Below are 51,285 nucleotides of genomic sequence, written 5' to 3' on the forward strand. Positions count from 1 at the left end.
CCTACAGAAGCGCATATGTACTGCATATGAAGGCTGTTTCAACTATTTATTTTATTTATATGCATGCATTTTATCTTTTAATTTTCTGACTGTCGGAGGTCTTCCACGGAAGCTGCTCTCAACCTGGCGTTGGGGGCAGCTACTACTACCCTACCTCCCCCTTACCCCATTGCATATGGGAATAGGGTGTTGTTGTTTCGAACGATTTGGATGATGTGGCCCAATTTGTCAAACAACATGGTATGATATTTTCTTGACTGTTGGCAGAGGATGTTGTCAATCAAAAATTAGCTGCTCAATACATTACAGAATTACGTGGGCAGATGAGGCAATTTACTTGATGAAGAAGGTGATGCTTATGTTCAAACTAATGTTTATTTATTGCACTTTCAATTTAATAATGTTCTCTTACACCAAATTATATGGGTTATATGTTGTGTAAGATGGCATGTTGCTTTCACAGATATGCATGTCTTTGGTTTGAAGCCCATGACTGATCCTTTAAATTTGGTGAGTGTATCTGAGTGTTGTCATTGCAGTTCTCTTTGATATCATGTAGTTCTCTTTCATGTAAAGAGTTTGCTTCTTACATTCTTATTTACCAGATTTTTGTTTTGTCGCCTAATTGTTTAGTATACTTGTGAAGGTATGTGTAATGCTTGTAAGAAGCCGGTCAAGGCCAGTCAATATGCTGCTCATGCAGGTTTGGAGGCATTTTACTTTTGTAATTGATCTTTCTCAATTTTTATCATTATGATCAACTTGAAAATAGTTGGGTGCTTAAAAAGCCTTTTGCACATATTTGAATCTCTTGTCTATTATTTGATTGCATTTATTCATGTATAATGTAATTTCTGTTGTCAATTAAGTATTATTTTCTCAATGATCTTCCTATAAGAAGTAGGATTAAGCGATTCATAATCTTATTGTCTACCTTTGGCATCGTTTCTCTAGTCGAGACAACTATGAATTTTTAAGCCGTATGTCAGTGGTGCTTCACTGAATTGCTTCTTTTTTCTCCGTTTGATTTTTCCAGAACTCTGTAGGTCGCTAAAAATCACAAAAGAAATTATTTTGGAGCTTGATGGTAGTACAGGCCATAGGAAACCTCCAAGGAAGGAAAGGAAGAAGTCACTAGCTGCTTATGCTAGTATCCAATTTTAATTTTGTTGGATTCACTTTTAAGTTTCAATCTCCTTTGGTTCATTTTGTTACAATATTATTGTTAGTACTTAGTACATGAAAAAAAGGAATATCAAAAGTACAAAAAAGAGTAAGATTTTTTTTATCTTTAATGAAAATTCATTTTTTTGTTGTCTTGTGTTTTATGTCAAAGAAGTGTCTTACCTTTTCAGTTTCATTACAGGAAACTTATATTTCCTTGTTGATTCATTTCATAGTTCTTAACATCTCTTAGACCAACCTACGCTAGTTGGGGACCAGGAAAGATCTGAAATTATTGATGCTGATGATGAGACTACAGCATCTGAATCCCTCATGGATGGGCAAATTGGAATGTCTTCAACTTTAACTGTGCATGCAAAACGTAAGTTGATAATGTTGATTTCACTTGCATTTCCCACCATTTTAATGGTATGATTTTATGATGTAATATGTCTACTTTGAAATGTGTCTTTATTTACTTATTACATTTCAGTTCTATCATCGCAGCAAATGCCTCATTATTTCAGCTTGATGCATCATTTCCCTTTTCCTGTAGGGAAGTCCGCTTGTACAGATAGGGGATATCTGATGGATGGCTCAGGAATTAGACCCCAGAATACCGATCAATCAACCTCTGTTGTGCCATCTTCTGCAAAACACTTTAAATTGTATTTCACTTGTTTTTCCTTTTCAAATAATAGTACATTTATCTAAAGATATCTTTTTATGGTTTAGCATGACAAAACTGTCTTTTCTCAAACACAAATTGCACCTTAGTATGCTTGCTATTTTCTTTCTCGTCATGATTTTCAGAAACATGTTTATCTGTTTTTGTTCCTTTTCTTTGGGATGAGAATTGGTGTATTCTTTTTCTTTAGCTCAAACATAAAGCTTGTGAAAGCAAATGTTTGAGAATGATTTTAAGTGGCCGAGCATATGACATTATGTTAATACATTTCTTTTGCACTAGTCTCCAAGCCTGGGGATGATAGATCTAGTAAAATGTATATTTGTGATATTGTGTTAGGCTTTTTGCCGGGCTTCTTATAACGTAGGGTTGCTATTGTTGTTCAAGCTATTGCTATTCTTTCCGTATGTCTTTGTTTTCTAGTGGAAGATGCCATTTTTTTTGTTGCAACTTCTGTAGGGTAGCTGTTGACCGCCTTCCCTTTCCGGATGATCCAAAAACGGCTTCTGGCATGAAAAAGATTCTAAATTCTCATGACCCATATACATGTAAGGCCACGTCGAATTAGTTGTCATTCTATTTCCTGACTTTTCCGAGCCATCTAATTCATAAAAGCTTTGGTTCACAACAAGAGTTTCCAATTTTGTGTATGAGGGTCTTGGGACAGCTCTCAATCAAAATTTTGGAGCACAGATATATACCTCACAGAAAGACTATCCGGTTACCAAATTATTGCTTTTTGCTTCTCATGCATTAATATATATCATGCACATATGCTAAGGAGTTTCCAATAGGAGCGGTTTCAGAAAGTGAAATCCCTACGGAAGCCCTTGAAAACTGTCAACTGACAAAAAGTAAGTCTTGCTGCTTTCATTTGTCCATAATTTCTGAATCCTGTTCTTAACAATGAGTTTTCTTTCTGCCATTATATCAGATTTGCCTGGGCCTCTTACCAAAATGTATTATTCTCAAAGAAATATTCGTCTTCGGTTAGCGCTTAGTCATCGGTACTTTATTACTACAACCAAAGAACTTTGCAGTGACAAGGCTAATCGACAAGTGTCACAGCAAAGCACGATGGCGTTACGGGATTCATCTCAGGTGGATAATCTGCTTACTCAGAAGCAAGAGTCTTCTCAGCAGATATCCAATCAAGATCTTGCTCAAATTTCAGAATTATGCTCAAGTAAATCTGAGAGGTACCTGCTGTCCAATGACTTTTCAAATTCACATTCTGTTGATAATATTCCTAGGCCTCAGGCTGATTCTGTTGGATTGACCCGAAGCAAATATGTTCCTGAGCATGGTGCTTTTTCAAGCAACTCAGGTAGTCTACTAACAAAGTTTTGATGTTTTTCCTTATTTTTTCCCTTTATTTACTAACCTTCTATTAGGTTGATCAATTGCAGACTAACTGCTGGGACCTTTGCAGCCTGCAAATGAAAGTGTTCATGTTGTATAGACACTGCAGGGTTCAATTTTTTGCTTGGCAAAGGTGTATTTAACCATAGATGAGATTAGGATCCATTTTGAAAACCTAGAAAAGCATCTCTTCAATTGTTCATTCTAGTCTTGTGAATTACACTTTCAAAACTGGCCTCTGTTTATATATGCATAGAAATAAAGTAAATACCTTTCAATTACCATTGCTTGCCTTCTGCTTGAGCATGCGTTCTTTCAATTTATGAATATCATATCATTCGCTCTGAATAGTCGTTTAGATAAGGAATATAAGATTTGACTATTAGCTTTCAAGAAATGTTGTTGACTCATTGCAGATAATGAAGAACGGTATGACCGTGACAAGGTGGTCCATGCTCTTGTTCAATGAGAAAATGATGGACCGAGGCAGAACCTGGAAAGTTGCTGCCAGCAAATGCCATTGACAATGGTGTTGTTTGACAGCAACAGACTTGGACAGCCTCTTGTCTTTGTCCCAAAGGTTTCTTAACTGTCCCCAACATGTACTTGTTTAGTGGAAATTTCCACTTCACTAACAAGATTATTAAAAAAAAATTGAAATCTGGTTTGTTGATCATGTGGCTGGATGCAATTGGTTGTGTTCAATATCAGCATCCAACACATACCTGGATATAGGCATGAGATAAAGACATTTGGTTTCTTTAGGATCATGGAAATTGTTGCCATTGTTTTCAATTACAGGGACAATTGAGAGGTGGGTCTCACAGGAATCAGTTTTCAAATTTGTCTATAATCACAACTATATTAATATTTGTTGGCTAATGGCGTGAAAGGTCCCTAAGCTTTAGGGCACATTACTCATGTTGGTTGGAGAAAATATATAATTGTGCGAATTTTAACACGCGCAATGGAGTGCTCAACAAACAGACAGAAGCAGGTGAAGACCATTGATATTATGCAATCCTCTATTTGTGTGGGTTATCAGGGGTATACAAAGGCTATGACCTGTATGATCAACAGCAACCGGGATCTTTGAGGGATTCACGTTCTTGTTGGACACTAAACTTGCCTCTCAACCTACTTATAAATGTTCCATAATCTAATACTACCCCTGAACCATATGAGGCTTTCAACATGTGGGATTGTAAAATTATCATATATTTTTAAAAAAATCCATTAATATTTTATTTTCATCCCTTAAAATTTTATAAATTTGTCTCTTCTTAAAATTTTAAAAATTCTCCCCTAACATAAAATTTTATATCTGTCATGCGTTCTTAAAGAACGAGGAAACAAAGTTCAGGTGGCATTGCTATTGATATACTTATGATCAATCTCAAAGCATGTACACATTGTTATTTACACCAACTCCATCATAACCCAAGCCCGAAACAGGAACACGTTTTATAGCCCGGAGTTTCTCCTTCGGATAACAAGGTCGAACTCACACAATCATCGGGTGTGTTTTTTTTTCAATGGTTTTTTGCATGGCAAAAACTGAAGAATGAAAGAGATGATTATATGGGGGTAGAAACCTATGAGGAAGAAATCACAAACTGTTACATTATGCACTATATGTAGCCTCCCTTTCACTTGACTGATTCTTCATTTTCGGAACAAGTGTAGCTGGATCTCTCGACAAAACGATATTTCCTTTGTTATCCGTTTTTGCATACTCCGCAACACGCGGATCCATCACGATTGTGCAGGATCTCCATTGTATGAACGTTAAATCAACCCCATAATAGTTCAGATGGTCAGTGATGCTGCTCCCGGACACTGACCTGCAATAGAATGTGAAAGGAGAGGAGTTCATGACAGATTTCTGAAGTAACAAGTCCAAGTTAATCATCACTCATTCCCGGTTCTCATTTGGCAAACACATGATCTGTCCAAACCCATTATTTCTCCCTTTTTTCTATGTAGAAAAGGAACACATGCATAAAAGATTAAAGATGTCTTCATCTTACATATTCATAAAACCGGAAATTGATAAATGAGAACACAAAGGTGCTTAAATAATAGCCGGAGTATAAACTAACGATAAATTTCCTTCACAAGTCTATACCTACATACAGAGAAGAGGCTTACCTACTGCACTGTGGATCCTCACCGGAACCATCGCAGACCTTCTCAAATTGATAAACCACACTTCCCAGTCCAATATTATACAGCCAACCTACAAATAAGAGATGCAGCGTAACAAGCTTATCCATGCCGTTCTTTTGTACTCAGGCTGTATTACACTCATCAAGCATCAGTCCTCTATTCACCACTTTATAATCTATGTTACACAAACTCTTCATTTGCCCTAAAGTACTCATGTCCATCACTTGTTACAAAATGATCCCTAGCGTTGCTTTGTTAAGTTCCTCAACTATTAAAAGTTACAAAATGGTCACCCAACTATTCATATGTTCTAAACTTGTCATTTTATATTAAAAAACTGACTATCGTTTGAGCTAGACGTTAACATGCTGACTGAGATATAATAAAATTTGATCCTAGAATTGTTTGAGTTGTATGGTCGTTTGAGATTTTGGTATCATATTTTATCATATCTCAATTAGTAGGTTAATGTCCAGATTAGGTTGTTGTCAATTTTTTTAATCAAAAAGGACGAGTTTGGAACATATCAGTAGTCGGGTGACCATTTTGTAACTTTTAATAGTTGGGGGACTAAAAAATGCAACACCCTATAGTTGTGATACTAATTTGTAACTTTTAATAGTCAAGAGACTTAACAAAGAAATACCCTATAATCGAGGGACCATTTGTGTACTTTACCCTTAAAATTTTCAATATTCAAATACTGATAACAACCAAATTAGCAAAATCCCGGCCTTAAATTTCCAGTAATATTGCCAATTTTAGTTGCTCGGTCAACGCTAATACAAAAGGCCATAGAAATTTTTTTTTTGGTTTTAACAAACACTGTTAACTTACTTCTGTAGGAAAGTGATGGTACGTCTTCTGAGGGAAATAAGTATAATATGGTGGCAGATGAGGTACGATGTCATGTTCATTCGTGACTCTGATTGTGTTCGGCACAAGTTTTCCATAAGAAGCAAAGGCAGCATTCCCAATACGAGGTTGTCCAAATGTTATAACTTGAATATTCTTGGCTTCATGATTAACCTGGAAATACAAGATTATTTTCTCCGACAGAGCAACCGGATAAGCTTCCAGAATTTAACCAAAGAAAATTAACTCAAGATTTGGAGAAAACATGGTATATAATTCAAACTCAGGTAGCAATCAAGAAGTATTCATGTTGACCATAATTTAACCAAGGAAAATTAACTCAAAAGATAAGTACGACAAAATAACATATGGCTAGATGAATCGGAAAGGGTTCAACCGTCAAGATTACCGTTAGGTCAAGTGCACAGAAGGAAGCTATAGCCCCTCCCATTGAATGGCCAGTAATCATGATGTCGAGGTCCCCGTAAAACTCTTGTGCTTTTTTAACAGCATATAGAATTCCAGCTCGTATGGTTGTATTGTGATAAGCGGTATAAAATCCGTGGTGCACCTGAAACAGCCGGAAAAGACTAAATATTAACAACTACCACTGGCATAAATTCACAAATTGGGATACGTTTGTTTTACATACCATAGCATTAGGCATTCCAGGGTAATTCAAATCAAGTTGTTTCCAGAATAAGTCTTTAACCCAATTCTGTATGCTGCAAACAGACAGATGAATCAATCAAATCAAAGGAACAAAAACCTTATCAATTTGTAAGAAAAATAATATATTAGTTTGAGGAACTTTAAATCTTTTTTATCGGTTATCATTAGATGCCAATGGACAACTCTTTTAGAGAACAACGCTGAACAGAAATTATAAAAGGCAAATAATATAGTACCTGTTATCCTGTGTTCCTCTAAAGGCAATAATAATGGCATTAATATCCTTTGCCACTCCAACAAATCCCTATCAATTGATAGTCATTTTCACGTCAGTTACAAAAAAAAAGTATTATGTACAACACAAACTTCATCCAGATACTAGTCTATGTTACTAGTGGGTGTATCGAGTATGCCCAATTTTCTCTAGTTTTCTTCATATATTTTCTCCAAATATGTTCCGGACACAGGAGCTTTAGGAAAAACAGAGCTGGAGCAACATAATGAACAATGAGAAATGCACCTGTAAACAATTCTGAACATCAACGACAAGCTCAACAACTTCAAATCCCTTTTTCAACAAAGGAGCATTAGGATGACCGATTGGAGTGCAAACCTACTTAAATAATGAATATTAAATAAAAATATATAAAATCAAGTACCTTAGTCAAACCATCACATCTTTCACACGTCCACGTAAATAGTTCTGTTAAATCTGATGCATAAACCTATGGGGAGAAAATTTGCTTGAGCTACCATATCAAAGATAAGAAAAGAAATACGAGTGAAGCACACATCAACTCTATGTAATATATTAAGCAAGAACATTCAATTGATTGATTAGTCTATTATAGAACAAACGAGATGGCATCATTTACACCGATTTCATGACTTCTCTCATTTTATCAGAATTCCAGAACAAACGAGATGGGATCATTTACATCGATCTTAGGACTACTAACTCATTTTATTGGAACTATTTTTTATTTTTTTTTTTGCAAATTCATTTTATTGGAACTCTAGAATAATAAGATGGGGTCATTTAAATCAACCTTAGGACTTCTATCAAGGAATTCTAGAACAAACGATACAGGTCATCTACATTAATCGTGGGACTTCTATCTCATTTTGTTGGCTACATGGCGCACGCGTGTACACACAGAAGAATACATAAACTGATGGCAGCAACAACCAGAGAACGAAACCAAAATTTCTTAGATAATTGCTATCAATTTGAAGCTCAAGTTCATCAAAAGTAAAAAGGTAATATTAAACAACTTTACCGCCGATGCATATTCTACTAAAATAGTGGCAAGTGTACGATTGTAGACGGCGATTTTATCATTGTTCTTCACCTGCAATTCTACAGAAAACAAAAACAAATCCTCAATGAACAATTTTCTTTTTAAATTCTCATAAGCTACAAACGAATAAATTTTAGCCGGTTTTAAAATTTAATTGCAAAAATTAGGGATACTTCACTGTTGTTACAATAGGAAGAGCTAATATTTAAAAGAAAATTTCAGAAATAAGAGATGAATCTAATCAGCACCTCTACCACAAGAAGATGCAATTAAAGACGTTAAATCATCAAAAAAATCGTCTTTTGCTCCATGATCTGTGAACAAGGAGAATTGTTAGGAGTTATAACTCGCCAAAAAGGAAATGGAAAATCAAAGAAGCGGACCTGGTAAGAAGGGGGATCGTGGAGCTCCGATTAAGATAGAAGCCTGGGTTCTCCGTGGGGGAACCGTACGGCTCCGGTTGGCTAGAACGACGGCGTTTGGAGAAATCAAAGGATATGTATAGTTTGAATTTCTAAATGGAAGTGGAAATTACTTTGAAACAAAAAGACAAGGGGGAAAATTAGTGTTCAAATATACATTTCTTTACCCGTTTTCTGTTTTTTCAGTTACCCTTTTCCCTCTGTAAGCTGCTCGCATCACCAAACTACCATTTAATTATAGGGCAAACTACGCATTTAGTCATCCAACTATCATTTCAATTTCGTTTTGATCATTCAACTATTTTTTTAAATCAATTCCGTTTTAGTCACATTAAATAATGATGTGATATATATGATAATAATTTTAATCTCAAAATTATACATTCTATCATTTTTTGTAATTCAAATATTTGTTTAAAGACTCAATTTTTTTTACGATGATCATTACTCGAACTTGAGACCTCAAAGAATAATAACAAGTCTCTTAACCACTGAGATCGCTTGATTTATGCATTTATGATACGGGTTATAAAAGGGAAAACTCTGAAATTCCATACACATGATTTCTGAACAACAATGACATTTATGATGCAAAAAATGGGACCCTCTTCCCACCATTTACTCTAATAATATCAATCTCTGGGTAAAAATGATGAAAGTGAAGATTATTAACATTTACCTATTAAAATGCGCTTATGTCAAACCTCTCTTACAATGATCTCCCATGTCTTTGCTCGAAAGACTGAAATGACAAAATAGGGACATGCAAGTATCACTCGTTCGTGCCGTCAAAGCTACCTATGCCATTGCCTCGTTTTTTCTCCCTCAAATTCTTACCCCATACTTTAGCCTCCGCAACAGCACGTTCGCGATCAAGAACGCGATTACGTGGAGTTTCTCCTGTTCTTGTACTATTCAGAGGGCTGCCTCGATGAGATTCGTCTCGTTCTGAATCATCAAAACCCCACTTCCTCTCTGATCCGCCACCAGTTTCATTTCTACCAAGCTCAGCCCCAGCTCAATTTCCTAGCATGGTTCCTTGTCCGGTAATCGGGTGAATTTCTATGGGTGGAAGGGGAACCATGTCCGCGCTCATCAGGGCTGTCCAATCCATCTGTCATACTTCTTCGGTCATCCTTGAGCCTCAAAGTTGATGGACCAACTCCGTTGCTTTGATTTCCGGACGCATTAGAGACGTAGGTTTGTGAGGCTAAATAAGTAAGTGCTGTCACAACATCACCTATTAGAGGCCTCGTAGCAGCTTGTTCCTGCAAACACATTGCCGCCACAGCAAGAGCTTGGTATAGTCCCCGCATTGGATAACGACCTTGCAGTAGTGGATCAGCCCTTAGGGAACTTCCTACGATCTCTGAAAAGTGGCCGTACCTACAAAACCCCATGTTTGCAAGTTCGAAAAGAGGTACACCGAACTCGATTAAATCGAAGTATTAACAAATAAAATGTAACAATCATTCCGCATAAGCATAAACTTTTGAAGAAATCTCTTACGTTTCTGAATCATGGATGGGTAAAAGAAAAAAGATACTCACCCATGCAACAAGATTATGCTCTCCATGAGAACGTGTTTCGTCAATGGCCTTGCACCCTGTAATAAGCTCGAGCAAGACCACCCCAAAACTATAGACATCAGATTTTAGAGTGAGCTGGCCGGTCATTGCATATTCGGGAGCGCAATAACCGTAAGTGCCCATCACACGTGTGGACACATGAGTTTTGTCACCAACAGGACCCAGTTTTGCAAGCCCAAAATCAGATAATTTAGGGTGATAGCCCTCACCAAGAAGGATGTTGGATGATTTTAAGTCTCTGTAAATAACGGGAGGATTAGCTTTATCATGCAAGTATTCCAATCCCTTGGCTGCACCAGCAGCGATCTTCATTCTGGTATTCCAATCCAGAGGTTCCTTGTCCAGTGGAAGATCTGAGAAACAAATTTAATACACAGTAATCAATGAGGTCTTTTGGAGTGCAATTCTCTAACTATAACTAGAAACTGCATACTGAAACAAGACAAAGTGAATAGAACTAATGTCGGGAGCAAACCTTAAATACACAAGTATTATTGAAATGCCCTATAAAAGTTGTGCATGTCATTAGATGTCAAGTAGAAAACCAAAGCCAATGCAATGGTTTCAAGTACGAGATGATTCCCAATTGATTGCCAACTATTACGAGAAAGGATTCTGATGTCAAGCTATTTAGAGACATTTTTATTCATGATTTTTCTCACAATAATCACCTATGTTAATTGAACTTGGCTGAGTACGGGATACAGGTATGGTATGTCAAATTTGTTCCACAAAAATTTGCTGAAATAAGAACCATTCTCCTTACATCACGAGTCCAGAAAACCTTTAAATCTTAATTGCCCGTTAAAGTGACCTATCTATAAGGAAGTACATTTATACCCGTCAACCTAATGTTGTTTTATTGATAAACAACTCGGTAATTAAGGCTACAAACCTTCTATCATAATTTGCTCAACCGAAAAATTGTAGTTCCTAAAAACTGGTAAAACCAAACGGCCATGTATACTCTCAGATAACCTTTAAAGTTAATCATAAGTATGTGATTCAGTTTTCAAGCTGACATTGCAGTCAAACCAAAATATAGATGCAAGCTATGTTACTCCAACTCTTCGATTTTCTTGAAGTACCCATGTCAAATATTCACATCAAGTCTGAGTAACATAAATTGCAAGTACCACGAACCAAAGACAGGCTAACTTACCATGTAAATGATCCTCCAATGACCCTAAAGGCATAAATTCGTATACAAGGAGGCGTTGGTCCCCATCAGCACAATAACCGATCAAGTTGACAAGGTTGGGGTGATGTAAGAGGCTAAGCATGAGAACTTCAACAAGAAATTCTCGATTTCCCTGAAGACCATTTCGATCGAGCTGTTTGACAGCAACTACCTGCAAACAGAAAGCAATTGCTCAAGAAAAAGATTAAACTGCATATTCATTTCTTCACATCCATAATCGAAAAAATCTGAAAAAATCAAATTAGATAATGTTCACAAGCATCCATTACAGACCTGCCCTGTACTCTCCAACCGGCCCTTGTAAACACGTCCAAAACCACCTTCTCCTATCAGACATTCTGGCCTAAAGTTATTCGTGGCAGCAGCAAGCTCTCTGAAAGTAAATGTTTGTGCTGCAATTTTTGCCGTTGGTCCATCTTTAGGTATTGCAGGTTCCTTCTTAGGATCAGAGCCACTCTGAGATTTTGATTTGTCTGTTCAAAGAAGTGACTCAGATACGACGAATAAAATTATAGAATGAAGATAGAGAACAATTGAATTACAATTAAAAGTACAAGACAAAAGTAACGGTCCCTATGAGTTATGTTACTCAAACTAGGGTATAAGCTTTGGATAAGGGTAATGTCTGTTCAAAGAAGTGACTCATGTACTTGGAGAATGTTTGGAGGGTCATATGATATATAAAAATGTTGAAAAATATATCAGACATGAATGCTTCAAGAGAAGAGTTAAAGCAATATGGCCAGTGAACACAACTGCTAGTTGCAAATTTACTTGCAACATCAATAAAACTAAGCCATCACCTAGAAACTGTAAAGACTCTTCCATAACTTTAGGATTCTACACCATAATACACTTCTTCAACAGAATACTTCAAATTCTCCCTCACGCACAAGATTAACCTATGTTACTTGGACTCAGGTGTGAGTGTCAATCTATTGAATAGAGGTATGTGTTCAACACAAGTATGGCCAGATTTTCTAAGTTTTCCCATGTATGTGAAGGGTACCTGGAGGTCATATCCCATATACATGTCTTTGAGACGATGCCTAGCATGGATACTTCAAGAAAAATACATTCAATGTGTATGCATATATTGTTTACCACTAAATTTATGATTTTACATTGCCTTCTACATTCAAAGAGGAAGAATAAAACATCTCAGGCAAAGCTTTTGACCTTTAATGTAAATACATTCTATATCATTTCTATGAGCATTCCAAATTCTCACTAGAAATACATGTAATAGTATTTAGTCTATATTAGTTAATAATTACGAGATCCTTCCCTTGCAGACAAGAGTTCTGTTTCAACGGTTCAGTGTAGGCCATTTTGCTCCAAGAGAGAGTGACAGGTCGTTCATCCTCCGTTGAGGAATGGACTGTTTTTGTTGATAATCTTAGTAAGAGAGTTACTAGAAGTGAGTTAAGAGAGATTTTCAACTATTATGGAAGAGTTGTGAGGGTCTTTATTCCAAGTTTTACAGCTAAACCGAATTATAAATCATCGACGTTTGCCTTTGTGCAATTTGCGTTGGAGGCTGGTAGAAGAAGAGCAGTTCAAAACGTTAACGGAACGTTGATTGACGGGAAGAGAGTCTCAGTGGGGGTCGCAAGGTATAAGAAGGATAGGAGGAGAGAATTAGATGGGAAAAAATTTCAGAGGGAAGGAAACAAGTCAATTGGAGAGATCAAAGGTAAGCGGCAGGTGGTTATGGAAAAACCAAGAAGCCTGAGGGATGACCGATCGTTCAAGGAGGTAGTGGAAGTGAATAACAGTGGGAGGAGGGACCAGGAATTAGTGGAAAAGAAGGGAGGTCATGACAAGAAAGTAAATGGATTAAGGGATGTATGGAATATATGCACATTCCTACTGAAGATTCACAATGGGTGAAGAATGCTTTAACAGGGGTTATCAAGTATCCCTTTAAGCTCGAAATGCTGAGAGAGGCTATGCAGAATGAGGGATTCGAGGTTAAAATTGTAAGTTGGGGTTATGTTCGGAATGATTGTATTGTTATGTTCAACTCTAATGAAGAGTTTGTAAAGGCATGGTCGAATTGTCGAGAGAAGTTGTCTTCATGGTTTCATTGGTTATCTCCGCTGTTGAATGAGGAAGGTGTTCCTTTGGCGTATTGCATGGTGGAGTTGGTCGGATTACCTTTTCTGTGCTGGTCTGAACCCTTCTTGGAGAAACTTGCAGGTACGTGGGGGAGTTCGTAAGTATCATGGAGGAGACTAGAAAGAAAGTAGACCTCTCTGCAGCGAGATTATTGTTAAGGGTAGCTAGTCCGTTTGACATACCCGAATTTACAAATGTAGGGTCTTATGGGAGATCCTTTAAAGTTAAAATTAATTCGGGATTGAAGTGTACAAATTTTTCAGTTGTAATAGAGGAAGAGATGCAGAAGGCCTCAGATGATGGTTACGGTGTTGCTCTTTCGAAGGAGGAAGAAGATGGAAGTTCAGAGAAGGAAGAAGTCAACAGGGAAAAATCAGAAGAGGAAGTTCGGTCAAAGGAGGGCACGTGGCTTCAGCAAACACAAGATAGTGGGAGGTTGAAAAGTGATGGGGAACTTTCTATGAAAAAGAAATCATACACGGATCTCAATACTAACGGGTTGTCTGATAAATTTGAATTTGAATCTAACCCTATAAGGGATTATGCAGGCCTTGGGCTGCGAGGGGAAGTGGATCATATTCTTTCAGCCCAATCTGATTCTAATTGGGATTCTTATTCCCCAGTCACTAGATTAATTCCTGCTGGGCGGGCAGTAAATTTCAAGCAGGGTGGGCAAGTTAAGTCTGTCAATGATTCAGGTGAGAAGGATAGAAGCAAGTTAGTTGAGGAGGAATTGGCGGGAGTCCTTGAAGCTGAAGTTTCTGTTCCGGGTGAGATAGAAGAAGGAAAGGTGCTGCAGGAGGAGAAGTCTGGAAGCAATGAGAAGGTTTCTAAATGCTGGAAAATGGGTTTTCCTGTTCCAGTAGGTTTGACAGTTCGATGTCATCATGAAGGAAGAAAGGGTATTGGTCGCTATGCTAGAGTATATAGAAGGAAAAGGGTTAGACGAATTAGGCCTCGTTCCAGTAAAACGGTTGAGGTCATTAGTTCAGAGGTTATTCCAACTCTAGATCAGAATTTTTCAGAAGGCGAAAATTTCAAGCATTTTTCTTCGGATAATAGAGAAAATGGGAAGGAAGAATTTCTCAATGGTTCTGTTGATAATCAGAATAATTTTTTGGACATTACTGAGGGTCTGGAAGTGGTTCCTTTTTCTGTTTCAGGGAGAGGAAGAAGTATTAGAAGGGAAAGAAGAGTTCTTACCAGGGAAGCTGTAGACTTGGTCAATATTTCCACTGTTTTTTCACCCCAATTCTCAAAGTTGGTGGAGGAAGCAATGGCCACTTGGGAAGTTTGTCAGTTATTAGGTATTTCTTTCAAGGAGGGGAAGAAGACTTTCATTGATAAAATCTCAAGTCTTCAGAAGGGTGCGGAGGATGTTAAGGAAGGTTGATATGCAGGTTTGGCGGTCAAGGGTGAGTTGTTTTGGGAGTGTAGTCTTCTCATGAATAAATTAAGTATTTTTTCGTGGAACATTAGAGGGTTAGGTAGAAGGGAAAAGTCAGTAGCAGTAGCAAAACAAGTGAAGAAGTTAAAACCGATCATGATTTTTATTCAAGAATCTAAATTGGAGCATTGTCATGTTTCGATTTTAAGAAGGATAGGAGGTAATTTGTTAAAGCATTGTCATCTAAGGGTGGTTTGATTAGCATGTGGAATGAAAATGTGTTCAAGGTCACTGTGCAACATGTTCATAGAAGATTTTTGGCTTTAGTGGGGAATTTTATGAACTGTCAAAAGGAGTTTGTTTTTATTAATGTTTATGGTCCTGCTATTGAGTCTGAAAAGGAGGAATTCTATGGGGAACTGCTGAATTTTGTTGTTTCGTTGAACCTGCCATTGTGTATAGGGGGAGATTTTAATGCGTACCTAGAAACGGATGAAAAACTTGGGAGATCACAAAATTGGCATGCAATAAATATTCTTAGATCTTTCGTACAGCAAGCTAATCTCATTGACTTGCCCATGTCAGGAGGATCTTACACTTGGTGTAGTAATAGAGAATTGGCTACATGGGTTAGGTTAGATCGGTTCCTTATTTGTGGAAGTTTTCTTGACAGTTTTCCTCAGATTTCGCAAAGCCTTTTACCGCAATCAATTTCAGATCATCATCCAGTATTGCTGGAAGATTTCTGTCTTAATTGGGGCCCTAAACCTTTTAGGTTCTTCAATTATCTTTTAGAGGATCAAGGTTTTGATGAATTGGTTACAGATTTTGTGGCAGTAGAGAAGAAGAAGGTAAATAGTGGTGGTATTTTCAGGTTGTTACAAGCTGCAAAAAAGAAGATAAGAAGATGGTCAGGCAGTAGTCATTTAGGGCTGGCAGAATCTATCTCGTCTCTTGAAATGAAGATTTTTGACATGGATTTAAAGTCGCAAGGAGGCAGGTTGTCATCGGTGGAGAGGGGTCAGGTGGTTGAATTCAAGAAGGAGTTATGGAGGTTGCTAAGGATAAAGGAGAGTATTTGGTGCCAAAAATCAAGAAATAGATGGCTCAAAGAAGGTGACAAAAACACAAGGTTCTTTCACCTTAGTGCTATGAAACGGAATAGAGTCAATTCTATCCATTCATTGAAAGTAGAAGGGGAATTAGTCTCGGATCCGAGAAAATTAAAAGGCAGTGTGTTTAATTATTTCAAGACTGCTTATTCGAATATTTCAGCCTTGGAGGTAGAGGGCCTAAATTTTGATTTTCTGAAGTTAACAGCAACCCAATGTGCTTTTTTGGAGGAGGAATTTTCAGAGCAAGAAGTGTGGCATGCAATTTCGTCTTCTGATAGCTCAAAAGCTCCTGGTCCAGATGGTTTCACCTTGGGGTTTTACAAGAAATATTGGAAAGATCTCAAGGAGCAGATTATGGAGTTTTTTTCAGATTTCTATTATGGGAAGGATTGGTCTCATGGAGTAAATCATGCCTTTATTACCTTGATCCCTAAGAAATGTAATTCGAAGTGTATTGAAGACTATAGACCAATTAGTCTTGTGGGAAGCCTATATAAAATTCTCTAAAGTCCTTTCAAAGAGACTGATATCTTGTGTCAAGGATATTATCAGTCCTACACAGTTTGCTTTTATTCCGGGTAGGCAATTGATGGACTGTGTTTGTTTAGCTAATGAAGGTATCGATTTTTGGAGGAAACAAGGGCTTCAAGGGGTTGTTTTTAAAGTGGATTTCAGCAGAGCATATGATACAGTTGAATGGAAAATTCTTCTAAGGTTAATGAAAGATATGGCTTTTGGTGAGAGGTGGTGTTCTTGGATTAACCAGTGTATTTCGACTGCTTCAATATCGGTTTTAGTGAACGGGTCTCCTACAGAAGAGTTTCCCATTGCAAAAGGTTTAAGGCAAGGGTGTAGCCTTTCTCCTTTGCTGTTTAATGTGGTTGGGGAACTTCTTCATCTGATGTTGTCTAAAGCAGTGGATTCGGGTCTCTTTCAAGGGTTTTCTTTTGGCAAGAATCATTCCTCATTTTTGTTGTCCCATCTTCAGTTTGCAGATGATTTAATTATTTTCTGCCAAGCTTCTATTACCCAGATTAAGAATGTTAGTAGAGTTTTGAGGATTTTCAGCTTGATTTCGGGACTGCATATTAATTTAGCTAAGAGCAAACTTTTTGGTATTAATGTGGAGAATGATATCCTTGAAGATTGGGCTAGGGAGATTGGATGTTCTATAGGTACATTTCCATCGGTTTATCTTGGACTTCCGTTAGGGGCGTCAAAGAATTCAGAGAAGTTGTGGGATCCGGTGATTGACAGTTTTTCGAAGAAGTTGGCAGGTTGGAAAGCTGTTTCGTTATCTATGGCTGGCCGATTGGTGCTAATCAAGTCTGTTTTATCATCTCTCCCTATTTTTTTCCTATCCATTTTTAAGTTGCCCTCTACTGTCTGTCATCGGTTAAATTCCATGATGTCGAATTTTTTTTGGGGAGGAGGGGTCGAAAAGAAGAGAATGCATTGGGTGAGGTGGAATACTATCTGCAGGCCGTTGAGTGGAGGAGGCATGGGGGTTGCTGATTTGAATCTAACAAACCGAGCGCTGCTGGGAAAGTGGGTATGGAAATTTGCTAATGATAAAAATTCGTTGTGGAAGAATTTCTTATGTAGCAAACACGATGTGAGCTGTCATTCCATGGATATTTCTAAGGTCCTTTCTCCAAAAGACTCTTGGATATGGAGGGGAATTGTGAATAATTTTATTAAGGATGATGCTATTGGTGGTTGTCTCCGATCTCATGCTAAGCTTCAAATCGGTAATGGCAAATCAATTTCTTTTTGGAACGATTTATGGATTGGGGAGTTCCCTTTGAAACTGCTTTTCCCGAGGATATTTGCTCTTTCTACAAATAAATTGGGTACTGTAGTGGATTTTGGTAGTTTTGATTCCAATGGATGGGGATGGAATATTCAGACGAGAAGGAGTCTTTGTGATTGGGAGATTGAGCAGTTGGCAGAGTTACTGGATATGCTTAAAAACATTAATCTTTTGGAGCATTTGGAGGATAGTTTGTTGTGGGATGGTTCGGGTGAGGGTCTGTTCTCAGTTAAAGCTTGTAGGAGAGTTCTTTCTTCTTCTCTTGATGATTCTTTTCAATGGAATAAGTGTGTTTGGCAGGGTTTAGTTCCCCCTAGAGTGGAGACTTTCTTTTGGCAACTATCCCACCAAAAAGTTGCAGTGAGAGTGGAACTGTTGAAAAGAGGGGTTCATTTAGGGGATAACAATCTCTGCCCTTTTTGTAATCAAAGGGATGAATCAGTTCAGCATTTATTTATTTCTTGTGTTGTTTCTTGGGATTTGTGGACTAAGCTTTTAGGGTACTGGGGTATTCAGTTAGCTATTCCACAAGACCCTCCTAGTCTGCTCTGTTCGTGGGTTGCTTTGATGCCTAATTCTGCTATTTGGAAGTTTATTCCAGGGGCTGTTTTTTGGTCAATTTGGAAAATGAGAAATGAGTTAATTTTTGAAGAAAGAAAACTAGACAGAATTTTACTGTTTTTCACTGTTCGTTTAAGGTTAGCCAAATGGTTTTTAGCAAAAAAGTATCCCCTATTCTCTATTCAGGTAGACTCTCTAATTGGTGATCCCTCTTTGGCTGACCATTTTTCTGCTCCTAAGGTTCTGAACAACATTGTGTACTGCTGGAATCCTCCTCCGGTGTACTATTTTAAGATGAATGTGGATGGGGCTGTTTGCTGTGTTGGGATGATGGCTGGTATAGGAGGAATTCTCAGGGATTGGAATCGGGTTACTCTTCTTTCATTCTCTGAAAGTGTCGGGCCTACCACACCTATTCTAGCAGAACTTAAAGCTATCAAAAAAGGCATTGACATCTTTGTTTCTTCAGATTGGGTGTTGAAGGGCAGGCTTATTATCGAATGTGACTCAAAGACAGCAGTGGATTGGATCATTAATCAAGTTTCTGCCCCGGTTTTTCTGTCTAATTTTGTTAAGGAAATAGTGGCTTCTGTTTCTTTAATTCATGCTATTGTCAGGTGGATTCCTAGGAGTTGTAATTGTGAAGCTGACAAGTTAGCGAAGGAGGGAATTGGGTGATTGTAGTCATGGATTTAGTTGGTTTGTATGCTGTAGAGGAATAGTGTGTCAGGAGTGTTTTATGTTGGGAGTATTTGGCTGGAGAGTTCTTAAGTTTTATGTAATAGTTTTATATTTAATAAAATTATGTACTCTTTTCCTCCTTCAACTAGTTGGTTCTTGCCTATGGGCAAGGGTCTACTAAGAGGGAGGTTTTTAAAGAGGCATTCTATTCCTATCAAAAAAAAATGTTGAAGTCCCCCTCCAGTTGATTTCTTTAAGATGAATGTTGATGGAGTTGTAAGGTTTGACGGGTTGGTAGGAGGAATCGGTGTTATTTTAAGAGATTGGAAACACTTCACTCTACTGACTTTTTCAGAAAGTGTAGGTCCGGGCCCTCCACCTTTAGCAGAATTGAAAGCCATTAAAAAAGGCATCGAGATCTTTCTCTCTTCAGTGTGGGTTCCTGAGGGTAGACTGATTGTTGAAAGCGACTGCAAGTCTGCAATGGAGTGGATTAATCTCCTTCTACTGCTCCTACTTTCTTTAGTAACCTAGTAAAGGATATTGTGTCCCTTGTATCAGCTAAGGCGTACATAGTTAGGTTGATTCCAAGGGGTTGCAACTGTGAGGCTGATAAGTTAACGAAGGAGGGGATTGGGTGATTGTAAGGGTTTCTTTAGCTGTTCTTTGTGTTTTTTTGAGAGCACATGTATTTGGTGTAATATTTAAGTCTTATGTAATTTGGTTCTATTAATAAATTGAGGTACTCTTTTCCTCCTTCCGCTAGTCGTTTCTTTTTAATGAGGCCTCCTACTTTTATCAAAAAAAAAGTTAATAATTACATATTAACAAGCTATGGTGTTTGCATATATTCGAACATAGGGGTGAGAATATGACCTTCTAAGGATTCTTCAAATACATGGAAAAACTATGAAAATAATTAAACGTGTTTGTGTTAGACACATCCATATCCAAAGCTACAGCCAATTCTGAGTAACAATTACGGATATCAAGCTATGTTGCTTCGACTCCTCATTCTGCTTGAAATACTTGTTTCGGACACATATTACCATACGGGTGAGAGAGTATTACCTTTTAAAGATCCTCCAAATACATGAAAAAACTACAGAAACATTTAAACATGCCCATCTTGGATGCATATCTATATCTGAGGCTTACATCAGGGTTTAGGTAACATACTAAACGAGATTTTACTAGGAAATGGGAAAATTCACATTCCTAAAACCAAGAGTAGGTCTCCTAAAAATCAACTACCTAATAATTCATCAAAGAACAACAACAAAACACCTCAAAACAACTATAATGAACTTATAGCCAATTCTTTATTTTTCTTTAAATACTCGCCTGCACTCGTAGCAAGAGACATGGATAGAGGGATATGGCCTCTAAGAATCCTCCAATACACAGAAAAACTTTGAAAAATCTACCAATACCAGTACCAAACTAATACTCGAATTGGACACTTATACCCAAATTAGAATGACATAGACCATAGATATACCAAATTAAACTTATCCCCATCCTGTACTCATATAAACACGTAGATATGAGGATATGTCTCCTAGGATCCTCTAAATACATTATAAACCTTTGAAAATCTGGTCATACAACAACACTAGTACCTAAGTTAGAGTATAAATTGTATCAGATCAAACTTGCAACACATTCTAACCGTTAACATATCATTAAGGGAAAAAATAAAAGCAGAATTCAACATGTTCCAGATGATAAAATACCAACAACTTGAAACAATTCAAACAAAAAAAGAGAGAGAAATTTAGGCTACGAAATGAAAAAGAAATACCTAAATTGACTTTATTAACATGATGAAACTGTCCAAGTGAGCCATCTTTAGCAGAATCTTTCTTTTGCAGCTCTTTCACAGTGATTCCACCATTGTTGCCAGCCGTGTTTGATGATCCAAAACAAGGAAAACACCCACCCATAATCAAAATCCAACCAAATCAAACAAAACCCAAGATTAAAAACCCTAATTTTTACACAATTATTCAGTGATTACTCCAAACCACCTTCGCTTTCACACCTTACACCAAAAAAGGAACTCAAAATTTCCCTTTAAAACTCCTATATTTAGCAGCACTTTTATCGCCTTAAAATCTTCTTTCCTTTGGCTTCTCTCTATTATCTAAAATTCTCATTTACGACAAAGATTTGAATCCAAAGTGGCAGATCAACAAATACAAGAAAAAGATTATGTTGTCCAAGACGAAGAGAAAACAAAAGCAAAGAAGAAAGGAAAAATAATTTAATGAACAAAAAAAAAAACAGAGGCCAAAAATTAATTTACTTCAGTGGTAGGTAAATTTATTTTCCAATAATTACTCAATTTATGATTAGTTAGGTAAGTTCCTTAATTATACAGATAATTTTTTTAATTTAATAAAAAACATTTACTCATTTTCTTCGTTGCACCGAAATTAAATTATAATAAATACTTATAAGATATACAGTTATATATAATGATTTAGTATTTGGGTAAAGTAATCAAATGATCCTGATTATAGGATAATACTTTGTTGAGTCTCCTAACTATTAAAAGTTACAAAATAGTCATCTGACTATTCATATAATCCAGACTCATCATTTTCTATTAAAAATTAACGATTGTCTGAGTTGGATATTAATATGTTGACTGATATATGATAAAATATGATATTATAATCGTTTGAGTTGTATTTTGTTGATTGACTCTTCGTTTATATTATATCATCAAGCCAATAATTGAAATATTATGTTATGGAGCTAGTGCTTGAAAGTAATGACATCGTTAATAAACAATATTAAAATATAATTTTATCATATCTCAGTCAACATGTTAACATCTAGCTTAGATAGTCGTTAATTTTTTAACGAAAAAATATAAGTTTGAAATATATGAATAATTATGTGACAATTTTGTAACTTTTAATAATCGACGGACTTAATAAAACATTATCCTATAATCAAAATATTGTTTTGTAATTTTTAATAGTTAAAGGACTCAACAAAACAAGTATAATAGAAAAACGATTTGTACACTTTATCTTTAATATTTATATAACACACCCCAAACCTAATCAAACTCCCATAAATTATTTTTCTCATTAATTACTATAAATGTAATTATCATTCATAGATATAATTTATAAATAAACTTTACACAAGTACATTTCGTATTTAAAAAGAATTTTTATTTTTTAAGTATTCAAGGTGGAACAATGAATTCGTTTTATGCAAATAGAGCCGCTAATGTTACTAAAAAAGAGATATTTAAAATTACAATTAAGTTTTAAAATTAAATATAATTAAAATATTTTTCTATGATTATCGATAAATAAACTAGCCACCCTATATCATTCAAGGAAAAAGTTAAAACCCAATTAAGAAACGCAACTAAAAAACATATATGAACAAATCTGACTGCACCTACAAACGAACCATAACATGAAATTAAACTACTAAAAGACCACTAAGAACTACAAATTAAAATCGAACGTCATAATAAAATTATCTATAAACGTAAATCACGTATCAAATTCAATATAATAGTCGAAAGCAGAGAAATAGGTCAGCTTTGTTGCAAGTATGATAAAATATAATAATTTTTTCAATTAAAAGAAGGTGGATTGAAAATCTTCGGTTGGATGATATATACTACACTAAATGGACTATCGGTTTTCTATTAAAATGCTTCAATCAATTAACATTGAAATCAACACAAAGGTCATCTATTTCTCCCACGGCTTCTTCTTCCACATCAGCCAATACCAACCCTTGACTCATTCCTTTCATTTCCCTTTCCAACTCCTTTAATGTTCTCGATACCTCGGTCCCTCTCTCGAACGAGACGTTTCCGGCATAGAAAACGTATGCCAAGTCCTTAATCTCAATCCAACTGCAGCCGGGTTCCTTGTAAACTCTGCTTTGTTTCATTTTCGTCCGAAGACCATTAGCATTCTCTAACTCGCCGGCCAAAACGTATGCATTCGACAATGTAACATAAGCACCATCTACTTGTTGATTGGATTCTATTAGCTTTTTGCTAGCTTCAACAGCAATGTCCACCCTCCCATGAAGTCTACCAGCTGAGAGAAGTGTCCCCCACAACGAAGCACCTTCATCGGGATTCACTTCAATCGATTTTGCTAACCGATATGCCTCGTCAAGACGACCAGTTCGACCGAGCATATCGACAATGCACGTATAATGCTTTGCTTCTGGCACCATCTCGTGTTTCCGCGACATTGAATTAAAGTACTCGAGGCCTTCTTCTATAAGTCCGGAATGGCTGCAAGCATGCAAAATTGCAACAAAGCTAACATCATTAGGCTTTATTCTTTTATCAACCATTTCCTCAAACAGTTCAACAGACAGTTTCCCAAGTCCGTGTTTTGCAGCAGCTACAATCATGGAAGTATATGGGATCACACAAGGATTCCGAACACTCCGAAAGACCCAATCGGAATAAACAATACAACCGCATTTGGCATACATATCGACCAATGCGCTAGCAACTACATCGTTGGAGTCGTGGCCATGTCGGATCACTGCACCGTGCGCAATCTTTCCCGAAACCAACTTCCCCGAGCTTGCGCAAGCATTGATAACGGTAGTCAACATAAACTGATTCGGATTCTCCCAAGCTAAGAAATTGAATTCTCTAAAAACTTCAAGTGCTTCATCCCCTCTTCCATTCTGTGCATATGCAGCAATCATTGAAGTCCATGAAACAACATTCTTATCGTCCATCGAATCGAAGACCCGCCGAGCTAAATCGACTCGGTTGCATTTCCCATACATATGAACAAGCGAAGAGCAAACCACGAGGTTAAATCGAAACCCGAAAACCTCCACGAGGCTGTGAACTTGTCTCCCTATTCGAAGGTCAGTGTATCGAACAAGCGTTTACCGCGGTCGCAAACGTAAACTCATTCGGTAAAACCGTGGCCTTCATCATTTCTCTGAAGATCCAAAGACAAACTTGAGGTTTATTCAGAGTGACATAACCTGACATAAGTGAAGTGTAGGAGACAACATTTGGTTCAAGCATTTCATCAAACAGTTGATATGCTAGGGATGTTTGTCGTAACCTTACATAGCAGTTGATGAGATGATTAGTGATGACTGTGAGATTTAGGAGACCAGATTTAAGGATTTGAGAGTGGGTTAAGGTTGCTAAAACGAGGTCGTTGCAGTTCTTAAGGTTTTGGGTGAATCGGGTTTTTGCATTAGAGTTTAACGATTTGGTTGGACCGGAGAGATGAAGGGAGTTGAAGGCTGAAGCGACAGTTTGGCTTAACGGCTTCGTCATGTCATTCGGCTCTTCAGTCATTACTTCTTTTTTATAACGAAAATATAAAGTATCGAATCCATACCATCTTAACCATGTACATGTGCAAGCAAGCAGAGGTGTTCAAGATAGATTAATCGTATTATTTAATTTAAAATTTACACAATTTTTTTAATACTTTTTATATAATATTTACATAAAATATTTTGGATATCAAGTGACACTCGTCTAAATAAGTGTGGTTCCGTCAATATTAAATAGAATACATATTATTAAAATAAATAAATTTATGTAAATTAAAATTTATATATTAAATAACTTTTTATTTATTATTATATAAATTTTATTTTTAAGTTAATGGTTCGACAATTACTTTTTCCCCCCTTTTTAGTAGAAGCTACATTAAGAATTAACATTAAATATATTCAACGACATACTCGTGAAGCTCATTGTATGCAAAGAGAAATAATGTTCTGTTGTCGACTTCATTTTCTTTCTTCTCAGTCTCTCAATTTTGAATATTCACCACCGGTTTTGTGGTGATGTAGTTATAGGACTATGTTCAACAATAGACTTATTTCTCATTTTATTGGAAAGTTGATTATGAACTTAAATTATACTCGTGATTTTGGATTCATTTGTATGCAATATGATAGATTGTTTTATATAACGACAAATATATGATTTTATATTAGAGGGAGTGGATCTATAAAATTTTAAGGGAGGATAAGCTTGTAAATTTTTAGGGACGAAAACATATTATAAATAAAAAAATAAAAACAAAAAAATCTAAAACATATGATAATTTGAAAAATTTAGGCACCTATTCTCCCTCGATCCATTCCTAATTTCATATCGGTTTATTTTTTTATTGTTGCTCTTAATAAAACTTTGACCATAATAAGGGTTCATTACCCTAAAAGTGTTATAGTTATGATTTTGGCTATTCTATTGTATTGTGTTTAGTGACAATGATGAAAGAAAAAAATGCTTAATGATGATAGATATGTGACAATCAATTTAAAAAATTACTTTAGAATTTCATTTTATTGGAAAAGAAGACTTTAACGTACCGCCTTAGTTTCAACTTTTATGAAGAATAGAGGAGGGTAGTGAGTTTAATGAAATTGAATTAAAATTCAGTGACTATATTATAAGTTTTATAGGTTTTATGACTAAAATTCAATCTTCATAAACATTTAGATATCATTATGTAGTTTAACCTAAACTATATTAATTTTAAAAGAGAAAATCGCCTCAGTGACCAAAAAAAAGTTATAATATACGATTTTAACCAACTTTTTTTGGATTTGCCAAAATGACCAACAAATTCGCAACGCGAAATAAAAATCGCAACGCGATCCCCAGAATCGCAAATCAGTTTCCAAAATCGCAACGCGATTCTTGAAAATCGCGATGCGATAGTACAAATTCGCATTGCGATTTTCCATAATCGCAACGCGAATATGAAAATCGCAACGCGAACACATAAATCGCAACGCGTATCCGTAAATCGCAACGTGTATCCGTAAATCGCAACGCGTATGGGTAAATCGCAATGCGTATCCGTATATCGCAACGCATATCCGTAAATCGCAACGCGTATCCGTAAACCGCAACGTGTATCCGTAAATCGCAACGCGTATCCGTAAATCGCAATGCGTATCCGTAAATCGTAACGCGTATCCGTAAATCGCAACGATAATCCGTAAATCGCAACGCGTATCCGTAAATCGCAACGATAATCCGTAAATCGCAACGAGAATCTGTAAATCGCAACGATAATCCGTAAATCGCAACGAGAATCTGTAAATCACAACACTGAAATTTTGGGTATATAACACTGAAATCATAAACTAAATCCCTAAATCGCAACTCATTCCATCTCCATCTATCACTCTCTCCGGCGACATCCGTTCCTATATCCAACGACATCCTTCCCAATCCGGCAACAGGTTTTAGTTTCGCAGCTCGTCTGTTTAGTAAATTAATTTACAACCATGAAATCATCTAATGTTGATCATGTTTGGATAGATTTGTGTTTTGGAGGGTCATGGGATAATGTTCATGGTGTTTTACAATATATGCCTTTACCCATGAATCTTCAACTAAAATTGTCTTTACAAAAGTTAACTTATGAAACTCTAATGCTACGTGTTTCAAATAAATTGAATTTAGAGCCCCTAAGTGGATTTAGGCTATCTTATCAGAGAAATGGTAAAGTTTATTTGTTAACCGACAATGAAGATGTTGAACGATTCATTGCTTACATTAGTGTTTCACAAGATGATGTTACATTGTATGTTGTTGAACCTAGAAGTAGTATTGTTGGGTCAGTAGCGGGTAGTAATCAACTAAGTTTTTCTCAAAACCCACAACCTTTCTCTAATCCAAATCCCAATCAACTTTCAGCACCAAATTCCGGTTTTCGTATTGACCAGTTAGACGATGATGAGCCAACAGAAAAAATTGTGAGTACTAGTCAGTATTCGAAATTTGGTCTTGGTCAATATCCGGACTTTGATATTGGTCAATACACGGATTTTGATGATGTTTCAGAAGAAGAAACAGACCATGCGTGTAATGATATTGATATTGGTCAATACCCGAATTTTGATGATGAAACAGCCGTTGCCGAAGAATGTAATGTTGATGATAATGAGGAGGAAGTTACGACTGTGAATGAACATGTTGAACATCCATTCTGTAATTCATATAATCCTGAAGAAGAAAAAGAAGAAGAAAAGTCCCCGAAGAAAAGAAAATGCCACGGGCGTATAACTGGAATATGCCAGAATTACTTCAGATACCGGAAGAAGAGTTGATAAAGAAAGCAGTTGATTGTTACACAAAAGTTATTCGTATCAAGAAAGATGATTGTTTTGATACAAAGGAAGACTTGAAGATAGCTTTATATACGAAATGTGTGGAAGATGGCTATCAACTAAAAGTTAACAAATCAAGCAAAGATCGTTTCGAAACAAGGTGTATGATTGACAAAAACTGTACGTGGCGTATGATTGCAAAGAGAATAAAAGATTGCAAAATGTTTCAAGTTAGGACTTTTATTGATAAACATACATGTTCAAGAACCCAAGTTTTTCCTCACCATAGACAGGCAAACAAAAAGGTGTTGGGTGGTTTTCTGGCTGAGTTAATGTTTTGAATGGCAGGGTATATCGGGGACATGAAATTATGACTGACATGAATGCTCGGTTCAAGATTAGTATATCATATTCTCAAGCTTGGAGAGCCAAATGTTATGCCTTGGAATTGTTGAGGGGGTCGCCAGAAGCATCGTTTGCCCAACTGCCGGCTTATTGTCACAATTTAAAGATGAAAAATCCTGGGTCGGTAACTCATATCAAAACAGATAGAGATGGACGCTTTGAGTTGCTGTTTATCGCCATTGGTGCTACGGTTAGTAAATCAATATAATTTTGTTGACTCATTTTTGTTAGTTACATGCATTTCACATTTAAATGATTATATTCTTGTGTATATTATTTTGTAGATTCGTTCGTTTATTACTTGCATGCGCCCAGTTATTATAGTTGACGGAGCACATTTGAAAGGTCGATACCTTGGAGTAAACTTATTAGCAGTAGCCATGGATGCTAACAATGGGATATTGCCAATAGCTTACGGGGTTGGCAAATCTGAAACCTCTGATTCATGGACATGGTTTATGGGGCATCTTAGGGATTGCATAGGTCCTATTAGCAATCTGACAATCATATCCGATAGGGCAAACTCAATTGACAACGCTGTTAGAAGGTGTTTCCCAGATGCTTTTCATGGACTTTGTGGTGTTCATTTGTATAGAAATCTAAAATCAAGGTCTGCTGGTATAAAAAAGCACAAATGGACATACTGGAAGGCTGTAAAAGCTTATCGGGAAGTGGATTTCAATAAGCATATAAATTGTTTAAGACGTGTTTTGCCTCAGTGTGCTCAAACACTAGAAGATGTCGGGTTTGAAAGATGGTCAAGAGTACATCAACTTGGAGCAAGATATGGTTTCATGACGTCTAATAGTGCAGAATCAATCAACGCTCTAAGTGGTCATTCCCGGAAATTACCCATTACTATGTTAATGGAGTTTTTTTCGAGCCTCTATTCAACAGTGGTACTACAAGAAAAGAAACCATGCAGGTATTATTTCTTTGAATTCGTAACTTATCATATTTATATATTTTACTAAGTATTGTTTATTTAAATTTACAGGAACATTGGAACATCGTGTTACACCATGGACTGAAAAAAAGATAACGAAACGTGTTGTGAAGTCAACGTCATGGAGAGTTGAACCATGTTCAAACACTTTGTTTCAAGTACTGGATAATAACTTAAATGGGCTAGTCGATCTAAATGCAAAGACGTGTAGTTGTATGAAATGGCAAACATCTGGTTATCCGTGTGGCCATGTTATAAAAGTTGCTCTTCATTTAAACCAAGATGATTCAAGCGCATACGCTATGGATTGCTACACTACAGAAGTTTATCGACAGACTTATGCCGAGATTGTCTACCCTATTCCACATCCTTCTGAGTGGGACATACCAGATGACTTACAAACAGTTTTGCCACCAGCCATGGACAGAAGGCTACCTGGCCGACCAAAAAGTCACGATCGTATACCGTCTAAGGGTGAAGAGAAGAAGAGATCGACATGTAGTCGGTGCAAGGAAAGTGGTCATACAAGGTTGACATGTGGATCACCAGTGCCATCAAAATCATCTTTCCTCTACCAAAATATGGATCCTCATCAAAATCCAAAGCTCATATGGTGTCAAGCAAAAGGCAATCATCTTTAAAATCCCAATCACGATTGGCTTCACCTTTTGAGACTGTTAACTTAGGTGATTTTAAATGCAAACGTTGTATTATGTGGATTTTATGTGTGAACTTTTAACATTTTCAGTTGAATTAATGACTCAGGCCAACCATTTTGACTTAACCAACTCTTGTTATTCAGTTGTTATCACTATTAGGCATGCATTTGACTATCGCAACACGGAAAATACAATCGCAACGCGAAATGAAAATCCCAACATGAAAATCGCAATGCGGAAATGAAAATCGCAACGAGAGAATCGCAATGCGAAATGAAAATCGCAATGCGAAATGAAAATCGCAACGAGAGAATCGCAATGCGAAATGAAAATCGCAATGCGAAATGAAAATCGCAATGCGAAATGAAAATCGCAACGACAGAATCGCAATGCGAAATTAAAATCGCAATGCGAAATGAAATCGCAACGAAAGAATCGCAATGCGAAATGAAAATCGCAACGAAAGAATCGCAATGCGAAATGAAAATCGCAATGCGAAATGAAAATCGCAACGAGATAATCGCAATGCGAAATTATAAACGCATTGCGATTTTCATTTCCGCATTGCGATTTTCATTTCGCATTGCGATTCTCTCGTTGCGATTTTCATTTCGCATTGCGATTTTCATTTCGCATTGCGATAGTCATTTTTGCCTTCAACATAATGCAGATTGAAATCAACAAAATCAACCATTACATTTCAATCAATTAAACAAGCACAAATAAGAATTATGTTCGCATCAATTACACAAATCAACTTTTACAAATCATCTTTTACAAATCAATTAAACAATCAAAAAATAAGCAATAATTCTTATTTCCGATCATCTACTATTGAATCAACTTTTACAAATCAATTAAACAATCAAAAAACAATCAATTAAACTATTGAATCAACTTTTGCAGCTCGACATCATTTTCACGCAGTTCACTTCTGAGATTAACCTGCAGAAACCAAACATTTGTTCAAACAACACTTTCTACACATCTAAAACCTACAAACAGCAAATTATTGAATTCTAGTTACTTAACCAAACATTTTCAAACCAAAAGTATATAAACTTACCAATTGTTTATGGACATTTTTATAACGCGGAAGCAGGTAGGCAGCGTCTCGTATATATCGATTTAGCCATATAATGCCGAAACCACAAGCCTACTGCAGCTTTATCTCTATCGGTGGGAGGTAGATACTTGATGCTTCCCGTCGTCAAACGCTCCAACGCCAAGCATACGAGAGGACCACAATCTCCTCTGGCTCCGCTCGTTTGTTGTGGCGCGGTCTCGTCTCTAATAACTGTAATATTGAGCTTCTTTGGCTTCTTGTTTCCAGAACGAGTCCAATAATTGATCGCATCCAAGAATTTAGCCAAATGAGAGCTCCATCCCTTAATAACATCTCTTAAATCAGCCAATGATATGTAATTTATCATGCTGTCATACACTATTGTCTTAAGGGATGGGAGCTGAAGCTCGACGAGAATCCAATGTTTACGTTCCAAAACAGGGATAAACACCTGCAATCATAAGTAATAATTCATTCATTTGCGCACTTATTTCATAAAACCTTTAAACTCAATCTAAAATAAATACTAACCTTATCGACCTCCCACCATGCAGGATAAAGTTTAGCTTGTCCATTGCCCAAATCAAATGATTCATCTCGTGCATTCTTCAAGTGAACGGCGTGAAAAGACGTCGGCATTATTGTATATCGTATATTTTTATTTTTCTTAAGTTTTCTTATTATTAGAAGACGTGTCACCCACGCATCGATATGCTGTTTTACAAAAAAAGACATATATTAGTGACTTACATAAATTTAAAAAAAAAAATTAATCAAATTGAAATATAAGAAAAATATAAGACTTACCCCCCCATCGAAATAGCCATTGTCTTCGACCCCTAATAATACGCCCCACCAAGGCCGTTCAAGCAACAAAAAGATATCATCGGTGAGCTTGCATATGTCAGTGAAACACCCCTTGCTCCGCTCATATAGATAAAAATCAACTGCGGTCTTAGCCCAAAGGGTGTTATCCAAAATTGTGTCCGGTAGTTGTTCCCTCTCCTCTTCAGATACCGGTATGGTACTGGCCGGTAACTCATACGAGAGCCAACTTGAATCCATCATGTCCGGCACGTCAGAGGGTTTCTCAAGAAGCCTACATATGACGCCATGTGAATCGGGCTCTTGAATGGTGGGAGGGACCTCTTCAATGATGACAGTGGCCTCTTGAACGGTGGGAGGGGACTCTCGAGGAATGATATGGGGGGCCTCTTCAACGATAGGAGTGGACTCTTGAGGGATGACAGGCGAGTCGGGCTTCTTCTTGCGGTGTCTTCGCACTATTGGGGTGTACGGAGACTTAATAGCACGTGCACGCTGTCTGATGCGTGAACTCCGTCGTGCAAGCATAACCCGACGTAAAGCATCCACTCTATCGGGCCGCTAAATAATTAAATACAAAAATCAGTAAATAAACAGACATGATATTTAAACAGTGAAAACAAAGACAAATATGTTTCAAACTTGCATTGTATTCACCCAAGTCATTATTCTATCATAGTTCACAAAATGCATCAGATAACAAAGAAAAATATGTTTCAAACTAATACCCTGAAGTTAGTATTTGTCTTTGTTTTGTCTATTGGTTGAAGTAATGCAATCCATTCAAGTTTCAATTTGCAGAAGAAGAAATAGTTTACTTTCGCAACACGAAACTTAAAATCGCAACGCGAAACCAAAATCGCAACGCGAAATGAAAATCGCAACGACAGAATCGCAATGCGAAATGAAAATCGCAACGAAAGAATCGCAACGCGAAATGAAAATCGCAATGCGATTTTGGTTTCGCGTTGCGATCTTGTCGTTGCGATTTTGGTTTCGCGTTGCGATTCTGTCGTTGCGATTTTTATTTCGCGTTGCGATTTTGGTTTCGCGTTGCGATTTTAAGTTTCGTGTTGCGAAAGTAAACTATTTCTTCTTCTGCAAATTGAAACTTTCAACCAAAAGACAAAACAAAGACAAATACTATTTCACAGTGTTAAAGAATACACAGTTTAGCAGAATTGGCAGCAACCGAACAAATTTACTTTCAACCAAAAGACAAAACAAGACAAATACTATTTCACAGTGTTAAAGAATACACAGTTTAGCAGAATTGGCAGCAACCGAACAAATTTACTTTCAACCAAAAGACAAAACAAAGACAAATACTATTTCACAGTGTTAAAGAATACACAGTTTAGCAGAATTGGCAGCAACCGAACAAATTTACTTTCAACCAAAAGACAAAACAAAGACAAATATATTTCACAGTGTTAAAGAATACACAGTTTAGCAGAATTGGCAGCAACCGAACAAATTTACTTTCAACCAAAAGACAAAACAAAGACAAATACTATTTCACAGTGTTAAAGAATACACAGTTTAGCAGAATTGGCAGCAACCGAATAAATTTACTAAGCAATCTAAGTGAAATGGCTAATCTAAGTGAAATTACGAGTAAATTTATCATTAAGTTAAATATGGAAAATCTTAAACTTACCTCGTTGCGTAGAGTATGAACCTCATTCTGCAACGATACTATCATCTCACGTAGAGCGGCAACCTCACCACGTAAAGTTGACACCTCCACACGCCATGCACCATCGTTATCGCGTAGAGTACCGATCTCCTCACGCAAGGCATTGACCTCATCACGTAACTCCCTTGACTCATCCCGTTGAGGTGGAGGTGGAGAACAGGGAGATAGGAGTCGTGGCATCTTTGCCGGTCGCCTATCATGAGGTGATGGTGGAGAAGAGGCTCGATGATGTGACGGGATAGGTGATGGCTCTCGTTCTAGAGGTGTATAGTCGGTTCGATCGGGTGATGGCTCTAGGTGAGGTGATGGCTCTCGAATTGGAGGAAGTGGATGCTGCTCATCATCCGTGCCATCAAAAAATTCTGACTAGCTTGCCACCAATCAGTGGCAAGCTCTTCCTCCGTGGGTGTCAGTCTTTGTAATGGAATGTTGGCCTCCTAAAATATAAAAACTCAAACAAGTTAACGTCTACTATTAATAACTTGTTTATATATTATATGAAAGTATTTGTGTTAACTTACATTATTTATTGTGGCATATGGTATTAAGTCTTCCCAATCCAACAGAGTTTTCCTCTTCCAGGAAATAGCCCTGGGAATATCATTTGACGTTTTTATTGCATATGTACGCATGCTGGGGAAAGCCTCGAATATCCAAATCTACAAACAATATAATAACAAAATTAGTAATTGTTAAATAATTAATTATAATTTTAGAAACATTATATAGAAATTCTTACCTTAAAGGCCCAAACAAAGCCTGACAAAGTGTATTTGGACCCATCGCCCCGCAAACTTTTGCGGTCATCAAAGGCAGACGACAACTTAGTCCAGGTAGCTTTCCATATATACGAACCCCACGGAAACAGATTCCATGCATTCAGGTCCTCTACCAATATTATTAGCTCCCGATGAATAGGTTGTCTGGCCTCTCTGCCTAAAAAGCCGGCATACACAAGTAGTAGAAGGCATACTCGGACAACATCGACGTCTTCCATCCGAGTGAAACCAGCTTTCTTATTAAATAATTTCTTCAGGTCGTCAACATGTAGGTTCGGCTTCTCCATTGACTCATCCGGAAAAACCCGGGATAACCATGATGGGCGGGCGATATGACGAGTGTACCGGCCTACATCATCGTGTCTGAATCGTAGACCAGTGATTAAGCAGAACTCCTTCCGCCCAAAGCAAGTATACGCTGGTGGAAAATGAAACCATATCTCTTCCTCACCACGTTGTATACTGTCGGGTAGATTTGATGTCATGGTCTGAAGCCACAAATGGGTCAAATTAGCATCTCCACCCGATGCTGTACTCTCAGCCATGGCCCGAAGCAGGTTTCCTCAAACAATTGTCTTTGAGCAGGTGAAAGCTTCTTTGCAATTGTAGTGGCCAGGCTGACTTTATTTCTCAAGGTCAATTGAGCCGAAAAAAATTTCTACAAAAACAATAAACATACCAAGTTAGATATACCAAAACTACACTGTGAAGATATACCAAAAACAATAAACATAAAAAGTAGTAGTTTATTCTTGAAACTAAAATTTGCAACACTGTTTTGTCTTTTGGTTGAAATGAAAATCGCAACGAGAGAATCGCAACGCGAGATGACAATCGCAACGAGAGAATCGCAACGCGAAATGAAAATCGCAACGCGAAATGAAAATCGCAATGCGATTTTGGTTTCGCGTTGCGATTCTCTCGTTGCGATTTTCATTTCGCGTTGCGATTCTCTCGTTGCGACAGTCATTCTCTCGTTGCGATTTTCATTTATCTCGTTGCGACTCTTCTGCAAATTGAAACTTGAATGGATTGCATTACTTCAACCAAAAGACAGAACAAAGACAAAGACAAATACTAACTTGAAAATCGCAACGAGAGAATAGCAACGCGAAATGAAAATCGCAACGACAGAATCGTAACGCGAAATGAAATCTAAGTGAAATGGTTAATCTATTATTGAAATGACCAGTAAACTTATCATCAGTTTCAATATGAAAAACCTACAATAATGCAAACATTTCAAAATAAAAATAATTAAAAAAACTAACCCTCGGAGGTTGATTTTCCATTTCTGAATATTGTGAGGGATTTCTGACCGTGAATGGTTGTGAGGGATTTCGCCGGAGATGGGGACGGAAATCTTCGGAGATGGGGACGGATTTCTTCGCCGTAGAGAGTGAGAGATGGAGATGGGACTGAGTTGTGATTTTAGGTTTTAGGTTATGAGTTGCGATTACGGGATTTTGTCTTAATATTCTTTTTGTAATTTGAAAATAAAATACGCGTAGCGATTATAATGGCGCTTTAAATATCGCGTTGCGATTTACGGATACGCGTTGCGATTTTATGTATTATCGTTGCGATTTACGGATACGCGTTGCGATATACGGATACGCATTGCGATTTACCCATACGCGTTGCGATTTACGGATACACGTTGCGATTTACGGATACGCGTTGCGATTTATGTGTTCGCGTTGCGATTTTCATATTCGCGTTGCGATTATGGAAAATCGCAATGCGAATTTGTACTATCGCATCGCGATTTTCAAGAATCGCGTTGCGATTTTGGAAACTGATTTGCGATTCTGGAAACTGATTTGCGATTCTGGGGGATCGCGTTGCGATTTTTATTTCGCGTTGCGATTTTGTTGGTCATTTTGGCAAATCCAAAAAAAGTTGGTTAAAATCGTATATTATAACTTTTTTTTGGTCACTGAGGCGATTTTCTCATTTTAAAATCAATTTGATTCGGATTAGATTGACCCAAATCGAACGGATCGGACCGGTAATCCGGCCCCGTATACGCTATAGTAAATCAGCTTAAAACTACCGTGTTTTGTTTCAATCTCTCACTTGACGGCGGCTCTCTCAAGCTTCGCCCTCTATTTCTTCTTAGTTTTCTTCCCACTCTCTGCCTCTGATAGTAACCCTAATCTGGATTTGGTTAGATTTGTAATATGTACTTTGTTTTTTTGGGATTTATTTTATAATAGTAATAACAATGGAGAATTCAGTTGGGCATAAACACAAACATTTGGATTTCATTTTGGCTGCTGTTTCTGAACTGTCTTCATCTTCATCGGTTTCTTTCCCTTCTTCTTCAACGCCGGTGATTGCTCGGTTCAGTGCTGATAATGGAGTTTCGAAGCTTCAGTTTCATCAAGATTCGGACTTTATTGGCGGGTTTAATGTTGACCTTGGAGCCTCTCAGGTAGGAAGAAGAGGGTCTTGTTTGACTGTTGAGAATATGATATTGATTTTGGGCTTTTATCGTCTTGATCAACATGAGAAAAAAAGTTTCTTTTTTGGTATGAATGAAGAATACGTATTTCTTTACCATTAGATAATTGCAAATAGTTTTCATTTTCTTTCTCTCTTTGGATTGAATTGTTGAAATTTGCAACCTTTGAGTTGAAACTTTTAGTTACTGACTGTTACAAAGAGTGTAAAATGGTTGAAATATTGTGTTGTTTTCAGCTCTTTGAGTTGGGACCTCTTCAATCGCTTTGTGTTTCAGAGGGTTCTGATCCCAATAACGAGGTATTAAAAATTTAAACTTTGCCTGAAATATACACATGTCTCTCTTTCTGTGTTCGTGTGTATATACATATTAGCCATAGAATGAAAGTGTGTTTTCCATTCTTTTAATTTATTGAACTTTTTATGTTACAATTTTCTGGTTTGGGTACATTTTCCTTGTTTTGTTCATTGTAAAACTAGGGTAAGAGCAAAGTCGGCTGCCGCCCGTCCTAATATTATATATATATATCCTAACTCGTCCTATTTCACCACTCCTCCCTATTCTGAAATGATTTCCCGGCCTGTTTTGGGGTTGTTTGTCATCCTTAGGTAAAATGCTGGTTAGTAGAATGTTGCAATTTGGAATTAGGTAACCGAAAAAGACAGAGAAACCCTTGTTGAAGTTTTCTGAAATCATAGCTATTGATATGTATGATATTACTTTATGATCTCAAACACTGCCTAATGATATGTTTTATGGTTACTTAATTAGAAATTATATTCTCGAGGAATCACCATCCGATTCAGGAGTGAGGAGGAGAGCAGGGAATTCCATTCTGCATTCGAGCAACGGCGGGCAGAGCACATTATCAAAGGTGCTACTTTTGAACATCTTATGATGATGCAGAAAAAATGACTGTTATGTAGCTTTTTCTAATCATTTTATTTTATCTACTCATCTAGGAGAATGTTTGCGGAATGGAGCCAGTTCTGATTCTAAGAGCAAGTTCGATAATAAAATTGAGTCATCTTCTGCTAAAATGTATTTCCATTATTACGGACAGTTGCTACATCAGCAAAATATGTTACAAGATTATGTGAGAACAGGTCAAATTGCAGTGCTCTGTTTCATTGTTTTATTTCATTTGATTTTGTTTTACAATTTCTTTTTGCTGAAAGTATCTGGCTGATCCCTTTATCATAGGCTGAAGAGTAAATTAGTCATTTTACTATAAAAATGAATAATTTAGTCATTGTACATTTAATTTTAAACGGTGATAACCTTAAATGTTCAAAACATTTCATGTTTTAAAGTGACATGGCAGAAAAAATCAACACTTTTTGAAACATGACAAGGACTAAATTGCTCATTTTGCTTGTGTCACTTCGAAATACAAGTATGATTTTTTAAGGATTAACCTTTTGTTTACAATTTTGCCTATTTGTTTTAAAATTAAATGTATTAGGACTAAATTGTTCACTCTTCTAGAGGGACTAATCTTCTCTTAAGAATATCGAGAACCTTTTGCAGACAACGCTGACAAAGACCAATGCAGTGAGATAATGTGCAATATGTATAATCAACATCATACATTTTAGGTGCTGATCATTGATTAATGACATTTCTCCAGGAACCTATTATGCTGCCGTAATCGAAAACCGAATAGACTTTACGGGTCGTGTGGTGGTTGATGTTGGTGCAGGCAGTGGTATTTTGTCGTTATTTGCTGCACAGGTATTTTAACCTTTTGGTTTGTTTCGACCTATGTTATTTGGAGATTATATCCATTATCAGACACAAGTATCAGACACGGATGCCTCAAAAAAAAACCTTCAAGAGTCAGAGTAACATTGGTTTCAACCACGTCTAAGTTCTAGTGCTTTTCCCATGGTTCGTAATTTGATACTTGATTATTTTTCTTCTCCCTGTAAGGCTGGTGCAAGACATGTTTATGCCGTTGAAGCTTCTGAAATGGCAGAATATGCTCGTAAACTTATTGCTGGGAACCCTGCATTAGGTCAACGGATTACCGTATGTGCTTGTCTTGTTATGTTGTTTGTATTTCCTCTTATATCCAAATTGATCCACGTTTTCACGTGTATGGTTACAAACCTAAAATATAGGTAATCAAAGGAAAAATAGAGGAAGTTGAGTTGCCAGAGAAAGCTGATATTCTCATCTCTGAACCAATGGGTATGTTGGTGTGCGAAGCTTTGCTGTTTTCATTACATGTGATGATAAAAATCTCACAATGCCGGATTTTTTATAATCCTTGTTTCAGTGCTTTATCCTCATGAAGAATATATTTTTCCAGGAAAAATATGAAAAGTGAAAAATGCTTTGGAAATGTAATCAAATTATTTTGTGGATGTTTACATTTTTCTTCTTACTTTTCATTGGTGTTGAAAAATCGAACCAGATTCCCTGGTTGAATCGGGTACCGATGGCCCATCTGGTCCAATATATATCATTAAACCGCATGCTTTTCAAACTGGCTTATAACCGGATTAACCGGTGAAAAATCAATAAATTTGAAAAAAGCCCAATTTAAAGTTTTTTTTTTTTAATTTATTGCAAACTTATTATATGTTTTTAGATTTTAATCTTTAACTCCTTTAATTATATGAAAATTTGTACCATTTAATCAAGTTTCATATTTTTATTTAATATTATATTTATTGCTTATAAATATTATAATTAGTTATCTAACATTAAAATTTTCTTTTTTAATACAACCAACTGTTCCAACCGTTTGAACTAATAATCAGTCGTACATAATAGCAAGAGATTTTTATAACATTGCTTTATCGATTCCTCAATTGATTTTGTCACTTGCAGGCACCTTATTAGTTAATGAGAGAATGTTGGAGACGTACATAATCGCAAGAGATCGGTTTCTTGTGCCTAATGGGAAAATGTTTCCTTCCATTGGAAGGTAAAACTTTACTGAATATGTTTTTTTCTCATGTAGATAATATTATCCCAAATTTTCTTGAAGTACTCGTGTTTGACATTCGTGTCCGACATATTCTCTAATATGAATATGGAGATATTTTTCTATAAGAATTGAAGGCCTCGTTAAAACCCCCCTTCATGATTAATGGAGCTTGTAGAGAAGCTCCTTAATCAGCGGAAGGAGAAAAAGAATGCCTTAGATTTCATTAATAATATAAAGGATACATAAAGTTAAAAACATCAAGAATGACCCTCTTACAAAACAACCCGAAAACCAAAAACAAATACCCTTAACAACAACACTCTGCTTAGCCTATTCCAGCCTTAGCTAAGCCATCTACCTCTATATTAGCTGTCCTAGCAACCCATCTAATGAAATCTCTCTAAGTTCATGGAAAAACTAAAATGAAATCAAACATACCCATGTCAGACATATCCGTATTTGACATTCATACCTGAATTCGAATAACATAGATTCCAATGCCTTTAGGATTTCCACTGTAAATGAAAACACATACTTTACTTCCTCGGTATGTTGATCTTACTCATGCTAAACCGGATAAGTAGATTTATGATTATTGTCATATGTTGTTTGGACTCTTTATTTTGCTTGGGCCTTGGAGTACTCGTGTTTGTTACACATCTAACATATTACATATCTCGACTTGTGCATGTGACATGACCTTTTTTAGGATCCTCCTAATGCATTAACAAAATTGAACATACATGTATCAGTTAGGTCCTGTCCATGGGTGAAGCTAGTAGGTCAGCTTGATTCATATCAGACTTGGACAATGTGCTTTTTCAATTCAGGATGGCTTAGGGCTAGGGTTATAAATGAATAAGCTTGAACGAATAGACCTTTGTTCATGTTTGTCTATGTTCGTTAATAATTTCAAAATTATGTTTGTGTTCTTTTATTTACATACATAGACAAGCTTTAAATGATTTATTAAATGAGTTTTAAACAAGCCCAATCAGAAGAAGATGAGTTTGCTGGGCCTAACGTAATGAGGATTATTCCTGCTGGGCCAAAAATTAAAATTGATAAATTTGGGAAAATGATTCAAGATCAGGATTTGGCTAAGTCAAGTTGTTACAGCAGAGAAGATGTGGGGAGGAGGTCAGATTCAGAGATAATTGTGCAGGATGGTTTTCGAGCCAAGGATTCTGAGTTAAGGGTGATAGAGCCTAACATTGATAATTCAGGAAGCAAAGTTAAGGGTAGACTGTGTTGTAAGTTTGACAGTTCGTTAAGCACCAAAAGTGTACCGTTAGAGAAAAGGAAAAGCAGAAGTTACAAAAGGGTTTACAAAAGGTGTAGGGGCAGAAAATACTGGATGGGAAGTATCTTGAATTTTAAGCCTGAGAAAGATAGTGCCTTAATCGTCAGGGACTGGAAAACATGAATTCCAAAGGAAATCAACTGGAGAGCTTGTCAGTAGATGCAGAGTTTCAGGGTTGTGAGAATGTGAATGATGGATAGAATTCAGGGGATATGAGTGTGGAAAGGGTGGTTGAAGGATTGCAGTTAATGGGTGATAATCACAACTTTGAATCGGGTTTTTTATCAGAAGAGCTAGAAGACATTTGTTATGGGAAGCTTTAGAAAGAGTGAGCATTTCAACAGCTTCCTCTTCAGGTTTTTCAGATTTATTAGGTGAAGCTTTAGCTACTTGGGAGATAAGTAAGTTGTTGGGTATTTCCTTTAAACAAGGACAACAAGCCTTTTTGGATAAGATTATTAGTCTGGAAAAAGGCTTGAGGATGGACAAGCAGGGGGATTTTGCGGGGGGACTAGTAGGTTGATTTCTTTATGATGATGTTAAAGATATCTATAATAACATGGAATGTTAGAGGATTGGGTAGAATAGAGAAAAAAAGGGTTGTTCAGAGGCTAGTTTCCAAATACTGTCCTTAATTTCTTTGGTTGCAGGAAACGAAATTCGAGAAAATTCAAAGGTCTTTTATGAGGAGTGGGTTAAATAATTTGAAAGGGGTTATTGAGTCACCATCGGTTGGCTCGTCAGGGGGTTTAATGTTGTTCTGGGATGATAATGTATTTGAGTTGCAAAATCAGTGTACATCCAGAAGATTTATTGCTATATCGGGGAGATTTCGGGCAAATAATTTCAGTTGTAGATTCATTAATGTGTATGGTCCTTCGGTTGAGAAGGAAAAAGAGTTTTTTTTTAAGAATTAAGCACGTTCATTGGAGGACATTCTGAGCCTATTTGTGTTGGAGGGGACCTTAATGTGTATCTACAGGAAGATGAGAAGATTGGTAGAGGCCAAAACATGAATTCTTTAGAGATTTTCAGTTGTTTTCTTCTTAATACAGGTCTAATCGATTTGCCATTGAGTGGAGGTAGGTTTACTTGGTGTAATGACCAAGATTCTCCGACCTATGTAAGGCTGGATAGATTTTTTGTTGATAGCCAATTCTTGGCAGCTTTTCCAGATTTAACACAGTCTTTGCTGCCAAGATCATTGTCAGATCATAAGGAAGTAATAATTGAGAATGGAGGTGTAAATTGGGGGAAAAAGCCGTTTAAACTGTTTAACTATCTGATGGATGAAGCAGGATTTGAGGATGTGATCAATTCTTCAATTCAAGAATGTAAAGAGATACAGATGAATGTTGGAATTTTCAAAATTCTGAAAAAAACTAAAACTGCCATTAAAAATTGGGCAGGGAAGAGAGAAAAGTTTCATGGAGCTTTAATTTCATAAATAGAATTGAAGATTCAAAAATTAGAAGTGGAGGTTCAACAGCAGCAAGATGGTACTTATGATGAGAAAGCTGCTGAGTTAAAGGAGTTAAAGTCAGAATTATGGAAGTTGCATAAGATAGAGGAGCAGATTTGGTTCCAGAATTCTAGATCCAAATGGGTAGAAGATGGGGATAGAAATACCAGATTCTTCCATACATGTGCTTCAGTTAGGAGGAAAAGAAATGCGTTGAATGCTCTTATTTGCAGGGGTAATGTTATTCAAGACCCAAAGGTTATAAAAGCCACTGTCAAAGAACACTTCTTTAAGGCTTTTAATGACAAATCGACCTTAGAAGTGAAAGAAATCGAGTTGAATTTTTCCAGAATTTCGATTCAGCAGAGTTTAATTTTGGAGAAAGAATTTACTGAAGAGGAAATATGGGAGACCTTAAAGTCTTGCAATAGCAACAAAGCCCCGGGGCCGGATGGTTTTAATTTGGGTTTTTTCAAGAGATATTGGCATGTACTTAAAGGAGAAATTATGAAGTTCTTCAACTTCTATTCGGGGAAAGATTGGGATCATGGCATCAACCATACCTTTATTACTCTTATTCCTAAGGTCTCTAACAGTGGTGACCTTGATGATTATAGGCCTATTAGCTTAGTTGGTGGATTATATAAGATCCTATCTAAGTGCCTATCGAGGAGGTTGAGGAGCTGTATTTCAGACTTAATTAGTCCTACTCAATTTGCCTTCACCCAAGGGAGACAAATATTGGACTGTTCTTTAATTGCGAATGAAGGGGTGGATTATTGGAGGAAAAATGGTCTTAAAGGTTGTGTTTTCAAGGCAAATTTCAAGAAAGCGTATGATTCGGTTGAGTGGGACATTTTGTTTCTAGTAATGGAGAAAATGGGATTTGGTTCCAAGTGGAGAGGTTGGATAAGAAAGTGTGTAACCACAGCTTCAGTTTCTGTTTTAGTGAATGGAGTTCCTACTGAGGAATTTGCAATGGCTAAAGGACTTAGACAGGGGTGCTCTCTATCACCTCTGTTGTTTAATTTTATTGGAGAACTTCTCAATCTGCTAATTTTGAAGGTTGTGGAACAGGGTCTGTTTTCTGGACTGGTTATAGGAAGGGATGCTGATGCTTTCAAATTATCTCATCTACAGTTCGCGGATGATCTCATTATGTTTTGTGGTGCATCTAAGACACAGATTTTAAATGTGAAGAGGGTGCTTAGAGTGTTTCAAGTGATTTCTGGTTTACAGCTCAACTTGAAGAAAAGTAAATTGTTTGGTGTGAATTTGAACGAGGAAGAAGTTCAGCAGTGGGCTAATTCTATCGGATGTTCTGTGGGTAGTTTTCCCTCTGAATATTTAGGACTGCCTTTGGGTGCTACTAGGAACTCTACAACACTTTGGAATCCGGTGGTGAATAATTTTATGAATAAATTAGCGGGGTGGAAGGTTGCTTCACTGTCATTAGCAGGAAGGTTGGTTTTAATAAAGTTGGTTCTATGTTCGCTCCCTACGTATTATTTATCTTTATTTAAGATACCAGTTGCGGTTCTTAAATCTCTCAACTCCATTATGGCGAATTTCTTATGGGGATGGGGGAGTAGGTAAAAATAAGATACATTGGGTTAACTGGCCGAATGTGTGCAAGTGAAAATTTGAGGGGGGGTTTAGGTGTTAGAAACCTTGTTTTCATGAATAGAGCTCTTCTAGCAAAATGGTATTGGAGGTATGCTAATGAAAGGAGGTCTGTTTGGAGGGAATTCATTTGTTCTAAATACAATATGGATCCATCTTGGTTAATGTTTGACAGCAAAGTCCCACAAAGAGTATCTTGGATTTGGAGATCGATGGTTTTGAATCACTTTAAAGAAGACAGTATTGGCTCTAAGTTTAGAAGTTTGTATTCTTTCCGAGTTGGGGATGGCAGATTGATTAGGTTCTGGCAGGATAATTGGGCGTTGGACTATCCTCTTCTAATTATTTTCCCTCGATTATTCTCTATTTCCACAAACAGAATGGGTAAACTGGTTGAATTTGGGAATTACAGCTCATCTGGTTGGAGTTGGGATGTGCAGTTTAGAAGAAATTTAAACTACTGGGAAGTAGAACAGTGGGTTAACTTGATGAATGCTATCTCCTCTGTTTCTCTATCTACGGAGTTATGTGATGGGGTGATTTGGAAAGGTACTGGAGATGGGGTATATACTGTTAAATATGGCACTAAGATTTGTTCAGCCATTATTTCGGATTCGGAAGAGGTATATTTCTGGAAGAAGATTATTTGGAGGGGCCAGATTCCACCTAGAGTGGAGTCCTTTATGTGGCAGGTGGTGTTAGGGAAGCTGGCTGTTAGGTCAGAACTTGTTAAAAGGGGAATACAAGGAATTGTAGACATTATGTGCCCTCTTTGTAAGAGGGAGGTGGAGTCTCCATCGCACTTGTTTTTCACGTGTTCGGTGGTGTGGATGATTTGGAACAAATTTCTGAATTTCTGAAAGATTAAGTCTGTTTTGCATGTTAATGCGAAAAACTTCCTACTTGCCTGGGCTGATTTGAAGTCTTCCTCTACAATTTGGTCTTTTATTCCTGGGGCAGTTATTTGGACTACTTGGAAAGTTAGTCATTGTGTTTGAAGGGGGAAAGTTGGATTTGGCTGAATATTTTTTCCTAGCAAGGTTTAGACTAGCTTCTTGGTTCCTTGCTAAGTACAAAGAGGTGTCTATTCCTAAGGATTCTCTTATTTCAGACCCTTCATTAGGGGATTTGTGCTCTCTTTATCCTAATCGGCTTGTATCTATATTTCCTTGGTCTCCTCCTCCTCAAGGTTTTGTAAAGTTAAATGTTGATGCGCCTACTACAAGAGATTGGAAGAAGAGTGGGATAGGAGGTGTTCTAAAGGACTCCTCGGGTTTGACTTTAAGTTCTTTCAAGGAAACTGCTGGTCCGGGCCCTCCAACTTTTATGGAATTAAACTATTCAGAAGGGTCTAATGTTCTATGCGAATTTACGAGAGAGGAAGGGTCGTCTGATTATTGAAAGCGACAGCAAAGTTGCGGTAGACTGGATTAAGAAAGAGGATCTAGTTCCTGATGTTTATGCGTTTTTGATTAAAGATATTGTTCATAGGCTTAATGTTTTAGAAGGTGTTGTCAGATGGGTTAATAGGTCAGCCAATCTAGAGGCTGATGCCTTAGCTAAAGAGGAATTGGCTGATTCTATTATTATATTTTGGGTGTTTTATGGTTGTTTCAAGTTTATTTGGTTGGTGGGGTGTATGATGGTTGTATCTTATGTAATTTTATGGTTCAATAAAATCCTAAGGCACTCTTTTCCTCCTTCCACTGATTAAGGAGTTTATATAAGCTCCATTAATCAAGAAGGGGGTTTTTAACGAGGCCTGAAATTCTTATAAAAAAATGCTTTGTTACAGCCCTAGGCCCAGCTCAAATTAAAACTGTAATGAAAAAATTAATATTTTTATTTAAACTTAATTATAAAAATATGCATTAATATATCTCTTTTAAATTGTATTGTTTTCTGAATGGTTAAATGGGATATTCTATGAATAAAAAAAGGCTATTTGAATTGTATTGGGCCCAGTAATACACATACGTATCTAGTGTTCACATCCGAGTCATAGTAACATAGTCTTGTGTTCCTGTTCTTAATTCCAGTGATTATATTTTGATCAAGCTGTAAAATGCTTAAGGTCTTTTTCTTTGGGTTATTCTCATGCTATCGTAATCTTGTAGGATACATATGGCACCTTTCAGTGATGAATATTTATTTGTTGAAATTGCAAATAAGGTATGTATTCAACATTGTTTTTCTCAAGTAATATAATACAAATTTTATACTTGCCAGTGTAAATTTATAACTATATGAAGAAAGTTGATCTAAAAATATCATGATCTGTTTGCATGAATCTTTTTCCTCATCTGGGCTGAGTAAGAAAATTACTTAGAAACCTGTTGGCTGTATTTTATTGTTTATACTGTTTCGATTCTTCCATTGTATCATACATGTTGGAAAATTATGGAGCAGTCTTTTCTTCATTGTCCTTGAAATACCCTTGTCTGGCACATGTTTTGATGTGGTATGGAGATACTATCCTCTACAGATCCTCCAAATACATGAAATAAGCTTTTAAAAATTGATCCTACTCACAGCGAAGACATCCATATCCAATAGTCTCACCCGAGTCTGAGTAAGATATGGGCTCAGACATATCTCATTCTGCATTCCTTGGTTTGCTATTAGTTTTCCCCTACTGTTTCATCCTTTTCTATCCCTCTCCCTAACCTGGAAAAACTTGCAGGCTCTTTTTTGGCAGCAACAAAACTATTATGGCGTGGATCTGACACCGTTATATGGGTCTGCATTCCAGGGATACTTCTCTCAGGTTTGTTTCATACAGTCCATGGATCTGTTGAGTGAAAACCTGGCACTTAAATAGACTTCTCTAAAATGCAAGGCTTGCTATCGGTTTTTCTCGATACTTGCTTATAAATTTCTTTGGCAGTCACCATACTGGTTTTAATGATATTACGGGTACTCAATTGATGTTCTTTCGGTTTAACACATTTTCCTTTATTCAGCTGTGGTGGATGCTTTTGATCCAAGATTATTGGTGTGTCCTCCTATGAGCCATGTTATCAACTTCAACGAAGTAAAGGTATCAGCGAGCCTTTGAATCAAACCTCTTAACTAAGTCAGTCTGTTATAGTAATTCTAATGGAACCAAATGCCTGGTTTTTGGGCATGGTGCCTATGTTACTCTGACTTGGGTGTTAGTGTCAAATATGGATGTGTCTGACGCACTATGTTCAATTTTTGTCTATGTTTTTCGTGTATCTAGAGGGTCCTTGGAATGAGATATCTCCATACCCATGTTTGAATATGTTGGAGCAAAATGAAAAGGTCAAGCAACATAGCGACGTATTCATCTAGTATTTCTATTTGTTCTTTTCCACCTTCATATGATTTTCCGAGATGCAAACTTATTTTTCTCGCTTGCTCTGTATAAATTCCGTTAATTCCATTTATATAGCCTATATTTGATTCTTGGTTGCTTTTGTTGAACTCTGTACTTGAGAAACATTTTTTTAGTTGTTGGCTTTGTTGCAAGCTTGTGTGTTGATTTTAACTACCTTAATCAAATTAAGGTGTGTGTGTCAGATATTACATGTCCGGCACGGATGTAGTGAATTTTTTTCCAAGTTTTTTCATGCATTTGGGGGATCTTTGGAGGTCATATCCCCATATCAACTTGTCTGATGTTGGACACAGGCCCTTTGAGAAAAATGAAGAGTTGTAGCAATATAGTATTTAAATCCATAGGACATTATGAGATCCATCTTTCCGAGAGCTGCAATATTTTCACTTAATCGCGACTGTTTGATTTAAATTTCATTTCTCTGAATGTAGTATACTTTTAATCTATGCTACTCAAAATCAGATTTATTAGTGTTCAATACAAATATGTATTTGATACGGATATATTTAATTTCTTTTGAAGTTTTTTTTATGCATTTAAAGGGTTCATGAAAGGTCGTTTCCCTATATTCACACCCATTAATGTAATAGACACGGGTTCTTCAAGAAAAATGGAAAGCCAGAAAGGTTGTTAGTAAAATGTGCAGTAAATATGCTGTTCATTCTTTTTGCAGGAAGAGGACTTGTACGAAATAGATATTCCATTGAAATTCATTGCATCTGTTGGGACTAGAGTGCACGGGTTGGCCTGTTGGTTTGATGTTCTGTTTAGTGGAAGGTAATATTTTAAAATTTTGATTTTTCATCGGAATCCAAGTTTCATCCAATCTAAATGCCTTCGAAATGATTTATCGACAGTACCGTGCAAAGATGGTTTACGACCGCTCCCGGTGCACCTACAACACACTGGTACCAGATACGATGTGTTCTTTCGCAGCCAATTTATGTTATGGCTGGGCAAGAAATTACGGGCCGACTTCATATGGTTGCCCATAATGCTCAAAGTTATACCATATATCTAACACTGTCAGGTTGGTTTTGATCTCATTTTTGTGTTTCCAGTTTGTTGTTTTGTTTATTCTAACAAGGTGTGTATTGGCTATTATAGCAAAAATGTGGGGTCCTGGGGCAGAACAAGGAGGAATTATCCAGTCATCGTCATGCAAACTCGATCTGAAGGAGCCGTATTACCGAATGTCACAGCCACAACCCTATGCATTAGCACAAGAGCAGCAACCACATCATTACTACTACAGGCGCAGGTATCAGCTCATATCAGATTCATTAGAGTTCTGATAACATAAAAATTATTGAACTAGGGTAAGAGTGCCAGATATGGTTACTTTTATATTCTTGGAGAGTAATATCCTTGTACCTGTGTCTCGGATATGTACTAAACAAGAATACATCAAGAAAATTCGGTGCAACATAGCGATAGTTTCAAACTAAGATTAATCGACTTTTGACTAATTTCAGGAGTGCATTGCATGCATTGCTAAATTTTCCATTCATGAACGATAATAATCGGTTTTCTATGTTTAAAAGGATATACCAATCCACACACAGGATTAGAGGTACCGGAGTTGCTGCAGCAACCACCAGAAGCTCAGTTCCGGTAAGTGATGAAGAGTGATGGTTACATACACCCGCTTGAATCTTTAGGATATACCGAGTCACACCCACTATTTAGAGGAGCCAGAGTTGCTGCTGGAACCGCCAGAATCTTCAGGAACTCAGCTTTCGGTAAGTGATTGAAAAAGACTCGGTGTCACGAGTCTTATAACAGGCGTGCGCCTGTAACATAAATTTTGGTTTTATTACACTGGTAAATCCCATGGTTTACATTTTAACTCTTCTTTGGATCATTTCCGCTGTGTGTTTCCTGTCCTTGTAATTAAAATTGACATTTTTGTTTGCTTGGACTCGCACTTAGGTGTGTTTTGTCGGATACAGATGTTTTCAGCATGAATGTGGTCAGATATTTTTATGTTGTCGTGTTTTACTATTTATAGGGTCATATTCTTTATATATTACATATATGCAAGACATGAATTCCGGATGTGTTTAGTATTTCACTATTATAGGATCTTTAGGGTCACATCTTTATATATTTATGTTTACAAAATAAAAGAGTCTGTAGCTACTTGTAAATTATCCATTAACACGACGGGTATATATAGGAATGAAGGTCCTATGATACGTAAAATAGTATCCTACACTAGTTATGTAATATCTTACATTAAATATAATATATATCATTCTTAAGATTTGGCTAACAAATCTGTAATATTTCCTCTCGAGTTGGAGAACAAATGGTTGTCCCTTGTTCCCATATGTAATGGGGTAAGGGAAGGTAAGATAGTAGGTTGCTCTCAACACCAGACAGTTTCTGTAGAAGACCTTCGAATTATGAAATGTCTTCCGTGGGACTCGATCACACGATTTCAAGGTTAAGAACATTTTGCTCTACCAACTGAGTTGGATAGTCATCTCGAGTTGGAGAACAAATAAATATCATAATTAAGAAGCACGAACCAAGTGTCCTCAGTGATTAAAGAATTGTTGTAATCCTTTAAGGTGATGGGTTTGAGTGTCGTGTATGTAGAGATATGAGTGTTCATTAATAAATGATTGAGTTTTTGACAGGTTTATAAAAAAAATTATGATTAAGAAAAAGATCCCTAATTAAATTCTACTTTTATAGTTCTCAGCTTAACTGATATTTTATTTTTAAAGTATGCAATATGAACAAAAAAATTTCTCTTTTCGTTTAGAATTCATTGTTTTTTTTTTTTTGAACTTCTCTTCATTTCTTTTTAGAATATTCACAAAGTATCAGCTATATAATTCATGGAGAATCCAACCACTATACTAAATTACAGATTCAATGACAACGAATTTGGTGTATCCCTCGGCCTCACAATGCCTGACAGATCAGCCACTATATCTTTAATTGTTGATAACAGGAGATTCCATTTCAACGTTTATGAATTCTAGGTAGTGAATTTAGGAAAGTTGTTCGGTAGTGTTGAATTGTGTGGTGATCTTTACTTTCTCAAAGAGATTTCTCTCTACTGGATAGGTATTATATTGTGTAACCAACTTTGTTACTACTAATTCTTTTACTTTATTGTTTTAGATCCAATTATGTTATAATATTTTCGTCTTGGCCATCTAAAATTTGATTATCTTGAAAATTTATTTTTCACCTATTTTATAATAAAAAATTAAAGACTTTTTTAAGTGAATTTTCGATCTATGGTTAACCGGCCCTTCGGCCCCATTCCGGGGTACTACTGAAGGGCGCATTGGGCCAGCCGGTTTCTCAATCGTACAGATGTGCATGTCAGAATTGGCCATCAGCGAATCAGAAAACATTCGATGATCGAAAAATAATTTCCTGGGATTTATTTGAATAACTCATCTTCGAATGTGTTTGAAGTAAAAATGAATTTAGTTCTGATTTAAATTGCAAATTAATTAAATAAAGATTGAAAATGTAAGTACTAAAGTGTGAACATTAGAAGTTTTGACACCAAAGTGAATGCAAGGGAGAAATAGAAGGATTGTCTGTATAGTTAGACCACCGATTCTTATTTAGTGTAAATAGATGACTAGTTTACTAGGTGTCCATTCTTGCATATTAGATTTAGTTTTCCTAATTCCTCTAATTTCTCTAAGTTCATAACAAATAGAATGATATATTTTTAGATAAATGATTAATATTGGGAAGCCCCCAAAGGGTTTAGTACCCCCTTAAACCCACGTGTTAAGAGTGAATAAAAAATAAAAATATCGCTTTATCTTCCTCAGTTATTTCATGAGAAAATTTAACAACTCTAGTTTAAAAAACTTCAAATTACTTTTTATATTAGGATAAAATACACAAATGATTCCTATATATAGAGTATTGTTTTGTTGAGTCCTCTGATATTAAAAGTTACAAAATAGTCTATCGACTATAGGTCGTTTCTTTGAGTTCATTGACTATTAAAAGTTACAAAAATCACTCAACAATTATATTCTAATCTCGTCATTTTTATTAAAAAAATTGATGGTCGCTGAATTAGACGTTGACGTGTTGACTGAGATATGATAAAGTTTGATCTAAAATCGGTTAAGTTGCATTTTTGGACGTTAACTTATTGACGTCCAACTCCAACTCAGATGATCACCGATTTTTTACGGAAAGAACGAGTTTGAAACATAAGATGGTATGGTGACCATTTTGTAATTTTTAATATTCAATGGACTCCAACGAAACAACACCCTATAGTTAGATAAACATTTTATAATTTTTAATAGTTGGGAGACTAATCAAAATAACACTACATAGTCAGGGACCATTTGTATATTTTAGCCTTTACATTATGGTCTAATCGTAAGTATATTTTGAAAAACTCAAACTTAATTTCATCGTATAGACATAGTAAAATATATAGAATATCTAAAGAAATATGAACATGGATGGTGTAACCCATAAATCAAAACAAATTAATGGAACAATTATTTCTGGGGTTCGAACCAAGGGGATCCA

General features: G+C 36.6%; 3 protein-coding genes and 2 pseudogenes across 4 annotated transcripts; 2 read left to right on the forward strand and 3 right to left on the reverse strand.

Annotated features, from left to right (window-relative positions):
- Window positions 1-307: 307 nt before the first annotated feature.
- On the forward strand, window positions 308-3,500 carry LOC120151211. 2 transcript variants are annotated; one of them, XM_039163731.1, is made up of 10 exons: window positions 308-349; window positions 464-510; window positions 647-703; window positions 1,037-1,150; window positions 1,418-1,546; window positions 1,721-1,832; window positions 2,312-2,405; window positions 2,634-2,706; window positions 2,787-3,179; window positions 3,247-3,500. In XM_039163731.1, exons 3-10 carry the CDS (start codon window positions 649-651, stop codon window positions 3,249-3,251), a joined length of 975 nt encoding a protein of 324 aa, XP_039019662.1. In that variant the 5' UTR covers window positions 308-349; window positions 464-510; window positions 647-648; the 3' UTR covers window positions 3,252-3,500. The 2 variants fall into 2 exon arrangements, with proteins under 2 accessions (XP_039019662.1, XP_039019661.1); XM_039163730.1 differs by having other exon boundaries at window positions 3,262-3,500.
- Window positions 3,501-4,890: 1,390 nt separating this feature from the next.
- LOC120151213 (lipase ZK262.3-like) lies at window positions 4,891-8,850 on the reverse strand. The gene is made up of 12 exons (XM_039163732.1): window positions 8,801-8,850; window positions 8,595-8,725; window positions 8,460-8,525; window positions 8,191-8,270; window positions 7,570-7,635; window positions 7,431-7,478; window positions 7,147-7,214; window positions 6,891-6,963; window positions 6,648-6,809; window positions 6,221-6,412; window positions 5,366-5,453; window positions 4,891-5,058 (listed from the first exon to the last, which is right to left on the reverse strand). The coding sequence occupies exons 1-12, from the start codon at window positions 8,848-8,850 to the stop codon at window positions 5,024-5,026; spliced, it is 1,059 nt and encodes a 352-aa protein (XP_039019663.1). The 3' UTR covers window positions 4,891-5,023.
- A 382-nt stretch (window positions 8,851-9,232) lies between these two features.
- LOC120151210 lies at window positions 9,233-21,325 on the reverse strand (annotated as a pseudogene).
- A 1,472-nt stretch (window positions 21,326-22,797) lies between these two features.
- LOC120151214 (pentatricopeptide repeat-containing protein At4g15720-like) lies at window positions 22,798-24,433 on the reverse strand. Its single transcript, XM_039163733.1, is given in 2 exon segments — window positions 22,798-23,995; window positions 23,997-24,433. Coding segments are annotated over 2 exon segments (1,635 nt in total).
- Window positions 24,434-35,690: 11,257 nt separating this feature from the next.
- Window positions 35,691-48,735, forward strand: LOC120151212 (annotated as a pseudogene).
- The last annotated feature ends 2,550 nt before the right edge of the window (window positions 48,736-51,285 follow it).

Source organism: Hibiscus syriacus, unplaced genomic scaffold (genome assembly GCF_006381635.1).
Source record: "Hibiscus syriacus cultivar Baekdansim isolate YM2019G1 unplaced genomic scaffold, ASM638163v2 tig00111029_pilon, whole genome shotgun sequence".
Lineage (NCBI taxonomy): Eukaryota > Viridiplantae > Streptophyta > Magnoliopsida > Malvales > Malvaceae > Hibiscus > Hibiscus syriacus.

Coding starts and splice junctions, on each gene's coding strand:
- LOC120151211 (XM_039163731.1), top strand. CDS start 649: ATGTGTAATGCTTGTAAGAAGCCGGTCAAGGCCAGTCAATATGCTGCT. Junction 704..1,036: donor TCAATATGCTGCTCATGCAG/GTTTGGAGGCAT, acceptor TGATTTTTCCAG/AACTCTGTAGGTCGCTAAAA. Junction 1,833..2,311: donor TCTGCAAAACACTTTAAATT/GTATTTCACTTG, acceptor CAACTTCTGTAG/GGTAGCTGTTGACCGCCTTC.
- LOC120151213 (XM_039163732.1), bottom strand. CDS start 8,850: ATGCGAGCAGCTTACAGAGGGAAAAGGGTAACTGAAAAAACAGAAAAC. Junction 7,636..8,190: donor TAGTAGAATATGCATCGGCG/GTAAAGTTGTTT, acceptor TTCTCCCCATAG/GTTTATGCATCAGATTTAAC. Junction 6,810..6,890: donor CTGGAATGCCTAATGCTATG/GTATGTAAAACA, acceptor CGGCTGTTTCAG/GTGCACCACGGATTTTATAC.